The 63,714-nt window shown below is 42.3% G+C and overlaps 1 protein-coding gene across 1 annotated transcript; it reads right to left on the reverse strand.

Annotated features, from left to right (window-relative positions):
- Positions 1–15,767: 15,767 nt before the first annotated feature.
- Positions 15,768–56,464, reverse strand: MAPK12 (mitogen-activated protein kinase 12; the record flags this gene model as incomplete). Its single annotated transcript, XM_082013981.1, has 12 exons — positions 56,248–56,464; positions 55,386–55,515; positions 44,149–44,207; positions 41,352–41,463; positions 29,036–29,065; positions 27,260–27,307; positions 22,356–22,470; positions 21,589–21,660; positions 19,423–19,502; positions 18,582–18,660; positions 16,664–16,837; positions 15,768–15,838 (listed from the first exon to the last, which is right to left on the reverse strand). The coding sequence occupies exons 1-12, from the start codon at positions 56,361–56,363 to the stop codon at positions 15,768–15,770; spliced, it is 1,086 nt and encodes a 361-aa protein (XP_081870107.1). The 5' UTR covers positions 56,364–56,464.
- Positions 56,465–63,714: the final 7,250 nt, after the last annotated feature.

Consider the following 63,714-nt stretch of genomic DNA (forward strand, 5'->3'; position numbering starts at 1 on the left):
AGGTAGGCGGCAAGATGTCTGGTGAAGGGAGCCCTTCCGTTGCGCGAGGGCCATGGTATTACATGCGTGTTTCTGAGTGCTATAAAATATATACTAAGAAAGAGCATTTGGCCTCTTGATTATGGAGAAGTTTTTCTCTGTGACTGACTCACAGTCTGTAAGAAAACTTGATTGATCCTAACAACTGAGGCAACTCTGCTACCGAGCCGCCAGCTGTGCCCGTGCTACTCGTGCTGCCGAGGGGGCTCGCTCTGCCCCTTCCCCCCGCGGCCTGCCTTGCCAACCGCCCTGTGCTGGGCCTGTGCTGGACCGAGCTCCGGCCGTACCCGAGGCCGGGCGTGCTGGCGTGTGACACAGCAGGCCTGATTTCGAGAGCTGCCTCTGGGCCACCGTTGACGGACAGAAGGGAGATGGGCATAACGAGAGCGTGTGAGGCGAAGACACTCTCCTAAGAGCTGATACCTCTCCTGACAAACTCAGTCGCCACAGGAACTGTCTCAGAAATAAATAGTTGCGTATCTCTGAGTCACTGTTTCCTATTGGGGCTTTGCAGGGAGTAGGTCATTTATGAGCCACCACAGAGCTTGAAGTTTCTTTTAAGCCTCAGATATGTCTCCAAAGAGGCCGGCCAGCTTTTAATACCTTGCTTTTGGCAAGCTGACCGTCGATGGGTCATCATTTTGTGATGCTAAAGAAAATGAGATTTTCTCCGTGTGAGCACAGTGGCATCTTCGGAGGCTGAGGGCTTGACCACGCAGGAGGGTTAAGGCCTCAGCGGGTCAGGAAGGAGCTGCACGCTACTGCTTGGCCATGTCTGGCATGGTGCTTCAGCGGGGAGCCCGGGGGATTCGAGGGTGTCAGTGAAACTCCATGGTTTTGCCATCAGAAGAGCAGCAAGACATCTGTTTCTTCTTGTTTTCTTGCTGTTTTGACTGAAGTAGCTGTTCACCCAGGGAATAGCAAGACTTTATGCATTTGTTGGGAATGACGAAGCTCACTTGAGAGCTGAAGAATTGTCACCAGCTCCGAGAACAAAATGTACACAGATGCCTTTGCTGGGCACCTGTGACTGCATTGGGTTTAAGGCTGGATCTGAAGTCAGAGCATGACCTGTAATTTGGTCATTTCTGCTAACCGTCTTCTGTCAGGAAAGTGCATCATTTATGGGAGCTTCTGATTCCTCTCTCTTGCAACAGTCACTGGGTTCAAGATGTTAGCTGGATCAAATTCCTTACCCTGTGCCGTTTTCAGTGTCATAATTTACTAAGGAATTTAGCAACCTGACGCTTCTTTTCACTATGCTCACAAGCCACTTTTAAGCAAGGGAAAAGACTTTGGCTGTGCTTCTCTTTAGGCTTAATATTTTATATTCTTCATGAGCAGATGCTACCTTGAAACTTGGTTTGGCAGCAAGTCATTATTTAGCAGGAGTTTTGCAGAGCAGTTATTAAAAATGAATGTGCAAAGTAGATTGCGATTGCTTGGAGAGTGCTTCAGGTCAGTCAGATGTCAGCTCCTCGGCAGAAGCGTGAGATGCAGCACCCGCATTGCTGTGCCATAGATTCTCCTTTTTTCCAAATGCTCAGCTGCTCATTGTCATGGCATGGAAAAAAAGTCAGGCAAATGTACACACAGCTCTCTTTTGGAAACACAGTAAACTGTGATTTACAGTTGCCACAGCAGCTAAACATTCAAATTGCACAAAAGCTGGCAGGGACGCAGTATTTCTAATTGTAGCGGTATATGTGTGTAGAGGTTGCTTGAATAAAGACTTCTAAAATGAAAAAAAAAATTATTAGCTTAGCAAACTGTCATGAGAATTGCAGTGTCTGCCTACGTTTTGAGCGGGCAGCATAAAATACAAGACTGACAGCTTAAAGAAACTTCTGTCTCGAAATCTGGAGTCCAGCTAATGCTCTTTGAGACTTCTGAAGAAAGCTGCGTGGTTGTTCCCTTAGCCACGGGCTGTATTTATTGTTCCTGGATATGAGCAATGGTCACCTGCTGATGGACCCTGATAACAGGAACAGTGGCTGGAGGCTTGCTCCCTGCCAACCTCTGCGTCCTCTCCTTTGACTGTTACCAGGGAGACAGACAGAGATTAACCAGGAGCCACCCATCAGACCCCAGTAAGAAATGGGACTGAATTTTTCTTCAAAGAAAGTAGGAGTTTGAGAACAAACTAGCAGACATAGGGATTTTTGGTTTTGATCTAAACATCTGCTGCAATATTCAGCTGGAGTCTTTTTTATCTGGAGTCTAATTGCAGAGATGCCAGGCTCTCAGACAAGGATCAAAGCTTGTAACCGTGCACCCCAAGTTGCAAGAGGCGGCTGTGGAGAGGCAGTCCTCACTCCGATGACAGTTTTCCTTGACCAACATCCTTAATCTGCAGGGCAAGTTTTATTTCACAACGTTTCCTTTGCTTTATGACAAAAACAGTTAGGCCACGTATGGTATCTGTAAGACAGCGGAGGAAGAATCATAGCTGGTTTTGAAAAGGCCACATTAATTTATTTGCCACAATGGCTTTATCAGTGCTTTAATTTTTAGAGGACAGAAATACTGTATTTCCTGACAAATCTGTAATGCAAATTTTTAAAGGCTCGCTGGCCTGGCATGCTGAACTCTCTTCTTACTACTGTCAATTGATAACTGAGAGGAAAGCTTGTTTTAATAGTGAAAGAGAAAGTGGATGCTTTGGGTGACCCAAACTTAATTTCTGACCCTGCCACAAGCTTCCTGCTGAAGCTGTAACTCTGCTGCACTGTACTCCTCCACACAGGGACTTGTCCTGGTTGACAGGGCTGGGGGGGATGCTGGAAGTGAAACGCATTCAATATGAAGCCTTCAGATGCTGCAAGAGCGGGGAGGAGGCATGTAAATACCCACACACATTCCAACAGTATCACCTAAGGGCACAAGGGTGTTGAGTACTATACAAAAACTGGGTAAGTAGCATTTCCTAAGTAAGCTAAATAAGTCCGTGATGGAAAAAGGGCATAGGAAGATTAGATGGCTTGCTAATCACCTAGCAGCTAACGCCGGCAAACAACTCACCCCGCGCTTTGCCATTGCAATATTCATTGACTCGTTCAGCTTTTGGGTCTCCTGCAGGGCAGGACAAGTGACATGAAGTGATTTTAGGGGAAGAACTGAAATCTTGTGCTGATTTACTAGTGGCATGCTCACGAAACCGCATTCAGGCCATGTCCCGTGTGCCGCACGGCAGGGCCTTACGGTGAACACTGTATTGGTTAAGCGCGGTGTGAAGCTGTTTGCTTTCAAGGTGCCTGAAAGGAGGAGAGAAGCGCTGGCACAATTATTGTTAGGAAAGTGGAATTTTGCTCTTCAATCATAAGCAGTGTGGCCGGCTCAATAGTGCTGCTGTTTTTGCTCCAGGGGTAAGCAAATTCCAAATGATGGCTTTCAGGTGGGAGCAAAATACAACCTGTCTGAATTTACGGTTTTACACTATTGATCACGTACCTGATGACAGCTTCCACAGAGAGCCAGTAGTAATAGCCACTCTTTTCTGTTTTCTCCTAGGTAAAAAATTAAACAACTTAGGGGTTTTGTTTGGTTGTTATTGGTTTGCTGTCTTGGCTAATACTGCCTATTTTTCATTTTATTTTTTAGACTTACTGGGTTTCAATTTAGTTTTGCCCTGATTTAATTTTGTGGAAGGACCATTTGACAAATGGAGTTTCACATATTTTAGGCACAATTCTTGCTCTGCAGAAAAGCTGCTGGGTTTTTTTAGACTTAAGCAGTTTTTGCAGTCTTTTGGCAACTGGGCTGATGCTGCTTTTCCCTCTATCAAATTTCTGTCATAGCCAGGTCCTCTCTCATGGACTGCCCATCACAAGCATGTCCAAATGAAATAAAAAGCAAGGTTAAATGGAGAGCGCACCGAACTTTTTTCCAAACCTCTGTGAACAAAAGGGAGTACAAGCAGGCTGAAGACTGTTTCATAAGGAGGCAGGGGAACAGCTGCTTGGGCTACAAGTAAACAGCAAGTACATACCAACTATTTGTAGTCCATTGAGAAAGTAAACAGGGTCATCTTGTCTATTCCCCTTCCCCCCCCCCCCCCCCCCCCGATTCTTTCTTTGTCTGTGGCCTGTAGCCAGCTACTGATCACCAAGATAAGACGGAAACACGTTAAGTCTTGAAAATTATGTCTGGCTTCTGGCTGTCACTGGAGATAGCTCTATCAGTTAAGCAAGTAAAACTGTGGGTGAGTGCTGCGCTGACTCCAGCACACCTGGAGCCCATCCCTTTTAAGTCCCTTGGTGGTATTTTGCATCTAACTTCTATGTATCCCAGCTGCCTGGAGGAAGGACTCTCAGCATCTGACGGTGTAGCAGTACATGGCAGGCCAGGCTCGCTTCCCTTTAACGCCGTGGGAATCAGCGGACCTGAAGCATCTGCTTAAAAGTCAAGCTTCAGCCTAAATGCTTTGCTGAATAAACAAAACCAAATAATGTCTGTAAAGCTTCACAAATAAATAAATGTGCTTCAAATATCTCAATTAGATATTATGGCCAAATCTTCCCTAAGCAAAATTCCCTCTGACATTAGCATGATGTTTTTCTTGAATAACAATGGTAAAATGTAATCTCTTTCCAGGCATTCAAATTGTATTTAAATCTAAATAATCAAAACAAGTGTTCCTGTTGCAAATGCTTTTGGTGAACTGAGATTAAAACAAAGATTTGTCGAGGAATAGTCAGAGTTACACTCTGGACATGAATATCAGATTCTGGTCATTGGAATCATGGCAGCTTTTTTTTGGTTATAAATTTCTCTCCAAGCCATGACTCTCATTGTTTTTAAGGGTGTAGATTTACATTTTAAAATTTAAAAAAGAAAAAAATATTTTCTAGATAAATCTTAGTCATTATTTTTAAGTTTCTATGTCAGAGCATTTTGTGAAAGAGCTTTTTTTTTTCATAAGAACATTTGCAAGCTTTTTCATTAAAGTACACATGTGCATACTAAACTTTGGGTGGCTTAATTAATTAAAACAAATAGCTGTGTCCTGAACTCAACTGTGTGTATAGAGTCAATATTCAAAAACTGTTTTGGGACACACAGTAAAGAAAATGTATTTTTAATTGTGGCAATTGCAAATTACTTAAGAGAGTAACTGTCTCACAAATGAGTGTGCCCACTCATAGATGCATGGTGTATAATTATTACCTGACTGCTATGCAAGTAGTTCTTGTCTATTCTGTTGCTCAAGCTCTGTGGCTGAAGGAGAAGGGATACTTGCTGATGACCACAAAAGACAGCCTTCTGGAGCCTTTAATGCACCTTCTTACTCCACCAAAAACCAAGTTTGCTATTACAGCTCTCACTATACTTTTCTTCAGTATTTCTCATGTAACTCTCAAGGAACTCAAAACATTTTTTAGGTTCAATGAACCAACCTACTGGCCTTTTCCGTAACCTGTTTTGATTACAAATGCGTAGCCAAATCTCACCTCTGCATGAGGAGCGAGGAAGGTGAGAGGGAGCAGGAGCACAGTGCTGTGGCAGGCGAATGGCATGACCACGCCAGGCGTTAGCTGGATCATCACGGGCAGCTCTCGACATCAAATGTGATAACGGCTTAACAGACACTACTTCTTTTTGGATCAAACCTCTATGATTTTCTCTATGTTGTCATACAGGGATGGTATCCCTGTAAATAGTCCGTAAGTCTTCTCTGTCCATCTGAGAAGACATTTAGTAGAACAGTTATGTAAGAGAATGTAGAATTTGCATCTTGTACACTTATTAAATCTTTTTATATACACCCTAATGGCGTTACATAGTGCCTTCTCATAACACTGTGATGCTGAGCTCTCAAAATCTGCAAAACCTCAGCAACTGCTGCTGTAGAGAGCATTTCTATTACCATGGCAATTCCTACAGCAGGCCTGAGTCTCAAATCAACTGTTCCATCCCCACTCCTCCGTTTTGCGGGACAGCCCTTATTAGTATTCATGACAGACTTTAAATCCTCCGCAAAGGCGGAAGAATTCAATTAAAAAACCCCAAACCAATCAATCTTCAAACGAAAGCACAGATGTGATATGCTTTAAAAGACATGAAGGAGAAAAGAACTTTTCTCTTTCTTTGGGCCGTCGGTCCCTGGGAGCTCAGAGGGCAGATGGCAGGTTCCTTCCCTGTCGCCGTGGCTTGTGCCGCACATTGCCTCTGTCGAGATCAAAGACATTTGTTTTCTATTACCCTATCTCGAAGAGAAGTTCACTGATAAAGAAGTTTCCACCCTAATGATTAAACCCTATTTGGATTTAAATATCTGGGCAGAGCCCTTCAGCCTGCAGGCCAGGATTAGAGGGTCCATGACTCCAGTGCCCATTTGCTAATCTGGACCGTGTGTGGCCTTCCTGTGAAATGTTATGTCATTTGGCTTTCACAGCCCTTTTCCCTCATCCCAGGGCAATCCTTTTCTTCCAGTGGTGCTACTGGGAAATGAACCGGAGATGAATCTGTCCTAAATAGCTACACAACAGCAAGAACCGACTGAATAAATAAGGAAAAATTATAGATCAAACATTTAGAAATGGCTCAAAATCAAACAGTAACTAACTGATCTTTAAAACTGTGGTTTACTTCTAGTTAGTTTATGAAAATCAGTGAGGGAGAACCAGAGAAATAATTAAATTTAAGGTTAATTAGGGGAGGCTGATTTTTTTGGTCTTAGGAACCATTTTCATTCTCTAAATAGCATTAAAGTTTTCACGCTGGCTGCAGTGATCAAAGATTGATAACTGTATCCACAGGAGGCTCTTTTCATTATGGAAACCACAGAAAAGCAAATAGTTTAGAGGGGAAGGTATTTTGAAATTAGACTCAGGAGCATCCAGAGACAAAAGATTTGTGATTGCAGCTCTAGTTTCAGACCTTAAAAGGAGCATGTTTGCCTGACAGCTTCTTTAGCTTCTTTCCCCTGGTTATGTCTGTCTGATAAAAGCTATCACCACTCCCCATAAGCCTTGCCTTGTTATATCTACATCTCTACTACAGCATTACTACTGTTAAATGTACTAGGGCAGGAGAAGCCTTTTTTGTTTGATGAGAGAGAAAAATATTTTTAGAACATATATCCAGAGAGTGTAACCTGAGCACTTGGTTGTGTGGATAAATGCTCTGTATTTCCTTTCTTTTTTTTTTTTAATAATTGGGTGAGATTTTGCCATCCTTACTTATACTGAATAGTATTTTTCTTCCTGATATTCTATGAAAATGGAACAGAAGTATGGGAGTTATTGACAGGCTGAGTGAGGAAGGCAAGAGCAGTTTCTATAACCCAGGAGTACATCCTGAGAGCCAAGATCCTGCCTGTTTTGCTTATGCTGAGTGTTACAATACACACTGTTGATGTCAGTGCAGTTCTTGTGGCATACCTTGATGTGAGCAAGACTGGCAAAGGTGTCCAACATGAACAGGCCACCCATTCCACTCTTTTTGCTGAATTATCTTTCAGGACATTATATATGTTTGGTTCGGGAACCTGATATTAAAACACAATATTAAAAAAGGGTTCAGTATGGAAGGTACTTTGCCCTGCCCTACGGTTGACTGAGTAAAACACCCTCATCCTAGTATCTTGGCTCCAGCAAGGGATGCTGCAGGTGCATACGCTGAGCTTAAAAGAGAACAAACGACTTCTCCTCCCTGTGCTTACTGGAGTCCTTACACAGCTGTTCCCTCCCTGCACTCCAGTAAGAGAAGCCAGGTTGGGTCCGTGCCTACACGTGTGAGAACTACACTTGGATATTTCTTTTTCTGAGGATTAGTGGCATTTGATTTACTTGGTAAGAACACTGCTTGAGCAGATAAAGATAACACAGAAAAATGAGGGGAACTAATGCTTCAAATTATGCCTACTTCCAAGTTTTCATTTTTCTCCTTTCCAAGAGGAATGGACCGTTTCTGGTTCAGGCTCTTCATAACCAGCCTTACTGATATACCCATGTTCTTTAGGGCCTAGCACACCTGGGCAAGAAGAAAGATGTTTAGTCTTCTTTACACCTAATAATTGATCACAAAGGATGTATGAACCAGCTGATGACGTCACATCACCATATTAGAGAAGCATCTATTAACCCTAAGGGAGCCCTCAGACATCCTCTGGTATGAATTTGGCACATTAAGGCAAGTCAGTCTTTGGGGTACACAAGCCCAGCTTTTCAGCCTTTCCTGGGCATTTTCTCATGGGAGGTCATGCTTATCCCACTGCTAAGGTTTGAGGTTACAGCGCAAAGTGAATTTTCCCTTTACATAAATAATTTATATCTCGAAGTACTTCAGTGGTGCCAAACACTAGCTATGGAAAGCAATCCAAAAGCTGGAAGACATGCAGCAAGTTCATAATATTAATCATATCAAATCCAAGCGATCAAAAACACTAATCCAGCCAAAAAGCATGAAGGGCTATAAAATCCATTGAGAAACCTAAGGAAAAGTAGTTAATGTTCTGTTTTAGAGACTTAAAATGGCAATACTGAGTAGCTATAGTAATTATAGTTATAGTGAGCTGTTTGTGAAGAGAATCCCACTCGTTTTAGAGTCTCCAGGTAGTCGCTTGTTTACATACGGTCGTAGTTTCACACTTGTTCTGATAATTCAGCAACCTTAATGTAAAGCATTAACAGAGTGTTCACAAGCTATAAGGGGAGTCATGTCTAAAGCCTGTAATGTGCCATGGGACTGGGAGTTTATTTGTGTCCCTGGTGACTTAGCCCTCCCACTCTGCTGGCAGGCAGGACTTGATCTCAGCATTCACAATATTCTCACTTCTGTGGTTTTACCTCTCTGATGAGTCCAATTGTTTATTTAAAGTATTAGTAATGCCTTCGAAAAGTCCTCCTGTGTTGTCTTTTCTTTGTTTAAAGGATATCTGTGCTGTCTTGCAGTTATTTTCCTTCCTATCTCATCATGACCTTTTGCACAAATGCATCATGTATGAAAAACTTTATTAGGGCAAATGATGTTTTCATTACATTTACTTGGTCAAAATCCTGTTAATTACAAATGAGAGACTCACAGCCACTTAGAATAGATTTGTAAAATGGCAGGGAAAATATGTATTATTTTCCTTTTATTATGGAGCACTGACAATAAATCTTTTCAACTTAAACCTGATTTAATGTAAATCACCATATCTAGGTCAGGGCAGAAGGCGAGGGGCAGCTGGGGGGAGCCCCAGCCCCAGGCATGGGGCACCTTCCTGGGCAGGGGGACAGGCCAGGCTGGGACATCAGCCCACGGCGGGTGGTGGTGGCTTGGTGGGACCCATGGCTGGGGGGTGGCGGGAGCTGCAGGTCAGGCAGGACGAAGGCAAGAGCCTCAGCTGGAAGCAGCTCCCCCAGCCAGAGTTCGGCCCCACAGTGCCTGGGAGCCTCTCCCCAGGCTCACCACGGGGAAGGGGCTGCTCTTGGCTGCACTGGCTCTGAGCTGGCCCCCAGCCCTGGCAGCCAAACCTCTCGGAGCCCACGGGGATGCTCTCACAGCTCTTACAACAGAGCTCACCATCACGCTTTCCTAAACGACTACTTCCCAAAGGCTGCATTTTTATTATTTTCTGGCTAGAGGACAACAGCACAAAGAGATTACAGTCATACACACCCATCAGTTTGGGGTGAACACAATTTTCCAGGCACCGTTGGCTCTGTGGCCACGTCTGTTCTAGTAAATTAATCACTTCTGGAGCAGTTTACTGGATCTAAGAAGTTCAGCTGGCAAGAAGCGACCCAACACTACGCTATGAAAACCTCTTACCCTCCAGAGCGGGCTGATGGCACCCCGCTGCCCGCTAGGAGCACCACCTGGCCACCACCAGCTCCTCAGCTGTGCCAGGGGAGTTGCAGGAAGACCATAGCTGCCCTGGGTGAAAATTGTGTTAGCAATTTGACAGAGCAGGCAGCTGAACCTCAGCCCTTGGAAACGCTCCCAGCCCTGGCGAGTTTGTTAGTGCAGAGCCCACGTGTCCAGTACACAGATCCCACTGGCTTGCATGTGCAAGCCCAGAGCACTCCCGGCTCCTAGGTCTCCAGCCAACCAGCCAAAACAGGCGAACAGTCAAAGGCAGCTTTGGCAGACGTGGGGAGAAGGATCTCCAGCTTCTATTGGGGATCATTTTGGATACCACATGAGACAGTGCTTTCATGTCCTGCACTCCACCTTGTCTTAGTGATCACATAGTTGCCACCTTCTGCAAGAGCTGGAGGGCAGGAGCTATAATCTCTTCCGGTGGAAACATCCTAACACATTCCTAGAGAACACTTAGTCATTGCCCTCAGTGAAGGTGATACCACGCAAAGAAAAACAACGTAAAACTGTGTGATAAAACACATAGACAAGGAACTCATGATCACCTATGTAAACTGTGTTGACGGTAGTAATGACATGGACAGGTTGAGACTGTTTGGACTACGATGAAGCCCTGAGATGAATTTCCCTGTAGTTACACTTTTGCCTGGAAAATCCAGAATTAAGAACCCCAGCTAACACACTCACTGAAGACACCTTACATTTAACGTCATCATTTAAATGGAATCAAACATTTGCCTGATTTGATCATCTTGTTCCAGCAAGATGGAACATACACGTTTCTGGATGAACCTACATTTCCAAAGGATGCTTTCTGGGGAGCTGCCTGCAGTGTTGTGCTTCCTTCATCAATATGCAAACCTGTTCTTAAAAAGCTGCCCTGCTTCAAAACTAGCAGATATTTTGTGTGCACCAGTCATGCTTCCTCTCTATTCAAAGTTTATACTATATTAATTTTCTGCATTAAATAAAAAGTCTTTTTGTGACTCTTTTAAGAGTTCAAACTCTAACCAAAAATACTTGGTTACTCCAGCCATGGTTCAGGATTCTTCCCGAGTAGCAATTTTGATTCCTTATAACTGATCTTTATTTTATAATTTATCCTAGATCTTGAGAAGGGCTTGCTTTAGAGAAAACTTTAGTTAATGTTTTTCTGATTACACTTATCAGCCATATTTCCTCTCCTTACAGTAGGACACTACTATTTTTATGAAAAAGGAAATTCACACTTGACCCAAATCCAAGAACATAAGGAGTTTCCTAGGAACACCAGAATGGTTGGACACATGCCGAACCGGTACCACTTGGCAGCAGGAATTCTGTCATGTGCAAATGGGGCTTTTAAAATGCCTGAAAAAAAGTTGCCTTGGCCCAGGCCCCCAGTGGACTAAATGCCCGTGCTTTCCCAAGCAGTATAATTTTACTGGTATAACCTGTGATAATATTACTGTTATAATAATAATGAATTTCCCAGTAATATCAGACTGAATTGGATTAGGTGGCAGTCTCTGGTTGTGTTGCTATCATGAGTGTCACTCCTCAGATGAGAGCCTTGTTTTTGCAGGCACTATGCAAACACAGCAAAGAGACAATTCCTGCTCCCTACGAGCACGTGCCCCCAGGACACTGCATGGCAAAACGGGACCTGAGCAGTTTCTTTCACTACATTTCATTTGGTTTCTTCACCAGTTGCCTCATTTTGCCTCTTTTGCCTCTCAAAGGTAACAGCACATTCAAAATGCTTTTATGAAAGGTGTAAGAGTTGCACGCCTGGATCACTCAAGCTTAGCTGGGAAATGCACCTCGTTGCTTACTGATGAAGCCAACCTTTGAGAGAACTAGGAAACTCCAGCATGGAAATGTACTGAGGTTAACTGTAAAGCAGATTTGTTGGCACAGCAGGACAGCAGCAGACAAAAATGATGACTCCTTAAATTACTTTCCTTGTCCCCACTTACCTCCTTGCAGAGGGATAATCCTGGTAGCTAAAAAGCATGCATCATCCCCATGCCTGAGCGCTGCATGTAGTTGCTACGTGGCAATGCAGTTTTTAGATCATTATGTTACTATCCCAGAGGGCTGCAAATAATCTGCACACAAGAGCTGCTCATTAACTGGTAGCCCATGAAGTTTCAAAGAGTGTCTGTATGATGGAAGTCCTCCTCCTTTAATATTTCTCCAACTCATGCTTCCAAATTCTTAAAAATACTTAGGAGGAGATTTTAAGTGCTGTAGTCCATGAAACTGCTTCTGGTATTGACTTACAGAAGCAGTTGCCCTGCAATGTACCCAGGAGATGGAGAATCAATCAAGGGAGACAGAAGGTGTTACGAGCCCCTCTTCTTTCGCTGGTACCTGCAGGGACCATCTAAAGCCCTACAGAAGTATTTCATACCAAGATCCAGTGAATGATAGCATCTAACAGATGCTTTATTCTCTGATAACCTTAGCTGAAGCAGGCCAGAAGCATCCGATACTTGTAATTGAACAGCAGTTCAGAAAGTAGGGAGCTCAAAGAATCCCCCCCAACTCCTACGTCTGGTAGTTCCGAATCAAGAACAAAGTGGATCTTCTGAACACATTTTGCAGGACACATATTTAGTCACTCACCTCGGTGTTATCCTGTAAAAAACCCAGAAAATAACCAAGAAGTGAAATCGTTGGCCACAACACCACATTATCAAAATTCAACATGAATGATGAGTCTTCAATGCAATGAAGACTAATACTTAATGGGACAATCTTGCTCTAAGAGTCAGGTAGCACATTGGTTTTCAGGGCAAAGGTCCCATATATCCTACTAGAACTCTGTTAACTCAAACTTCCCTGTCCAACTCAAAGATGTATATGCTTGATGATGGGTCCATCTGACTTCGGCTTTTAAAATCAGGCTGAGGAACGCAACTGCGTTTAAGGACTGAAATCCTGAATTTCAGAACAAAGCAGAGATGTCTGGTAAAATCCAAGATGCTGTAAGAAATAATTAGGTGGTAGTAGGACAATCAGATCAGCTCTGTGGCTGACAAAGTTTGGAAAATGGGAGAAAGGCTAGGATCTGTGGTCTGACTGACTTCCAAAATAAACTACACCAGCAGCTCGTATTACATGAAATGTACATACAGTATTAGGTTTCATACAGTTGCCTTATACCAAAAATACTATTTTCAGGAGTGATTATACATTTGGGAATACATATGGGGAAAATAAGACCACTATTGTGTAAAAAAACAAAAGACAAACCCCAACCTTTATTTTTCACAATACATTTCAAGTACATGCAGAACATATTTACATTTCTCTTTAAGGCAAACAGAAACTGTGTATTTATTCCTGAGTTGCTTAGCACCAGTAGAAATAGCAAATAAAAACTTGGGCACTGTTGTCTCTCCCTTTGAAGCAGCAGCTGCCTCCCATGCAAAGTATTTTTGCTTTCACCTTGCATTTCTTTTAATGAACTATTTATACTAATAATCTCTGTTGCTGTTTTGAGACATTTCTGCAGATTTCAATCTCTTAGCAGAAACATCTTGCCAAGATGCGACAAATTTTCCATGACTGTTTGCAGACTAGACAGCACAGCAGTACTTCTGTCTTTGCGGGCACATGCATCAAGGTCTTCTCTTTAGTTATTTTAAGAGTTCTGTATTTCCCCAATATCTAGAAAAAAAATGAACATTATCTTCTTATGTGGGCTAGCTGCTTCTCCAATATTAGGCCAAGATTAAGAGAGGGAACTTTCACCTCAGCCAATGGAGGTTTTTAGGGCTTGACTTCACTAAAGCTGAAGTGGGGGGAAATGAAAATGCCCATTGAAGTGTGGACATTCACAAAGAAAATGCAAACTAGTTTTTCAATGAGAAAAAACATGCTCCCTTGAAAGTCCACCGTTTCAGCCATTTGCATTATCTCAAGACTTGAGACATTTGCCAGAATTCAGGATGTTGAATATCCATTTAAAATACAGAGGGAGCATTTTCAAAGAAGTTTGTGACATTCTTCCATTGCCCTCAACTGGCTCTATCAAACCCACCAATTCCAATAGGCACTTTTCTCCCATGACTTTTAAGAGGACCATAGGGCATGATCCTAAAAGCGAAAACATCTATTCAGTAAAAAATAAAGCTCCAGTTCCTATTTAACGTAAAAGTGTAGTCCAAGCAGAAAGTCAATAGTGCAAAATGGGGTATGACTCTTAAGCATGCCTTCCTCAGTGACCTGTGGTGTGGAAAAATGTTTTATTTCAAATTATGTTCTCTGCTTTTTTTGCATGCATTCCTGAAACTATAACGACTTATTTATCACATACATCAATAATTCAAGGTTTCTTTTAACATTTAGTTTCTCTTAGATGCCCTCCTCAGCTAATCAATGCTTATCACAATTTTTAATCAAATGCTACTATTTACAGGTATTTAACTTAAACATTCATTGAACGAAACAGAGCAACTGTCCCTTGATTAAACTTCTGGTTTAAATTGGTTATTAAAGCAAAAAAACCCAAGTAATTTCTTCCTTCTTTTTCAGTTATTACCTGCTAAGATCAAATGTCTTTCTTCACAACTTGTTGTTTCACTTAGTGGCAACACAACAGTGTATTTGGAATAATCCACATTGAAATAGTCAACTGTAAAGAGATTACCTTTAACAAGGACAAGCAATCTCACAAAGATATTCTTCACCAAAGGTTTGTCAATTTCTTTTTCCTATCTCTGAGAGATTATTACAAACTAAGCACCTAGGAAAATACAATAAATGAATGCAGACAGTAAAAGGAACTCATAAAGTGTCTAACCAATATCCCATCAGGAAGCTGACTCCCTCTGGTAAGGCACCTCCCAGCAGAAGGTCTGAGGGTTTCCCCCCTGCCAACTAAAACAAGTTAAAAAGGCTAAAAAAAGGAACAGTTATTCTACATCTTGCAACACCTCTATACACTGTGAAGAAAACAGCTTGCTGCAAGTATTCCCAATGAATAGCTGCAGCATAGCATTTTTATCCTCATTTTATTTTCTATAATGTGACCGGTGTGCAGCTTTACTTCTGAAATCAGCACCACGTTCTATAACCGGTACATCCTCTGAGATGATGCACTTTTTCAGTCATCATTTCAATACTAAGATGCTAGAGAGATTACAAAATTTTAGAAAGTCTTAAGAATTTCTCCCTGGAAATCCTTGATTCCTAGTCTATGACACAAAGAGACTGCACTGTATTCAGAGGAAAATACTGTACCCCTTGACACTGATTGTTTATCTAGTGTGTTTGTCAAATATTGTCCTGCTATGCTGGTTACTTTTAAAAAATCTAGGACATCGACACTTCTTTGCCTCTTGCCCAGATCTGTCAGAAATGTCTAGAGCCCAGGTTCTCCTCCACTAACATAGGACAAGGGACATAGGCATTCGTTCAGGCTGTGTCTCTGCTACCGGTTGACTAGCTGAGAGCGCAGGCTGCTTAGCCTCCCTCCATCTTACTGATGTGAAATATTCCAGAAAAAGTCACAAGAATACTTCTTGCGTTCAAGACAGTTCAATGGCCTTGGGGAGCAGTCATGGCACATCTCTGACATGCTCTGTGTCTCAGCTTCCTGAGGGTGGTAACTTGTACTCTTCTGATCTCTGATTTGAAGAGTTAGTCCTACCTGCTCTTTCAAGGATGGCACCAGGTTATCAGAGTCTGAATCCTTTTGTGCAGAAGGAAGAAGTTGTAGGCAAGAATAAGTTTCTGGACAGTTTTGAAATGCTACTTCCAAAGGCACTAACTTCCACATCTAGAGTAAAAGACACTGCTCTTTCTTACAGTGCAGATGGAACACATTACATCCGGTTTATTTATAAAAGTTTTATATACCTGAAATATCACAAACATTTACAACTTTCCTGCTTTCTTCTAAGTTCTGAAAAGACCAAGTCATACAATTACACCGCTGTCTCCTTTGACTCCGATGTCTGTGGTGGCTTGAAGTTCAGTATCTCTTTATACGTAATGCCTGGAAAACAACAGAATAAGCACAGTGTTGCTGGTCCAATCAGAAAAGGAGCTGCAGAGACACAAGCAAGGTGCAACCCCTAGCATGGTTAGGCTCTGCTCTAGGTCAGGAAGAGAGAGACCTCTTCAGACAAAGAAAGAGACAAAGAATACAAAAAGTAAGGGAATCAAGGATTGTTTTTGCACCATTTCAGATTTGAAGAAGTAGCCCCATACTGAAATGTTATAGGTGTTTTCAAAGGGATGTGAGCATTGTCTTTACAGTATAGGGGGCAACATCCTCAGAAAGAGCTACTGAGCACATCCGCTTTAAAAGTGAAATTGTCACTTAAAAGCCAAAATACAAACTAGATTCAGACTTAAATATCTGCTGAGATAGGTATGTTTTCTCTCCTTGAGGAAACCTAACTTAAAATTAAGGCCAGCAACCATTGCAGTTCTGTGGAGCCAACAGCTGAGGAATCTGTTTGCCTGTCCGATCCACTGGAAGGAATGTGTTACAGAAATGGTTTCTTTCCTACATTGCAGAAGATGGGAGGACAGACACATGAAGGAGGAGAGGGAAGGAGGAGAGCGAAGGAGGAGAGCCTCTGTTTGGAGGCAGATTTGCCTCCTAACAAAGGAGATCATTCGTTTTGGAGATAGTTCCAGGAGGACTTGATAAGAGGAACACTGGCTTATCAATAGTATTTCTCTGTCTTAGTGCTGTCTACTTACACTGTTCCAACAAAAGCAGAGAAAGTAATCTGTAAAGGGGAATATTCCTCTTTCTGGATGTCCTTTCTATCTGGTCATTTTTGAAAACATCACAAAACTAAAAACTTACACTTCCACTCATCTAGTGGAAGATCCATGTTATCAAATGTGTCGTCATATTTCTCAGCTTCAATTTCTTCTTCAGGATCATGAATTGGTTCAAAGTAAGGATGCATCAAAGCCTCAGCTGCTGTGACTCGCTTCTCTGCATCCAGCACCAGCATCTTCTCCAAAAGGTTTACAGCTATTGAACAGAAAAAAACCAGTGCATTCAGATCATGCCACTGATTGCAGCTTGTACACAGTAATGCTGCCCTGGAGATATTTCATATAAATACACAGAGCTCTAAAGCAGAATCATTGGGTGTTCATTCTATAGCCAGTGGGGCCCATCTGCATGACAAAACAGTGTTGTGAGCAAGCTGTACAAAGCCTGATACAATGCAGAGATGCTCCCTTGCTTCTGTTATGCAATACAGCCACATCACCTCAACAGGTTGCCCAGAAGGGTAGTAGATGCCCCATCCCTGGAAACATTCCAGGTCAGGCTGGTCGGTGCTCTGAGCAATCTGATCTAGTGGAAGACGTCCCTGCTTCTTGCAGGGGGGTTAGACTAGGTGACCTTTTAAAGGTCCTTCTAACCCAAACTATTCTATAATTCTATGACCACTGTGCTTGGGGCTTTCCCAGGTGTCTTTCATCACTGCCACCATGGTGTTGTGGTTCTAAAGTACATCACAACCTGACAGCAGCAGAATAAACAGGTGGGTGTAGAGCTAATCAGAACTGCTCTGTGTGTGACCAAATCCAAGCCTGAGCACACTCTGAAGTTCACTAGGACAAGTCAAGTCAGTTGTCCATGCTCAGAATGTCTGCACTGACTTTATCTGCTACGTGCTTTTGACCTCAGCAAAAACAATTCATTAAAATCTTGTATGTTTCCTCTCCAGTGGATTTTAGATCAGGTTCACTGATAGACTGTCAAAATGGGTTAGTGTAAGCAGGTATGATGAATTATTTGTTTATTCTCTGTTTTTCTATCCGGAAAGAATGTTCCTGGGTTGGGTGGAGCAGCTGAAAAGAAGAAAAGTGTGGGACAGGATGCTGTAATTCCTGCTGCATCGTGGATTCTCTCCAGCCTTCTCTCCCAGACCATGAGCAGTTAGTGGTTCTCTACGTAAGTAGAAGTCAGATGGGCACAGGAGTGATAGGAAAAAACATCCTAAAAAACAAATGGAAATGTGTAGTTTGCTGTAGCTGAGAAGGTCAGTGAGGTAACCATGCAGTCAGGGTAAGAGCTGCCTATTAATCATGTTTATTTCTACTGTATCTGAACATACAATTTTAACTTCTTAAATTGAAAAGATTCAGGTATCCTAACTGATATTCTAATAAAATTGGCTTTGTTCAGGTCATTGGGGAATGGACAAAGTTTGGGCAGAGCCACCTCAGAGCTCTGGCTGCCTCAAGTCATGTCACAGTCATGCACACTTGGTATGCTCTTCTGGCTGTTTCCACCTACCAAATCCAAGCCAGTGCTTCTCAGGAATGCACAGATGTTTCTCAGGATGTATTCATTCCATGACTAAAATGTCAGCTTTCTATTTGCTTGCATTTCTACTACAGATCAGATTGAGCTTTCAGAAATATATACTTCAAATACAATACACAGAAAAATTTATTACATATATTTAATTTCCCAGGGTTCTTGAGAAAACTGCTCCAGTAAAACTATTAAGCAGATGCTGGATCAGAGCCTAAGTCATAGAATACTTCTTTTTTGACTTTTCTAAGAAACATCTGACTCTTGGCAGGGTCTAAACTTGGCAAAGTTCATCCACTAAAATCAAAGTTATGAATTATGGAAAGCAAGAGATAGAAAAGCACGAGAACCATCATATAACCTATCCCATGACTGATAGTGTTGTGGCCTCCAATGCAAACACAAGAACAAGACAAACTGTACACATCCACACAAACCATCTTACCCAAAGGATTCGCATACTTCAAGATGGATGCAAAATCTTTTTTCTGGACTTTTGGGAGGCTTTTGATATAGTTTTTTGCCTTTAAAGAAACATGAATATTAAATTAGACCTTTGCCGCCTTTGTAATGTGACATTAACTACATGCTTAATAGGTAACTCAACAATGCTTTGACAGAACATTGTACGTTTTTTGTGGGTCATAAACCCTGATTATATTCACCTTCCTGTTGAAAGGAACTTTTTTTTTAATCAAGCATTAAAACTATAATTAAAAAATGATCACGTAAAGCTTTAATTATTACTGCTAAATATTTAATAAATTAATTAGAATATATATGCATAATTTGAAAGAATGTCATAGTGCATTTACAGGAATCTCTAGAAGTGAACCTTATACAGTAATTCATTAGTATTTAAATTGTACAGTTAACCTAATGATTAATTTTATTTTTTTTATAGTAGAGGCTTAAGGATTCTAGAAGCACATCCGCATGAGAATAGGAAAGAGACAGCTACACAACAACTGGATTTTCTGAGTAGGTTCATGTTTTCAGTATGTTTCTGATAAAGGTAGTAATGCATCAGCTCAATTGTTTATATGGTACACACTGAAAACTTTGAAATATTTAAATATATAGATTTTTCAAGTGTCCTGATCATTTTCTGTGCCTCCTTAATTTCCAATAGCTATTCTGGGTGTGAAAGCACTTCAAGGCAGAGATGTACCATCAGGGGTCATATTTCAGTAGTCAATATATATTATTTCAGCCGGTCTAAGAACTGAGCATGGCTTAAGTCAAATTAAGACATGTAAAATCAACTGACAAAGCAGAATACTCACATCTTGACTATGCAGTTTTTGAACAAAATCTTGAGTCGGTGTACCTGTTATTTTCATTATTTCTGTGAGTTGGTCCAGATCTGAATACCAGAAATAAGGAACAAAGTCTTTCACCATAAAACTAAACACCTTGCAAAAATTGTAAGTTTCTTTACTATTGGAGAATAAAGCAAAAATCAATGCAAGGACTGAACAGAAGATTTATAAAAGACGAGGTGAAAGTTCTGTTTCTCTTGCAAAAGACAAAGACACTGAAAGCACCTAAAATAAAATATTCTGTAACTTGGGAACACATAATTGAATCATCTGCAAACTCCTCGAATATCATTTGGTCTCCTCTATATTTTTGGTCAAAATCAGTCCAAAAGTACTGGAGCACATGAACAATCAACACATGTATTGGATGCATTGCACTGGTCTATCCAATATTTAGTATACTTAAGTGACGTAGAGGCAGGAAAAGTCATAGGGAACATCAGGTGGTATGATAAAAGGAGCAAAAATCAGAGGAAACCAGTCTGTGTTAGTTCTTCTCCATATTGAGAAACTTCAAGGAAAAAAAATTAATCCCTCTCCTCCACATTTACCCACATGCTTAGCTCAATTCCGGATACTGAGATGTGGGAGACATTGGGGTAAGGCATCAAAACACTCCCTAGACTTCTGTGTCCTAAACCAGCACAGATTAATCAGCAACAATATTAGCTGTTTCAAAGAAACAGCAGCAGTAGAGAAGCTAGATCAGAGCTCAGGGCACATGAGGATTCCACCAACCTCTGCAGAAAAAGGCAATGGTGGGTAATACTGATGAAATAAACAAATAAATAGATAAATAAAATCCCATACCAAGTTTGCAGGATAACCTATTCATATTATTGAAAAAAAAACCAAAATCCCTTAAGTTAGCTGTTTTCTTATTCACCTACCCACAGCTGAATGCACAGCTGCCTTTCCCTGACAACAGGTAATACTGATTTATACACTCAAAGGCCAGCAAGGACTGTTGTGCTGGGGTAATCTCCTTCGGATATAGAACTTCAGACAATAGTTCTGACATCTCCAAAACCCAGTATGACTAAAATACTAGCTTCTCCACTCCTACACTTACACTGCAACTTGAAAATTATGACTCATCCATTTCCTTATTTATATACCAGAATGCTCAAGGTTAGCATTAGTTGAGAAATGCTGTTAATCAACAGCTGCTCTTTGGCAGGCATTTTAGTATTTTCTTGTTAAGAACTAAGGCGTACTTAAAATCTGTACAGTTGAAATAACCGGATGTATTCTACTTTTCCATAGTCCCTGTCATTCTTTTTGTGAATGCAATCTTCCTTTTTTATGTTTTTCCTCACAAAATGAGAATAATATGACCCGTGCAATGAAGTCCTAATCTTACATTTATGTACTTAAATACAAATATAATGAAAAATAAGCAATTGTGATTCTGTGATTCGGTAAACAAGTATTTGCAGATAAGTGATTTATTGTCTGGAAGTCCACAAGGGAAAAAGCAGTGCAAATTGACTAGGCTGAGCTGTCAAACATGCCAAACTGGGAAATAACAAAAAAAGTAAAAAAATTCTTGCTGTCTTCCATTAACACTGTCCTCTATTAACTATCACAACCATTACTGCCAATGAAGTATCACTTGAGGTTGAATTATGGCTTAATCTTAACTATTTTTTTAATTCCTCAGCGATTAAATGATAGGACTAGATGTTTTCTTTAAGTCTAAAACATTTTACTAGATGTTACTTACATAACATTTTTTGGTAAAAGTCTCAAAAAGCATGAAATGGACTAGCATGTGCACATAGGTCCATATATTACAGCAGAATCTTCTATGCGAGTTCTGGAGTTGTGGAATCTATTACTAAAAAAATCAATATATGCCTTTTCTATCATCACAGAACCTTTTACCTGATGATTTGAGATGTGATTCAAAGATCACTCCTCTTTCTCTGTTGAAAAAGTTCAGTAATACAAGGTTTAATTTGCAGATGTGCAAAAGTGGTACAGGTATAACAAAAAAAAAAAAAGAGAGAGGTGCAAGTCATTTTGGATTTCAATTTATGCTCATCAGGTTTTGAGCAGACCTCCTGTATCACGTAGGAACCTCTCATCATTTTCTTACATTAGTGTCATAAATTCATTGAAGGATACGATCATTTCCTTTGAACAGAGGCCTCCCCGTTATCATCTCAGCCATTATACAGCCCACAGACCAGATGTCAACTGAAAAAGAGACCAACAGTCACATTAAATTGCTGAATACTTGTCCATTTAAATGTACCTAAAGTTTAATTTAAAACACATTTTAAAGAAGTCTAAAATTTACTTTTATATCCTGTTACAAAATAAACGAGTGCCTTGCCAAGTATGATGAACAGTATAGGTAAAACTACCGGCCTTTCTAATTACCAATTTGGAGATAAACTGATAATATGCACAATCAGTTTCTCAGTAACAGGCTGATGCACGTGGGAAGTAAATTTTCAGTGCTTTCGAAGACTTCCATAGTTATCCTAGCATTACTTGAATTCCCCCCTTCTGCCATTTTCCCCTGTTCGAGTTACAGTCAGCACATCTTTCCAGGAAGATGACGGTCAGTGCAGAACACAAGAACGTAGACCAGACTGTCACATCTGTATACATTTTATTGCTTTTTCCCAACGACCATGGTGCTTTCTGTTATTCTCAGAAAATATACAAAAAAGCCCCCAAACTTACAACCACCAAAAAAATTACCTGCAATTTATCTACAAGGCAATACTAACTTGTAATTTGTAATTTACCTTGTGTTTTGTGTAATTACATTGTCATTTCCACCTCCAATTCCTCATTCACTTCAGACACAAAGCCTTGCTTATATATTGCCCAATTCAGAGAATGCTTCAGCTCTGTTAAGACTTTCCTGAACAGATGCTCACCTGTTTGTGTATAATGCATCCAGTTAAGAATGACCTCCGGGGCTCTGTACCATCTTGTAACCACGTAACCGGTCATCTCACTGTCTGTATGCCTTGCTAATCCAAAATCCAGAATCTGTAATGGAAGCACAAAGAACATCCTGATCAGACAGCTCGTTACCTATTTCATACAGACTCTACAAATGTAAAAAACAAAAGAATTGGAGCAAACTCCAGAGATTGGTATATTTTTGCATCTCTCTCTCACTGAAGTGTCTTGTTCTCATTTTAAAAGTCAAGACAGAAGTAGCAAGGAGCTTTACAATTTTTTTCTCAAGTTATATACTCCTATAGCAACACTAAAAGCTGTAAAACCAATAAGGAAAGCAATAAATTCTTTCATTATTAATTAAAAGATACTAGTCACATTCAATGCAAAAAATTCCCTGGCCACGGAATCACCATTGTATCATGTTAGGGCTAAGAGAACAGCACCCATCTTAGATGGTATTCATTGCTCTCATATCCCAGGTGGCACAATCATTCAAGAGTATATATGTTCCAGTAACATTCTGAAGTAAGGATGTATCATTATTTCTATTTTATGAGTAACTTGTACAAGTGAAGGCTTCCTCTAGGTCATATTGAAAAGCTGCCACGAGAGTAGTGAACTACCATTGTTTAGTCCCACTGGGTTTTCTCCAACCTACTGCACCAACTACAGAACAACCCTCTGTGAGGAATGCAAGGTCAGTGGAATTTTTTTAAAGGATTATGCATAATTCATCTTATTTCTAAGACTCTCAGATATTTAGATATAGTAATGTGTACAGCAGTGTCGTGGTTTAGCCCCAGCCGGCAACTAAGCACCACGCAGCCGCTCACTCACTCCCCCTCCCACAGTGGGGCAAGGGAGAGAATTAGGAAAAAAAAACCTCATGGGTTGAGATAAACACGGTTTAACAGGACAGAAAGAGAGAAGGAAACAACAATGATAATACCAACAAAGGAATGTACAAGAACAAGTGATGCCCAATACAGCAATTGCTCACCACCCGGTGATCGATAACCCGCCCCCGAGCAGCGATTCCCGCCCCCCGGCCAACTCCAGTTTATGTACTGGGCATGACGTTGTATGGTAGGGAATATCTCTTTGGCCAGCCTGGGTCACTGTCCTGGCTGTGTCCCCTCCCAGCTCCCCATGCACCCCCAGCCTCCTTGCTGGGAAGCCAGCACAAGAAGCTGGACTGTCCTTGACTGCTCAGCAACAACCCAAAACAACAGCACATTATCAACAGTTTCTCATCCCAAATCCAAAACACAGTCTCACACTGGCTTCTGTGAAGAAAACCAGCTCTACCCTGGCTGAAACCAGGACAAGCAGCAAGATTAAAAATGAACATTACGGCCTTCTGTCAACTTGTACAAAATTGGCCTAATAAGGCCCACCCGCATGGACCGTCAAAAGATGGTGCCAAAAGATGCGGCCAACAGCAAGAAAATTCCATTCCTGGAATGACAGTCACTTCGTATTTATCAGGAAGTTTCTGCTTCTAACAAGAAGCAGGGGGCTTGGGTAAGTAAAGTCTATTCAAGACAAATCATCATCACCCACAGATACTTGAATATGTAGCTTTGCATACATATAGTACATGTAGCTTTGCATACCTATAGAACAGACAATAGTTTCCATGTGTATCAGGCTTCATATACATATATATATATATATATATATATAGACAGGGTAGAAGTTTTTCCTAGGAGCACCTGTGTATTACTACACCAAGAGTGATGTTTTTGTAATACTATCTGTAATTAAACATTTTAAAATATTTCAGGATAGTTTCATCATTCTCTGTCACTAACAGAAAATTATATTTTCATTCATAGATTTCGAGTATAAAATGCTATGGCTTATCTTTATTGCCATGTTTGAAACATCATTTCCATGTTTTCCCCATAAGTGCTGATTACATACCAATTTAAAAACAGGAATAGGATGCAATTGGAGAGATTTTTATTCTTACCAATAAAATGCATTTGATTACGGCCGATTCTTTGTGTACTGAAGATTTACTGGACTCAAAATATTTGCAACAGCAAAATACACTTTTATATACAGCTTTCAAATTTATTCCACATATACAGCCCACATGTTTTCGCAGTAACACGGGAGTCGGGGTGGAAGAAAAAAGGAAGTTTTATGTAACAGGTCAAAAGCCACATATGGTACCATCTATTCTGTCACAGCTTTTTATGTGTTTTCCATACTAAGGCTTGTGACACTTAGAGTTGGAAACTGCTAAAATATTATTTGTGTTTGTATTTTTATAAAAGCAGAAAACAGCAAGAATTTTTGAGAGTTATCTATTAACTTCAGGATTTCTTTCATTTACATATTCATTAGGCTCAGGAGCCAATGTATCCTGTTAGTACTTAATATTAACATGGCACCACTTCAACAACAATCTTCACATGAAACTAATATTCTCATACACCAATCTTCAACTTTTCAGCTGGAACTTCCAAAGCAATTTTCAGAGCAAGTTTGAAAATCCTTTTCGTAATACAGGAGTTACGAAAGAGAGCAAATTCCCCTCAGCTACTCAAGGATAAGCTCAGCAAACTTAATTTTCCTAACTTGCTTCAGTAACCGTAACAAAAATAGCTTTGAAACTGCAGAAAGGGCAGTGCTTTCCCCTCAGGCACCCTTCACTGTCACTTTTCTGATTCCTATGTAGCAGTTGAGAGCATCAGACGAGGGAGCCAGAAAGTTTTACTTGTGAAAAGTAAGACCAATTGCTTATTAATTAATTACCAATTCAGGGAACCATTCCAACTTGCCTACAGCCTCACTGCCACTGGAGCTGGTGCAAGGGAAGCTGCTGAGTGCACAGAAATGGGAGAACGGGGTTGGATTATACCTGGCAGAGTGGTCCTGTGCCCACATAAACTGACTTTGAAAGCACTCTCTCAGAGCAGGGTCACATCCTGCCCACTGCACCCGAATGCACGTGGGTGAGGTCAGTTCAAGTCCTTCAGTTTAAAGGAGATCCCAGTTAAATCCTTGCCTTGATTTTTTTTTTTTTTTTATGCACGCTTCTCAACATATTGTAATCTGCTTTCTGTTTATAGATCTGAGTTGCCTTTTGATGACCTAATTGCAACTTTGCGCTTTTCTTCTGCATATGATATCAGAGCTTATTGTACAACCAGGGACATCCTAATTTCGCTCTGAGAGTCAGTTCAGATAACCTTCCACAACAAGTGCTACAGCCCCGGTCTCCAACAGTGCATGCCAGTTAAGTCCAGTTTCCACACTGGGAAGGGGTGTGGGTGTGCAACATCCTCCTATCCATCTTTGGAGGCGAGCCCCGATGGGTAGGACGGAGGGAGTCATGGTACACACCAATACTTGCCACACTCCAGAGAAGCAGCACCCAGGTAATACAAAAAATGCCGTCGAATGCGCCCGTCTCGCAGTACAGCAGCAGAAACAGCTAACAGCTGAACTACAGGAGGCTGAATTAGGAACTGTCTCCCTTTATTTTTTTTTCTCACTACAATTAAGAACAAAAATGAAACAGAATTGATATGTTCCTACTATGAAATACACTGTAGTCTACATGCAGTTGATACTGCTGTGAGTTGTAACAGTGCAGAAGGAATCACTTTCAAAGGAATAAGATGCTCTTTTTCATGGTGAGCAGTATGTGATTCCTCTCATGCCACTCTGAAGTGATTAGCTGCAACATATCATGAAAAAAATCCTCAATTACAGCTTTTACCCAACTGTAACCATGACATCATTTTTTCTTGAGAAGTATTTTTAGTTGAGTGACTGCATAAAAACACACCAGCATTCATTGCGACATATAGATCACATGGGAGAAGGCTATTACTGTCACGCATGTGTGCGTGGGCACGCAGCTGTGGCATGGACTGCTCCGTCAATGCCAAGTCCACAGAGCAGTTTCAGTTCTTACACCACCCAGCGGGAGGCACCCAAGTCAGCAACTGCTCCAACGATGCCACGAACGTAACAACCTGCCGCACTGATTTCCTCACTGGAAATCCTCTGTACATCCTGGAGTCATAGAATCATAGAATCTTTGGGTTGGAAGGGACCTTCAAAGGCCATCTAGTCCAACCTCCCTGCATCTTCAACTAGATCAGGTTGCTCAGAACTCTGTCCAACCTGACCTGGAATGTTTCCAGGGATGGGGCATCCACCACCTCTCTGGGCAACCTGTGCCAGTGTTGCACCACCCTCATTGTGAAAAATTTCTTCCTTATGTGTAGTTTAAGTCTCCCCTCTTTCAGTTTAAAACCATTACCCCATGTCCTATTGCAACAGGGCCTGTTAAAAACCTGTCCCATCTTTCTTAAAAGTTAATCCTCATTTCTCCCCTGTTAGCGTTGGGTACCAGCTTCTCGGAACATCCTATCTGGACTGGATGTTTTCAGCTGGGGCACCCTGGGCAACGCTTCTAGCTTGAGGCACAGCCATTTCTTGTGCTTGGCTCCAGAATGATCTCAGAAATTGATCATCACCTCCTGACTTCGTATGAAATGCACATGTATGTCAGTCAAGGACATACAAATAGGAGGCAAACAGATTCTCACTTTTCAGAGCTTTATTTCTTAAATAAGTATTTAATTATCCTTGTGGTGACTGAAGTCAGACAAATGGGAAAACACTTATATGGAGCAGTTTCTTGTAATTTTTTTTTTACCACCCATCTGATACTCTTCCCTTTCATTTTCCAGCGGTCTCCTATTTCTCCATGACTCCTCAAAGCCTGTGGGCTGAAAGCCTGGACCCTCACTGAAACCAGCCAGGACATCTACTGCTGTTGCACCCGTTGCTTTCTGTGGTGTATTTCTACTACATCTGACAGTTTTTTCAAATAAATGTATCCTACCTTCAACTCACAGTCTTCATTTACTGCCAGGTTTCCAGGCTTTAGATCCTGTAATCAGATTTAAAATGAGTGTTATTTATTTATTTTACAGCAAGAACAATAAAGCACACTTTCTTTCTGTCTTCCATTTAGGTTTAATGGTTTTCATACAACTACTTAGAAGAGCAACAGGTAAAATGATGTCATGAATCTACATTAGAAAATTAAATATTGCAAATAAAATAAACAAATACACAAACTTGAATATGTTTGGCTATTTTCCAGTACATTTTCTCCCAGACAAATAATTTTTTTTCCTGCTAGAAGTCAGGAAAATACTTGCCAGTGAAGGAACTCACTCATCTTACTGTGAGTGGGGTTTGGACATAAATTTGTGGCATTTAATACCAATATCACAAAGTTAAGGATTCACATATACTGAGATGGAGTAAAATAAATTTCTTTCACTATTTCTGGACTGTACACATTGCATATAAAAATATACTTTAAAACGATTCTATACCCTGATAGACATAGAAGGAGTACTGAAGGAATCAAACAAGATTTTACATAAAAGCCTATGCTCTCTTCCATGAGATAATCAATTTCCTAACAAAGTCAATTGGAGACTGCAACATGAAAAAAAAAATTCCCCTATGCCTCTAGCTACTGTAGAGGCTTCAGAAGTTGTACTTCTAAGTTTATCAGCAAAGGGGAGAGTACTGGCAATGACTAAGAAAATTTTGCAATGTCAGTAACTCTTAGACATTCACAAGTTATGAAAAGAAAGAAAAAAAATCATAAATAAATTTTTCTTCAGCTTTTCAAACCTTTGTTTGACACACCTTCGCACAAGATGTTTAGAAGAATCTTCTCTCTGAGCTTTTTTAAAGGCATCCAGCTGTTTTATACGAATATGGTTTAAGATCAGAGGGGCCTTGGACAGAAACAAATTGGCGCAAAGAACCGTAATGAAACAAAGAAGCTCAAGAGCCATCAAGAGGGAGCTTAGAAAAAGGCTAAGCAACAGTAAATTTAGACCATGATCACAGCAGTTGCCAAAACAGAAATTTATTACATTATTTTGGCAGTTTGCGTAGTTTCCACGTCCAGCTTAAAGCTACTATACAATGTGCACTTTCTGTGGTACTGCTGATATTTTATTACGAATGGCCAGTTTCTACTGTTTTGATGCAGTTTTGGGGGAAGTTATGATGCTTGGTATCTCAAGGGCATCATTCAGAACTCCTTCACAGTGCAAAAGTGATTTTAAGTGGACTTTAGACAGAGTGGGGATTCAAAAAGAATCATATGCTTAATTTCTCTCAGAAAAAATTGAGGCTTTAAAATGTTGGACTATTTTTTCAGTTTCTATGTTTCCATTACCCCTGGCCCCCTCCTTGAACATTAACATGATGTCTAAACAACATTTAAACATTATTTAAACATTATTTTAGAAGTTTAATCTTAACTTTTAAAAAAGCCAGAAAAAACTCTTACCCATCTCAGTTTAGATACTAGATACTATTTGCTCTTGTGGGGACTTACAACTCAACTTCACAAAGTAATTTAAGAAATCTAAATCTAAGCTGTATTCAGTGCAACTTGAGTGGCCAAATCACACTGACGTAGCCATACCACCTTTTGTTCCTATTGAACAAGAAATGAAAGGCATCATCAAACTCTATAAAGAGAGACACTATAAACAGAAGTTCAGGCATGTTTATGAGCACGCTTATACACAAATACCACTCACATTATCAGAATATAAGCATCTTTTATATTATTTCCACTTACCCTGTGAATTATGCCTGACGAGTGAATATACTGTAAAAAGAGAAAGTATTTTTTAGTTAATGAGGTCCTGACTTTAAAAAGTTGTCTGGGGCAGGGGGTGAAGTACTTTTGCATAGTGCCAAAGTAGTCTGAAATCAGAAAATGTTTATTTATTGCACCGAAGATCTTTTTAGCTATGTTTTAATGTTCAGATAATTAAACTAGTGTTTTTTCCCTTCCCCTCTCCCAATAACAAGAAACCAGTAAATCTGTTTGAGTACCACAACAGATCACATAGTTTTTTCTAATTCTTCCCATATAAAACCCCGTTTCCAGTTCACTTTTGGCATTGCTAGATATATGTATGTATCAAAAGAATGGTCCAGCAGTACTGAGTTTTAAAAAATCATTTAAGACCAGGATGAAGGCCAGTCAAGGTCTTAGCTGAGCAGTCTTGCTACACGCTTCAATACTTCCTCAATGAACCATCGAGAAGTCATGTTACAAGACACCCTCCTTTACCCGAACATTTTCATCACCCTTCCAGTGACCTGCTTAAGGGTTCCCAAAAGTCAAACCAACAAACTGGACACCTAACATTAGTTGTTTTGGGAAGACACCTGACCAAATACAGATGTCCGTCACCAAATGCTCCCCACTGAGGTACGCAGTTCCTCTCACCAGCTCAGTGATGCCCTATTTTCTATTTTCATCACAGACAATAAATGGAGCCTCTAGTAACTAGTTCAGACATAGGCATCTCTTTTGAAAGGATTGAAATACAGAAAGTTGTCCTGAACTGAGGACATGCGTTCCAAGAGCGGCTTAGGACATGCTACTACTGTTCACTTCAGGTGTGGGGAGCTCATCTGAAAACCCCACAGACCATACTACTGACGGCAGCTCATGCTACTGACACTAAACAACATGAGAACAATAAAGGCTTTTTAAAAATTCCCCCCAAAAGATGGATGAGATGGGAATCCCACCAGCTCCACCTGGAGAGTTTTCATTTTATTCCACCCTGAAGAATGAGACTACAACTGGGAAAAGAGCTGCTGGGAACCAGCTCTCAGACCAACCAGGGACAGACAGTCAGGGTGGTCTCATGGAGATGCCCAGAAGCCCTGAACTTTGCAGGGTAACTGCCAACCAGCTGTAGCCCCAGCAACCGTTGTCTTCTTCCCCACCAGCCAGGAGGAGGAGCGATTAACCTTGTAAACGCAACAGTCCCTCCGCAAAGGGATCCTCATAGTCCACTTGATGAAGGGATAAGGGAAAAGAAAGCAAAGCTACCAATCAAAGCCAACTTCTTCAGACGGATACAATGTGCATTTCAGACTTAGGTTTCTGAATGTAAACAAAACCCAAACAACCTAAGCAGCACAGAACCCGGATTTAAGGCACCAATTTTTTAAAGCAGTGACTGAACAAAAATTACAACTCCATCATTTACTTTTTCCTCTCTTACACCTGACAGCGCTCTAGATGTGGTCTCCTAGGTTCCGCACAGAGAGGAAAACATCTCCTCCCTTGGCCCCATGCCTACAACTTCACCAATCCAGCCCAAGACGGACCAGGGCTCCGCTGCCACGTGGGCGCACTGCTGACTGCCGTGCCCGAAGCCGTGCAGGACTTGGCCTTTGTGGTAGACCAGTTCCTGCTGCATATTACTTGCAGGTTAGGCAAGGTTTAACATCACCTGTAGGAAATGCCAAAATGCTTCACAGGATTTCCTGGGGCAGACACAAGGGGCTGTTCCCCAGAACGTAGGCTGTAAAACCGCTACAGCAAATGAAGAACTATGAAATGCTGTATCTGTCATGGATGTGCATGAAGTGGATCGGGATGGGAGGAACCAGATGCAGAAAGAGGAAGTTTGTAATTTGTACCACAAAGGATATATATACTCTTTTTTTTTTTAAAGAAGTGAATCTGTAAGTAGTTAGACTCTGAAACGAGGAAAAAGATGTCTTCTGCTAATAGCCTCTTGATGAATGTCTACTTGCATTCTAAATCATTTCAGTGTCTTCTTACTGAAGCCTCTTGATTTTCCAGAGCAGATGCTTAAAATATTCTATAGGCTATTTTTGCTGGTATGACTGTACACAGTAAGGAAACAACTAGCTGAACCAGGAACTTCTGCACCTAAGAACGTGGCATGAAGAAACAGCAAATAAAAGGACTGCACCCTTCGGAGTTTTAGCTGAAGTAAAACTCACCTGTTTGGAGGAAGACTGTGGTTTCACTGGTGTTCTCACCCCACTGAGGTTTCATGAGCGTTTGCAGCACCAAAATCATGTTAACAATTTGAGAACTCGTATTTTCTAAACACTCTTCTTAATACATGACTACTGAGATTACATGATATCACACTTATTCCTGGTGCCTAATGTACACATCAGCCCTTCCATAAGCTGAAATACTGGTGCTGTGCTGCAGTGTTTCTTTAACAACAGCAGTATTTTTTTAACTGCATTTTATTATCTACTGGCAGGTAGCAGCACGGGAATGACGTCAGTCTTCACTCAGAAAATTACCCATTTTAGTTCAATAACTTTCTGAAACAGGACTCTATTCTTACTGATTCTCCTTATTAAATTATCCATTTATTGACAGATTTTTCATGCTTAACATGGCAAAAACATCCAGACCAGAGCAGGCATATCCTTCACAATGTTATTACCACTTCACTTGAACAATATTTGATTCAAGAACCCGGTTAACGTGAGCAGAGTGCCTTGGAGCACAGGAGATCTGTGTATTATCCTGAAGACAATTTTTGGTAGCATGCATAAGTACTTGAATGCAAGCTTCAGATTATGCTAGGAAGTTATCCAACAGTTGTCTAAATTTTAAGCATTCCTGTCTGTATATGCAATCTCTACAGAAAATAAAAAGCTAATCAAAAGGGAATTAGAAAAGACTCAGGAGAAAGTATTCTAGGCAGCATGCAAAATGAAAATGAGGAGTGACTTGGCAGGGAACGAAAAACTGAAGAGGAAATGGGTGAGAGGGGGAAGGGAAAACACAGAAGCAGAAAGAACAACAGAAACGTGAACAAAAGACAGTGAATAGGGATGACAAAAGGAGAGAAACTAGAGCAGGTAGATATTCCTGTGAGTGTGGCAAAAGGAGTTTGAACAGGTGTTTGTATGGCCCAAGAGCCATCCACCCATCCTCAAATACTGTACAAATAAAGAAGCAGGACTGCCCCCCACCCTCCCAGACCCCTGGGAACAGGAACCCACTGGCACTCCTGCAGAAAAGGGACCCAATGCTGCAAGCGCTGGAAGCTCCAGCCCTTTTCCACCTACATAAAGACACTTCTGTTCAGCTTGCCTTCTGTACTCTTTGACAATACATAGCTTCTCTGTCAAACAAAAAAATGATGAAAGTCCTTCCAAGTTGCAAGCTCATACTTTTAAGTAAAATTTAATGCCAGACTAAGGCCCAACTGGGAAGCAGACAAAGGAGAGGCACGTCATTGTTTTTAAGTGGTGTCAAAATCGCATAGGTTTTCCCTACCACAGATGAAGTTAAATTCTGATAAATTTGGTATGAGAATTCACCAAATTCGCCAACGGAAGGAAATGAATATTTAATTCTCTATAGAAAGAAGACAGTAAAATAGCAAGAACAGAAACCGACAAACAAGGACTGTACAGACTTACTGAGCAAAGATCTGAGGGCTTGATACAAATCTTCCTCAACTCTGTATGAACTTTCTATTGACCTCAATTTATATTTTTATTTTTTTTTAGATCAAGCCTGTCAAGCATTTTGGTATACAACAAATCCGGAACCAGTCTACAGGTAGCATGCAGAAACGAAGCCTGCAAGGAACTGACTTGAGGGCTTAGCAAAAATCTCTCTTATACCTTCACTCATGCAGAGGTTTTTTAACATGCATTTAACTGTCACATGCAAACAGGTTTTTACAATAGGAGTATGCAATGTGACAAAAAGGAAGAGCCTTCTAGCCTTTGGCCAGACATAAATACACATACCGTAAAGTGCTTATGTACTTCACACAAAGGACAGATACATATTGCGGGTATCACCTTTAACCCCAAAACCAAAAGAGTCCATCAAGGTTAAAAGGTGCAAAAAATAATATGCACTATAGAAGTGAGAGGCTAAGCTTGGGAAGTTGAAAGAGTTTTACAACAAAGATCTACAGAGTTGCGTGTTCCTTCTTCCCAGGTGTTGCAAGTATTTTTCCCTTACAATGCCTTAACTGAGCACTAGCTAAGTGCATGCTTTATTCCCCCACCCCATCAAAAAGCGGTCTAAGTAAACACGGATGGGCTGTCTTTAATACAGATACAGTAGACCTTAAAAAGCAAAAGATTTTCATGCAAAACTAGGCAGATCCTTTCTTAAACAGCTAACTTACCAATACCTGTAAAAGACGAAACAAATTACTGACCCATTCTCTTTTTTCTCTGCATGCTAGCAATACTGCTTTCAGCTTAACCCACTTCCTAGCACGGACAGTGCTGCAAGAATGTTCCTCAAGCACTGGACCACTCCTGTTTCTTAAAGATATTTCCAACTAGGTGTATTATTGCAGCTGGATGAATTGGTTCAAGAAGAATCCAAAATTCAATTGAACAGATACAGTAAAGACTGTTCTCAAATGTTTGCCGTGCAATAGGGAATGACAAAATACCAAAGTCTAGTAGCTGAATAATGTCTTATTTCCTGATGGTAATTTTAAGGTAAGGACAGTTGTGCTCTTTGAAAATATGGGCCTGTTGTAATAGGATGAGGGGTAATGGTTTTAAACTAAAAGAAGGCAGATTCAGACTAGATCTAAGGAAGAAATTTTTCACAATGAGGGTGGTGAAACACTGGCACAGGTTGCCCAGAGAGGTGGTAGGTGCCCCATCCCTGTAAACATTCAACGTCAGGCTGGACGGGACTCCGAGCAACCTGATCTAGTCGAACATGTCCCTGCTCATTGCAGGGGGGTTGGACTAGATGACCTTTAAAGGTCCCTTCCAGCCCAAACTATTCTATGATTCTAAGAGACAAAATATTCAGGAGAACCACTTCTTATAAAAGATCTAACACAGTTACAGAGACCAGAGAAACCAATTTACTAGGAGTCTCTCAGCATCCCTGCTCGTTGCCTTGTATCTGGAATGAGAACTGCCCTCAGTTTTATAAAATCCTGGAAATAGCAGCTTACATCAAAAACTTCCTGCTCTTTTCCTTTGTGGTGGGTTGATCTTGGCTGGCCACCAGGTGCTCACTGAGCCGCTCTCTTATTCCCCGTCCTCAGTGGGACAGAGGAGAGAAAATACAATGGAAAAGCTTGTGGGTCAAGACAAGGACAGGGAAATCACTTACAAATTACCGTCATGGGCAAAACAGACTTGACTTGGGGAAAATTAATTTCATTTGTTGCCTATTAATAACAGAACAGGACAGTGAGAAACAAAAATCAGAACTAAAACCACCTTCCTTCCACCCCTCCATTCCTCCCAGGCTCAACTGCACTCCTGATTCTTCCACCTCCTCACCCTGAGCAGCACAGAGGGATAGGGAATGGGGACTGTGGTCAGTTCACTACGTGTTGTCTCTGCTGTTCTTTCCTCCTCATGCTCTTCCTCTGCTCCAGCATGAGTTCCCTCCCATGGGACACAGTCCTTCACAAACTGCTCCAGCATGGGTCCTTTCCATGGGATGCAGTCCTTCAGGAGCAGACTGCTCCAGTGTGGGTCCCCTGCGGGGGACCCACAAAACCTGCCAAGAACCTGCTCCAGCATGGGCTCTCCATGGGCTGCAGCTTCCTGCAGGGCACATCCACGTGCTCCAGTATGGAGACCTCCATGGGCTGCAGTGTGGATATCTGCTCTGACATGGTCCTCCATGGGTTGCAGGGGTGCAGCCTGCACCATCACGGTTGTCTCTATGGGCTGCAAGGGAATCTCTGATCTGGTGCCTGGAGAACCTCCTCCTCCTCCTTCCTCACTGACCTTGGTGTCTGCAGGGCTGTTTCTCTCATGTTTTCTCAATCTTCTCTCACAGCTGCTGCGCGGCATTTTTTACCCCTGCTTAAATACATTATCACAGAGGTGCCATGAGAGTTGCTGATGAGCTCAGGGTTAGCCAACGGCAGGTCCGTCTTGAAGCTGGCTGGAACTGGCTCCATCCAACATGGGGGCAGCTTCTGGTGTCTTCTTGCAGAAGCCACCCCTGCAGCCCTCCCTCTACTAAAACCTGGCCATGTAAACCCAACACATTGTCCTTAAAGACCTGCTCCATTTTCTTCAGATGTATGTCAAGCACGCACAGTTGCTCCACTTGCCTTCCACATTTACTGATCCAACAGGCTTCAGCGTCAACCTTCAAGACCCACAAACTCCACTCCATCCACCTCGGTGAGATAAGCTAGGCCAACAGGACCAAAGTATGTTTCTAAGCCATTTCACTGGAATTAAATTCATTATTCATCCTTTCCACTACACTCAACTCAAGCTAATTTTTTATAGTTCATATATTGCTTTCCTGTAAAATTAGCCCAAATGATGTTTTCCATCTCTGGTGAACAGCATGATTCTGCTGGAAACCTGTTTCCCAGACAGTTATCTGTAACGAAACAGACGACTCCACTTACATGGTCCTTGAGAAAACGCTTATTAGGACATGGCTTTGTAATCAGGGAACTAACTACAAAACTGAAATAACAACTCCACGTTCAAAGACCAGATTGGAGGTAAATTCCCTCTAGTTTAAATAAAGACAATTTCCCCTAACCTGGCTTTAGTTTCTGCATTTCATAATGGGAATTACAGCATTTAAATGCACAAATGTAGAATAAAAAGGATAATTACTCAGTATACATAAAAGGCTGTGTGAGTGAAAATCTACTGAATGAAGAACACAAAATCTGAGGTACGGTCAAAGAGAAATTAATGCAGGACTCAACAACAAAGTATAGTTACTAAGTTTTGTGATGGGAGTAAAACAATTTATTTGCCCTTCTGTATCTGTTAAGTACTAAGAGACAAAGGAATCTTGGGTACACTGTTCCTGATGTTCTTGTCCAGGAACAGCACACTGTCCTGTGATATTATTTATTTTTAATAGTGTTTGGCAATGCAAATATAGACCTGGAAGAATCAGCATACTGATGGATGTGCCAAACCTTCCTGTATCAAAACCAGTTCTGTATTTCCACTGCACATCCCCATGCAACACACCTTCCAGCACACCGACTCCACTTATCTCTGTATGAGCACGGAGAAAAGTCTGCCCATACGTTCTACATTGCAGGCACAGGACCATAAACCCAAAATTGTGCAGTGCAAGCAGCACCAAGGAACGACATTCAATTCCAGACAGCACCGTTCCATGGCCTCGTTACGCGTATCTCCAGAGCAGCAAAGAGAATTAAACAGCCATCACTGCAGGAGAGCCTGGCTGAAGCCTGCAGAGCTAGGTCAAGGTTTTTCTTCTCCTGGAATTGTGTCACCAAAAGAAAAAAAAGATAAAGAAGTAATAGCCTTTTTATGATCGACAGTTTTGTACACCCAAAAAGCAGACACTGTAATTTAAGAACTGCAGTACCAATGTAGACTGAGAAGCATTTTCATATCATATTGATACAGGTTATAGGTGGACAGGGAGCTAGAAGACTATCTTTTTTTTTTTGTGTTGTAAGATATGAACTTTAATAATCACAGTCCATTTTTTAAAAGCCAAATAGAGGAAGAAAAAAGCAGTTGCAATGATGAACAGTATTTAGCAGAAAGATGAGGAAGAAAAACATACAAAGTATATGACAGCTAATACATTTAGAATCATCCTTGTGAGAGTCAGTAAAAGTCAAAGGTATGTTGTTTTGCTACAGCTGTTGGCTCTGCAGTCTGCAGAAGTATAAGATCCAAGACAGAAGAGAGATGAATAAAAACATTATTTCTGAGAAAGAGTAGGGGATTAACAGTTGGGCTTAACTGGGTTTATACTTGGGGTTATTATAAAAAAAAAAGAATCGTGAAGAAGCCCCACAACTAACTTAGGGATGGAGTCTGGTTATACTTTTTGTTCAAGTATAAGAAAATTTTACATTGAAATTATTATTCTTCCGCAGATGCCACGCTCCAGCTAAGTTGCAACTTGCTGGAAGAATCACAAGATGAAGCTTTCCTACACAGTTCAGAACAAATCTGAACTGTCACTTCTAGTCTTTTATGCATCCTTCCATACCTTCACAGCGTACAGTGCCAGCACATTACAAAAACAGGCACTAGAAGACAAAATCAAGCAAAGGTGGCAGGAGGCCTGAATGACAAATTGATTGCTCCTAGGGAAACTGAAACATAAAAAGAAAGCGTACGTGAGGTGGAAGCAGAGTCAGATCACGCAGCAGGAATGTGGGGACACTGTCCAAGTGTGCAGAGATGGAGTTAGGAAAGGCAAAGCCCATCTGGTGCTGAACCTGGTGAGGAACACGCAAGGCAACAAGAAGGGCTTCTACATGTACATCAGAAGCAAAAAGAAACTAGGGAAAACGCAGGCCTACTGCTGAAAGGGGCAGAGAACTAGGTGACAAAGGGCATGGAAAAGGCCAAGGTACTCAATGCCTTCTTTCCCTCCAGCTTTACTGGTAATATTTGTGAAATCTTAGGACCCTGAGACCACTGGGAAAGTCTGGAGCAAGGAATACTTACCCTCGGTGGAGGAGGATCATATTAGGGGATGTTTAAACAAACTGGATAGAAACAAGTCCCTGGACCCTGATGGGATGCACTCATGAAAGCTAAGGGAAGTTGGCTAATGTCATTGAGGCCACACAATAATATATGAAAGGTCATAGTGATCAGGAGATGTTCCTTATGATGGGAAGAAAATAAATATTGTGTCTTCAAAAAGGGCAAGGAGGAAGAGGATCAAGGAACTAAAGGCCAGTCAGCCACACCTCACTCCCTGGGAAGGTAATGAGAAGCTAATTCTGGAAGCCATTTCCAAACATAACAAGGACAAGGAGGTGACTGACAGTAGTCAACATGGATTTACAAAGGGGAAAATCATGCCTGATTAACCTGTTAGCCTTCTGTGATAAGATGACTGGCTTGGTAGATGATTGGAGGGCAGTCTATATAATTTGCCTTGATTCTAGCAAGGCTTTTGAAATTCTCTCCCATAACATCCCCATAGACGGAGGAAGTGCAAATTAGATTAACGGACAATGAGGTGGACTGAACTGCCTAGATCAAAGTTGACTGAGTCAGTTGGCTGAACTGCCTGGACCAAAGGGTTGTGATCAGTGGCAGGAAATCCAGCTGGAGGCCCATCACTAGCAGTGGCTCCCCTAGGGTCAGTACTGAGCCCAGTCTTGTTTAACATCTTCATTACTGACCTGGATGATGGGACAGGGTGCACCATCAGCAAGTCAGCAAGTAATACAAAACTGGGAGGAATGTTCATACACCAGATGACTGTGCTGCCATTTAGCCAGACCTCCATAGGCTGGAGAAATGAACCGACAGGAACTCACCAAAGTTCAACAAAATCCTGCACTTGGGAAAGAATAATCCCATGCACCAGTACAGCCTGGGGGTTGACCAGCTTGGCAGAATAAGGCCTGGAGGTCCTAATGGACAAATTGAACATAAGCAATGTGCCCTTGCAGCAAAGATGACAAAAAGCCTCCTGCATTAGGCAGAGGATTGCCAGCAACTTGAGGGAAGAGATCTTCTCAGCTCTGGTGAGACACACCTGGAGTGCTGCATCCAGTGCTGGGCTTCCCAGTTAAAGACAGATGCTGAAGCAAATCATGTGAAACTCCATGAAGATGATTACGGGACTGGAGCATCTGATACAGGAAAAGAAACTGAGACAGATAGGATTTATAGCTGGGAAAATGCTCATGGTGCATCTTACCAATGTGCATAAATAACTTGATGGAGGCGGCAAAGATGACAGAACCAGATACTTCTAAGTAGTGCCCAGTGAAAAGATAAGAGGCAATGGGCAAAAACTGAAACACAGGAATTTTCATTTAAACCTAAGAAAAACTTACTTTGCTGTAAGGGAGACTGAACCCTGGAACAGGTTGCCCAGAGAGGCTGTGGAGTCTCCATCCTTGGAGATACTCAAAATCTCACTGCACAAGCTCCTGAGCAGCTTGCTCAGTTTGACCCTGCTTTGTGCAGGGGGGTTGGACTACAGAGTCTCCAGGGTCCCTTCCAATCTCAGCGAGTCTGTTAAAAAGTGTTAAAAAGTTACTGTCTTTCAGTGGACTCCCTTCTGACATCTTTCACAGCTGTTTAACTCAGGTGCCCATAAGTTTGGGCTTGTAAGTGATTCACCTGTGCTCCTCTCAGCCACTTCCCACTCAGATTTATCACTAAAAATCCACAGTCCTTCCTCTTTATCAAAGCTGTCACAGACGCGGAGACTTCAGAGACTTTTTAACTTTACATGCATGTTATGCAAAGGACACGTACTTTTAAATTTCACAGAAAACATTCAGACATCTGGCTCAGAAAGGTATTTCAACCTAGAAATCATCCCAATGACTTACCTATTTAAATTTAGCAATAAGCTTTAGTACTTTGCAGAACTGGAATTCTAACACGTAGGGACCAAACTAGCACTTGCTGTGGTCCTTGAACACTTCCCAAAACCAGTGTGAGCACTAGGAATCAACAGGGCTTGGAGTCTTAGAATCATAAAATAGAATCATAGAATCATTAAGGTTGGAAAAGACCTCTAAGATGAAGTCCAACCATCAACCCAACACTACCATGCCCACTAAACCATGTCCTGAAGTGCCACATCCACACATTTTTCTGAACACTTCCAGTGATGATGACTTCAGCACCTCCCTGGGCAGCCTGTTCCAATGTTTGACCACTCAGTAAAGAAATTTTTCCTGATATCAGGTCTAAACCTCCCCTGGTGCAACCCTCTCGTCCTATCGCTAGTTACTTGGGAGAAGAAACCAACACCCACCTCACCACAACGCCCTTTCAGGTAGTTGTAGAGAGCAATAAGGTCTCTCCTCAGCCTCCTTTTCTTCAGATTAAGCAACCTCAGTTCCCTCAGCCGCTCCTCATAAGACTTGTGCTCTAGACCCTACACCAGCTTCGTTGCCCATCTCTGGACACACTCCAACAACTCAATGGCCTTCTTGTAGTGAGGGGCCCAAAGCTGAACACAGGATTCAAGGTGCGGCCTCACCAGTGCCGAGTACAGCGGCACGATCACTTCTCTACTCCTGCTGGCCACACTATTTCTGATACAGGCCAGGATGCTGTTGGCCTTCTCAGCCACCTGGGCACACTGCTGGCTCATGGTTAGCTGGCTGTCAACCAGCACCCCCACGTCCTTTTCCACTGGGCAGCTCTCCAGCCACACCTCCCCAAGTCTGTAACGTTGCATGGAGCTGTTGGGACCCAAGTGAAGGACCCAGCACTTGGCCTTATTAAACCTCATACAGTTGACCTGAGCCCATCGATCCAGCCTGTCCAGATCCCTCTGCAGAGCTTGCCTACCCTCCAGCAGATCAACAGTCCCACCCAACTTGGTGTCATCTGCATCTGCAGTCCCTCTCAGGGTCAGACTTTCACCCCAAAATACCACATCTATAGGGTGATAGGTATGTATGGTACATTATAACATACCTATATGTATATACCATACCTATATATGTACCATACATAGGTGTGGTATAAATATACACACACCCCCAATCACATATATATGTATATAACACCCCCTTCCCCCATATATATGCTCTTTAAAAGTGCACAGAAAGATATACTTGGAGCAGCTTGGGTGCAGAGTGCCTTAGCAACAGTGTATCAGACTAGTATTGGTAAGTCATGGAAAAATTTTCAAATGACAGCAATTTGAAGCTGATGACATAGCTGAGGGCTCAAGTCAAGTGGAGTCCTGCCTCTGAACTCAACAGTGGTTTCATTCTCAGTCTCTACACTCTCCAACTAGCCACAGCAAGAGGTGTGGCAAAGCAGCACCACAATCAACTACTGGGGAAGAAGGCAACTAAAAATCACAGCAAGGAAGTTCTGCTGTGCTTAAATAAGAAAACCAAGGTCATCCTGCATCAATATACTATATAGATCTTGAACAACTATCTTTTCTTTTTGCTTGAAAAAAGCCACAGACAAAACCATCATACAAAAAAACCCAGATAACATTTATCATCACAAAACAACTGCTAAGCAGAATGTCATTATTTTTACCATACAAGGCAAGACAAATTTTATCCTGCTATCAAATAAGTGTTTATAGCTCTCCATAATGGTTTACTAGGAAAAAAGACTGCAAAATCAAAATAACAGTAAAAGTGGCAAACCTTTAAGCCTTTCAACATCTGATATACCAGGAACTGGATTCGGTCTTCAGTTAGTTTCTCATGCTTCATTATCTTACTCAAGTCTGTTCCCATAAATGGCATGACAAGGTAACTTAAAAAAAAAGGAAAGAAGGACAGAATAACTTTAATTTGTCAGATAAATTGAAACATAGTTGTACGTTATAGTTCAGTGACAATATTATAGATCATTCCATTTACCAAATGATTCCACCATCATTCCCCTGCCCTCCAAGTTTCTTGTTTTACCTATTTTGATTATCACAAAGAGGTATTGCCCAACCCCGTCACTGAATATGGCAAGTTGCCAGTTACCAGAACAGCGCAGATTCCGAACTAGTTAGAAAGAACCCAGCCAAGAGCCATGTTATATTTCAAAGACACCTACACAGAAAATGACAACATTCATGCAATGCTATGTATCTCACGATTATGATCATAGCTTTGAACTGGCAGCAACCAAACTGCCTAGATGGTTCATTCAAATCGACAAGGTCAGACGTAAGAGAAATAGAGTTGATCAAACTAGGAGGCAACAATAACTTGCATTAATTTTCATCTGGGATCATAAACTGGGATCTTCAGTACTTAGTACTCTAAGGGACAACAGCAACAGAAAGCTTGAGCATGTCAAGCTGGCATGAGGCTAATCTTCACTGAAGATCCAAAACTGTTCTTCACACTGCTTGTAGGAAACTCATCCTTCAGAGTCTATCCTTAAAGTCAGGTCTGAACACAGACAGAGCCAGTCATGTCTGGACCTGAGGATAAAGTCATCAGTCTTCCTGTTCTTACGAAGACAAGCAGATTCATCATTGTTTCATAGCTACAAATTTTATTGTTTAGACTTAAATGGGTTGCCTCTGGTTAAAAGATGCAAATTGTAATTCTGCTGATTTCTACTATTAAAACTGTATGAAAACTTCATTTATTCTATTAGAATTGTAACTATAAGGAAAACAGAAATTTAATATAAAGTCATAAGGGAGATGGGACACTGATTTAGTCACTAGGAGTTATAGATAATATTGTCAACATTTCCTAGGTACCAAACATCTTCTCCCCACAACTTTGGGGATCAGGACTCAGGCTCCTAGTCCCAGCATTCACAGACAAATTCACTATCCTTTGGACACAAAAGATGAGCAATTTAATTCTGGAACTATATAAGGACAGAGCAAATATGGAGAAGAGAATGGCATTTCTTATCTCTCCCCCAGTATAACCCACAAAATGTTTCCCATCACAAGACCGAGTGACTTAGAAAATGGAGTTTAACTTCTTTGTTGATGTTCCTGAGTGTTGAAAGAGTATTAAGTTCTCCCCGCCTCAGACTTATTAAATACATTTTCCCAGAGGTCATGAATATTGGGAGTGAGCCATAAAAAACCTTTCAGTGACTGTTCTAGAAAAAACAGAGGTAGAAAGAGGTAGGGCAAGAGAAATAGAGTTTTTTCCTACTGGTAGTGACCTTCAAGCATTCATTAGGATTTTGCTCACGTGCCATCATCTGTACGAATCCCAAAGCTCTGCATGAATAGCGATTTATGTGAACAGACAAAGTTCAAAACAATATATAACCATTAAGCACTGTAAAGAACAGGATGAGAAGGACAAATAAGACCGTATTTTACGCACACACAACTTGCTAAGTTTACAACTTCATGACTTCAAATCTCTTACAGTCAAATAGAGAGAGGTCCAGCTGGGTGAAGAAACAAACAAAACGTAAGAGAGGGAAAACCCACTTCTATCTGAGTTTGCAAATATAAACTTCAGTAATAATTTACAAGCAACCATTGGAACAGGACTACAATGGGATCAAACACTATGGGCTCAATTGTAATACTTCACCTACTACTGAAAACTTTGCAAATTTATTTTTGTTACTAAAAATGTATTTAAAATCCACAGCTGGAATCCTCAAATAAGCTGAGGAAGTTAGGCACCCGATTAATAATTCACTTCAATGGGAACTTGATGCCTAACACATTTAAGTTCTTTGCAAGTTCCAGTTAAAACTCAAAACTCACAAAATGAGGAGCAGCAACCCGTTCTAGCACATTGTGTACGATACAAGCACAGACAATGCAAGGAACAGAGCTGAAGGGGGTGAAAAGCAGCTGGCAGAGTGGGACTTAAATTGATAAAGATTTATGCATTTCTGATTTTGTACACCATTACAATCAGCTGAACTTCTAATACTGAAAGAAGTTCAACACAAGCATGAGCAGGGAAAGGATGTTGAATATTCCTTCATAAAGGAAATGGGACGTTGTGTTCAATTTTTGTTATATCCACTGGTAGAGGAGCAGGAGAGCAGAGTGGCAGCTAAAAAAATTCAACTAAAAAATTCAGCAGCATCAGCAGTTTTGAATTAATCCTTGAATTAGGATGGATTGCACCGGAGACATGTCGTGTAGCATCATTTTCAGCCTACTTGTTTGGGTTAAGAATTGTCCTATCGTTTGGGCAACCTGGGCCTTAGGGTAAGGAGACAGTACTTGAAAGGTGGATTAGAGAAACCACCAAACTGCCATTTACTAAGGGCTGAAAGAAGTACACACCTTATAAGGCAGGTAACTGGTTCTAATGACCACCTGAAAACCTTAGACTACTAATTTTGAAGTTGCATATAGAAGTTATATTAAGATGAAATTCAGAAAAAAAAAATCCACGAAGCAACGATTTTGGAATTCTCCATTTAAAAAAGCAACAACCCATCCTCCCGCACAAGCAACAATGCCCTGCTCCCAAACACAAACAACTCAAAACTTACAAGTCATTAAACTTCTCCAGTGTTACATCTGGTGTGAACACATCCAATATTCCAATGACCTAAAAATAAGGGAGAGAAAAAAGGCCCATGGATTAATACTGATTTAGCACAAAAAATCCTGAACTGCATATTAAGTGAAAAAATAGAATCAAAAACATTTCCATAGTGAGACATTAGCTACAGGCATGAAGATGACAGAAAGAATACCTAAAGTAGTGCCTAGCAACACCAGGATTTATTATGTGTTAAATTTTATAACTCTGAGGGCTGTTTGACCCTGTGATAAAAAATAAAAAAACATATTTACTTCAACAAAAAGTTCAGAGGCTAACAGTCTTATGTAAGAGGAGAGAGTATCTTTTAACTTGAACCACTGAACTGCCAAAACTAAACCAGAAAAATCAGTTTATAACCTGAAGCAGTCATAAGTACTATTCATCTCACTGGGCCTGCTGCCTGACATTCAAAAACATTTTAAACGTCTTCTAATTTCAGTAACAGGGTAATTCAGATACACAGACTACCATATCTAATTGGGAGTACAGAGAAGAAACTAGAACTAAACCATTTTTATAGAGAGTAAATTATCAAGAGCTTAATATGATTTACTACAGCTTATACCTTAGGCCCTCCTGAAGAATATTTTTTGTCAAACAAAAGCATTCTATCACTCAACAGAGAACTAACAATCTAGTAAAACAGGTTTCCCACCAAGTTTTTCCTACTAGTACGGTTTTCAGCAGAACTATACCAACTGACCAGATGCATTATGGTAACTGCCAATGCTTCTCTCAAGCTCACTAAACACCAGAAAATTAAATACAGAGAATCACAGAATGGTAGGGGTTGGAAGGGACCTCTGAAGATCATCTGGTCCAACCCCCCTGCGAAGACAGGATCACCTAGGGCAGGTTGCACAGGAACATGTCCAGTCGGGTTTTGAAGTTCTCCAGAGAAGGAGACTCCACAACCTCTCTGGGCAGCCTGTGCCAGTGCTCTGTCACCCTCACAGTAAAGAAATTTTTCTTCATGTTGAAGTGGAACTTCCTGTGCTGCATTTTGTGCCCATTGCCCCTCGTCCTATCACTGGACACTACTGAAAAGAGACTGGCTCCATCCCCCTGACAGCCACCCTTCAGATATTTATAGACATTGATAAGGTCTCCTCTCAGCCTTCTCTTCTCCAGACTAAAGAGCCCCAGGTCTCTCAGCCTTTCCTCATAGGAGAGATGTTCCAGTCCCTTCATCATCCTCGTAGCCCTTCACTGGACTCGCTCCAAAAGTTCCCTGTCTCTCTTGAGCTGGGGAGCCCAGAGCTGGACACAATACTCCAAATGGGGCCTCACCAGTGCAGAATAGAGGGGGTGGATAACCTCTCTCAACCTGCTGGTCACACTCTTCTTAATGCACCCCAGGATACCACTGGCCCTCTTGGCCACCAGGGCACATTGCTGTCCCATGGAGAACTTATTGTCTACCAGGACTCCAAGGTCCTTCTCCATGGAGCTGCTTTCCAGCAAGTCAACACCTAACCTGTACTGGTGCATGGGGTTGTTCCTCCTCAGGTGCAGAACTCTACACTTGTCCTTGTTAAATTGCACGAGGTTCCCCTCCGCCCAACTCTCCAGTCGGTCCAGATCGAACTGGAACTCTGTGCTCCAAAAGATGTAGCTGGAATTGTGTAAAGCCAGATCTCAGCTTGGATGCTGCTTAAGCACAGGCTTTTAGAGTTGCTTCTTTTCTACTTCTGCTACTAATTCAGGACCATTTCTGTCTGCTCTGAAGCCTCTGAAGCCCTGGACTGCTCATGGTGTTTCCCAGGTGCAGGCTGCTGTGTCGACAGGGGTACCTCCAGCAGGGGTTTGCTGGAAAGCAAGCTAAAAGACTAATGACCTTTATAAGGTTTATGAGGTTATAACTTCATTCAGACCTATCTCCACAGACATACAATTTAAGGACATCAGATTATGTATCAAGCTAAAACTATTAAAATAGAAACTGCAAGAAAGACACCAGGGGTAACAGCATATTACGTTGTCTGATGTTACCATCAAAGTACTAAAAGGAGGACTGCAAAATCCATGTTGATAACAATCAAGATGGATTTTGGATGTTACTACCAGATCTTAATTGCTCCATAAAACAGAGTTCTTTAAAAAAAGTACGTGAAAGTAAAGAGAAGTGAGAGCAGAAACACAGGAAAAAAATGCAAGAAATGAAAGGCGACTTCCTTTAAATAAAAATCTCCAACTGTGATAAAATCCTTACTGCACGTATTTTTATCTTTTCTACATTCAGGGGAACTACTACAGTTAGCTTGGATATTATCAAAATGTCATAATTTTGAACAAGATAGAAAAACTAATAAAGACAGAAAATTATAACGCTCTATGTAGCCACATATAACTTTGAAAAAAAAAAATTAATATATTTTCCTGAGGACTGTATTATGAAACTAATTAAATAAGAATAATATAACTGCCATAAAACAATAATTAAAGCCACAGAGGATGTGGTTATTATTTGAAGTAATACCTTCAGTGCTAAGATTACAGCAAGATTTTTTTTTTCATTTTTTTTTTGTATGACAGTTTTACATAAGGTTTTTCATTTCTATGTGGAGGCAGGGAGAGAAAGGGGGGAGAGAGGAATTAGGAAGATGTACGTGACAACAGTGGAACAGACTGCAGCTCTACAGGCATTTCCTAAGGTGTGCACACACAGAGAGCATACACAGCCAGAAAAGTTGTGTGCTCTCCAAAGACTTCAGTATTAAAAAGGAGGAAGTTAACATTTCAAAAGTAATCTTATGCAATATGCACATCTTCCCCTATTAAGCCCCACTTTTTCAGAAGTCCTGCTTGTTCTCAAGGAGATATCTCCATACTTTCACTTACCTATGCAAGAAATATAAGAAAATTGAGGGGTCTGGAGAACAAGTCTTATGAGGAGCAGCTGAGGGAACTGACTGGGGTTGTTCAGTCTGGAGAAGAGGAGGCTGAGGGGAGACCTTATCGCTCTCTACAACTACCTGAAAGGGGGTTGTGGTGAGGTGGGTATTGGTCTCTTCTCCCAAGTAACTAGCGACAGAACAAGAGGAAATGGCCTCAAGTTGCGCCAGGGGACATTTAGATTGGATATTAGGAAAAATTTCTTTACGGAGAAAGTGGTCAAACATTGGAACAGGCTGCCCAGGGAGGTGGTAGAGTCACCATCACTGGAAGTGTTCAAAAAACGTGTGGACGTGGCACTTCAGGACATGGTTTAGCAGGCATGGTGGCGCTGGATTAATGGTTGGATTTGACAATCTTAAAGGTCTTTTCCAACCTTAATGATTCTACGATTCTGTGAAAATAAACCCCACCATGTCTGAATGCAGCAATGAAAGACACAGGGACACCACAATAAAAAGAAGGGACAGAGCAGAGGATGAAAGAGTGTGGCCGCTGTACCACATCCACCTCTGCACCAAGGCATTATCAGGCGCCTGCTGTGAAACGTGGGAGCATGAAGAATACGTTTCCATAAAGAGCACACCATCTCCAAAATGCACTTAATGAAGTTCACTACCATTTTACTGCTGCTCCATTCAAGCAAACAGAGTTCCCGGTAGTTACTTAATGCTGCCTGATATACATTACTTCTGAGGCAAGGTTGCAAACTCATGGAGACAAGCTTATTATTGCTGCAAGTTCTCTGCAGTGAAGGACACCATCAAGACCAATGCTCAGCTCCTGCTGAAGCAAATTGTAAATAATAAACCAGAAAACTCTTTTAACATGCCAAGGATTTCACAATACTTCTTTTTCTTGCTTTACAAAGCAAGCTTTCTAAAAACCCTGAAATCCATTTTAGTATCCAAAATGGTAAGGCATACTAATAGTTAATCAATTTAAAAATAAAAGTGAGGGACCCATTTCCTTTTCTTCAGTGATCCTTATTTAATAGCTGCACTTTGGGATGATTTTCCTGTACCGGAACAGAGCCATTAGTATTTCCATTTAGGTCACAGCTTTCTGCAGGTATGTTAAGCACAAGGAGGTACAGGATAAAATAAATCCTCCAAGGAAGATACAACTCCAGCTACTTCTTCAGGAAAAGGAAAACAACAGGACAAAGTGTAGGAAACTCCCTCCTCCATAATATGACGGAAAATCCCGTGTCTCTCTAAAATGGTCTGAATTAAATACAACATTTATAAAAAAAAATTCATGATACTTGAAGATAATGTCCCAGCACAAAAGTAAGCCACCATAAAACAATTACAAGAATCATGTATTTTTTATAGTGTGGCTTATACGAAAGGTAACAGAGGTATCTGTGAAACCTTCTGTTGATCTATTTTTGGTGTTAATTCAGCACAATTACTGATACTATCAGAGATGGAAGCACGTCCAAGGAACGAACCCAGTACACTCTGTGATGGCAATGAAAAGCATCTGTGGAAACCAGCAGCACTGCCCTTTCAGGGTCTCATTTTTTTTCCCCATTAACTCTGCCAAAAAGCAATTTCTCCAATGAATTATCCCACACAGGATGTACCTTGTTTTCTACCAACCCATCTGACTGAAAAACAACCTGGGTTTCTGCAGCCTCCCCTGAAGTACCTTCCTGGCTCGCATCTTGAGGAGAGAGTGTAATACTGTGTCTCTCCCACCTTCCTGCAAAGCAAACCCACAGCAACAGCAAAACTACCCATCTACTGGTCTGACTTGTTTCCCACAGGTATGCTTCATACATTGACTTTGTTGGTTGTGTGACTTCCCTACGAAGCCAGTGGGCATGGGTGGCAGCATCTCCAGCCCTTATTGTTACTGTCCATCGCCACCGCCAAGACATTTATACTGACTACCCTGACCTACTTTAACTACCGTCAACAAATAAATAACAGCTTTGTGTTGGTAAGGTGGTTTCTGTCCTTCCTTTCTCAGCTGCCTCCTTTTCCAAATGTTACTCCAGCAGTGGAGCACAACAGCAAAGAGCTCCTCATCTCTACCCTCCCCTGTACTTTCATGTATTGGATTACTTTTATTCAAGGACCACTCCACTGCGTTTCTGTAAAGGAGAGTTTCTGATGTAAGCAGCAGCACACCAACGAAAGACTCAGATCTTCTATAAATTAGTAAGTAATGTAGGTTATGTCTTATATATTAAGTGCTGTTTTCTCTTGCGGATGTTACGCATGAAAACACAGTGAAGTTGAGTGGCTTTGGCACTCGCGCTACAAACACAAGTACATTTTTTAAGAGACATCCCTGCCGGAGTGCACTGAACTTTTTATAACTTAATGTAACATAACATAATATTATGCTGCATTAAATTTTCTGCAGGGTTAGCTTCAACTTCATGTCCCTGCGCTGTTCCACAAGAGAAGGGCACCTGCATCCTTTTACTACACTAAGAAGTCTCAATCTTGTTACAATTTTAACTACCCACGCACAAGGCTTGCACGATCACCTCTTCCCCACCGATTACTGCTGCGTGGCACGAGGGATGCCTCCTGACGGACGGAGAGCTCCTTTCCTTTGCACCGGCAGGCACGAGCTGCACCCGCGAGCATCGCCACATTCCTCTTTCAAAGGATCCATATGTGACAGCGGTCAGATCCAAATCCTGCGGACAGGCACATCTTCATCTCTGGATTGGATGGCAATCCAAAGAGAAAGTTTGGGTTTCAGTGCTGTCTTCCTTATTTTCATTACTGGACCAGGCTGATCATATCTGCTTTATTAGTACCCAAGGCTGGCGGGGGTGAATAAATGGCTATCAGCTGAAGCCCAGGTAGGTAAAAGACCTATTGGGCAGGCTTGTGAAAATAAGCAGAAGTGACAACCGATACCACTGTGTTGATTTATTGGCTTTTGAGTTCCCAAATAAGTGACTCCGGTGCCCTGTTAGCTCCCTAGCTCTGCTAAGCTTTCAGACCACAGAAAAGCAGCCAGGAGTGTTTCTCCCTTACAACATTTTGACAGCAATAAACCATCCAGTTATAACTGTATTTTTACTTTCATAGGGACCCATAAGGAGATTTGCCATCGCCAGCCAGGATACCTGAATTGCACTTTACTGGCACTTGTGTGCCCAAAGGACGTGAAGTTTTAGCTGATGCAGTCCTGCAGGACTTGCTGCGGGAAACCGCTTCTAACACAGTAGCCATGCTTTCTTCTGTAAAGGCATCGCTCATCTACAACTCCCTTCTTGGTCTGATTTTGCACCCTGCAGAGGCTGTTGCTCTTCCAGTGCTCACATCAGGCTAGATGAACAGCAAAAGGTGACATTTTGAAGATTTTCTCAGGCAACAACATAGAGAGCCCCACTATTTTCTCTGGAACAAACTCCTCCCTTGGTTGATATTGTGTAGGTGTAAACAAAAAGCCCAACATTTTTTCAAAATAAAGAAGTCGACAGAATTAAATATTAGCCAGCCTAAAAGTGGAAGCCTGCATCATCCTCAGGAACGTTAACTGTATAGAGACAGACAATTTGGTGTCTGTTGGATACCTGAGTTCCTTCCAAAAGGAGGGGGGAAAAAAAAAAAGCTACATCGTTCTCATAATGCAAAACACACACTGGTCTTCAGATGTGGGAATACACCAGAGAGTAATTTCCACTCAGAGCAATGAATGAGAGCATAATATAGAGTACCTTTAAACAAATACTGCAGTTGCCTCTTACATACAGGGTTTCCAGGCAGAGAAAACATCTGTAGAGTATTAACTGACCCAAGAAACATTTAACAGGCATTTGTCAAAAATTTTACGCCAGGAACACATTCAGAATTTAAGTTGGTAGAATTGGGTCAGAATGACTGTATGTGCTTGTATGTACACATAGGTATATCCACATGTACACACACATCTGCATATACCACAAAAAAAATCCACACTCTGTCCTGACACAAGGCATGAGCACGAGCCGCTGCTTTTGTCTCCCTCCCTTCAGTGCCATCTCCCCTCGCCAGTTATTTTGCGCTCCTGCTGGCAACTTCCAAACTTCTCTAGCAAACTGGGAGGTGAGAAGGGCACCAGGACTGGGCCAGCATGAGTCACGATGCAGTTGTTTCAACAAAAACGGGTATCATGGTATCACTTCCAGTCCAAAGGCATAACAAAATCCAAGTTATTTGCCAAACGAAACCAGCGGTCTGCATCTCTGCTTACTTATCTACGTTCAGCTTTGCATACGCGGACATCTCGATTAACTTCAGAAGAAGACACGAGTACAGAGTTATGCGAATGTTTGAGAGCCAACGCCAGGGCCAAAGTTAGCACACTGGCCGTATTTTCACTGTTTTAAAGTCAGAGCCACAATAGATAGTTTTAAGGGTCCTCACTTTAACTGAACTCAAAATGGAAAGAAACAGGGAACAAAAGCAGCATTACTGAAAAAAAGCTTCCTAAACAGTCTGTTCTTCTATACAAGATGCAGCAGATGCCAAAGGAATAATCAAGAGCTGCTAAGGCTGTAGTGGGATGAATACTTCAAGTTAGCATGAATAAATGAAGTAAAAACCCCAACAAAACCAGTGGCTTCTTCATTTTGCCTTAGCTGTATTTATTCCTCATTTTTACACCATTCCCTCTCTTGTGCCAGGGTCTGTTTATATAGCTACACAGTGATCCAGCAGCTTATCCCACTGGAAACTAACTTTTCTTTTCGGCAATGTCTGAGGAATTTACCTGGGTTAGACTGCTTCTTAGGCAGCAGCAGTAGCTTATGATGTTCATGAAAATCCCAGATCCTCTCAAATTAAAAGGCCTACCAAAAAAAAAAAAAAAAAATACCGGTGCCATTAAAGACAGTGATTTATCTCCTAACAGGCAGGTCTCATCCTCTTCACACACTGCCTCTGCCCTCAGCACCATTTCTCCTCTGGATGTGTTTGGAAAGGGTTGATGAGAAGTCCCACGCTCCCAAGGTGGCATGGTTTATATAGACATATTCCTCACTACATGTAAGTAATGTCCTGCTTAAGAGCCATTAGGGAGAATATGTAATGAAAGATGGTCATGCCAGCAACCGCAGTTGCCTCTTCCTGAAAACGCCTAAATACACAAGCAAATTGACCTATGAGTTAACTTCCTTACAAGGTAAAATACAACTCCAGCAAAATTCAGTAGGTTGACTCCTATATTTGTTTTTACAGGACTCCTGGTCATCCTACAACCCTTCCACATTAAGGAGATAAGCATATTCCTCAAAGGGTCTATAATGGAGGTCATCCAGGGTATTAAACAGAAGTTTTCCTCCATTTTCTTCACTGAAGCATGACACGCTGATGAACTGTATCACTGTGGCACGGGTTTAATGGTATCTTCTGCTACCTTAAATGGAGGATCAGAGATGTTATTTTTAACACAACGTGTCAGCCCATTACAATTTCTTCCATCACTCTGAATACAGCATAAGGTTAAATAAACTATGATAATGTATTGCTACATGCTTAACACACCGCTTCTCCGAAAGCTGTGAAGGGCAGAGATGTTCCATCGAGAGGCAATCACGGTGAAACGAACAGAACATCACACTCTTCAACACCAAATGCATCACGATCACAGAAGTAATTTTAAAAGAAAAACAGATCAGAAGAGCAAAGTGGATGTAATTTAACTATCAAATAAAGAGAACCTTGGAATTTTATATCCTGGAAGTAGAAAAAAAAGCAAGATGAAGATTTATACTGGCAGATTAGTGCATCGTTGCAACAATATCCCAAATCTAATCCATAGTGGCAGTACTGTTAGACCGGCTATCACACACCACCTCCTCTACATACTTAGATTACCAACACCCAAGGCAGAGATAATAGTGGCATCGCTATTTTATTGTGGTCTTTGAAGCAATTACTTCAGTTTTATTAACTTTTAATAGCAGTTGTATTTATAGTACCACCAGAAAGATAGATAGCTGCTACTTCCTAGAAGCATACTGTAACGTATTAGCAGAAAAATCAGGAAAGATACTACCATTGCTGTTCTATTCTACTGGTTCCTGTTATAAGGAGATATGCACCCACGTGAGTGTGGACCGTTCAAAAGTCCAGACCCGTGGAAGCCACGATGGTAACGACAGAGAACGGGCAGCTGTCCTGCCACTACGGTACATGTCATTAAAGGTGCACACAGCACACTGGGCACTGCTGATGTCAGTCGGAAAGGACCTGACTGCCTGCCTGTAAATCCATCCTTTGGTAGAAATATGCAAAAAAGAGGCTGGCTCTTTGACAGAATGGTGGTGGGTCAAAGGAGGGGCTGAAAATCCTGACGAGGAATGATATCGCCGCTCTGGTTTAATTTTGGATGGGTGGAGCAGCTAAAGGAGTATCCCAAGATCAGCTCAGGGACTAGAAATCCTAAAAGGCGTTGTTACTATTCCTAATTCACCGTGGGTGAAACAACTGAGAGAAGGGTGTGAGGCTGGGATGGTGGATGGAAATTCTCTTGACAGGCTGTACTGCTATCTCAGCCTCATCGTGGATGGGTGGAGTAGTCAGCTTCTGCCGCACCGGTGCCTGCAAACCCCTGCAGCATCATTTACTCAGTCTTTGTTCTCTAATGAATAGATGCCATACTTCATGGTAAAACTTTTCCTTAGTATGTAGAACAGATTCTTCTTTCTGTGGCCCAAACTGTTTCCTAAGACTGTAAATTATTCCCTTCCTTCATATATATTGATCTGTAACTTTCACAGATTGTGCCCAAGTTCCCCAGTGAGCATTTTCTTCTAGACTCTTTAATTATCAAACGAGTCCCTGGAGGGGTTCCAGAGTATTGTCCTGAAGGGCATACACCGCATAAAAACCACCAGGAGTGGAAAATGCTACCCAACAGATTATTCTGGGAAATGGAAGAAAAATAATCTCAAAATTCTGGACACAGTTAGGAGCTTGGCAACTGCACGAGCTGCTCTGCTCCCAGACGTTCAGTAAAGAAAATGCTGCAAGTATGAAAACCCATGCATGACACAGAAGTTCCTTGCAAACATTAACTCTTTAACATATACAGCAGTGGTTATGAACCAGTTACTTCAAAGGAATCAAGTACAGTGATCAATGTATTAAAAGATTCAGACCAAAATGTTAACAGGTACACAGGTTCTTAAGCCCACAAAATGCTCTGCTTTTTTTTCTGGACAGTCAGGATATCCCACAGATTATTCTTCAAAATGAAACTGGATATTGTTGGTACCCACAATGTCAATGCCATAATATTACATGGCAATGACTGGCTATTGTTATTACCAGTTTCATCCTCCCTTTCAATCTCTTAGCTTTCCTTAAAGGCCATCTCAATGGCTCTAATTTCCCACATGATTTTCCCACATGATTAAGCCAGATTCTTATGCGTCATTTTAACAATTCCCTCCAAACTCTTCCTTTTTTCTCCCCCTCACGTGCATTCATGACAAGCAGCATTTAACACCACTACTGTGATCCTCCAAGTGGGACCCTTCTAACCTGGAGTCCATGCTTTGATTCCACAATAACTGTTTTCACACAAATCTCTCCTCCTTTATTTTTTTCTTAAACTAAGCACTGTTGGGACTAAATATCTTTATCCCAATGACAATTTCAACACTGCTTTCTATGGCTGCTCTTCTTTCACATTACATGGGAATCTGTGCAGAGCTCTGTATGCTATTCTCTGCTTTCCAGTGAAGCAATTTATGTAGTCATTCACGAACTTTTCTTGTTTCACATTAGTACGAACCCAAAACGTTTAAATGTTTCATAAACGATTAAAAAAAAGGAAAAAAAAGAAAAAAAGGTTATCCCCAGGCATATCCCTCCCCAAAGATATGCCTGGGGATAACCACAGCCGTCTTCATGGAAGTTCAGAAAAAAAGAGATGCTGGCACCCAAGACCCACAGGCACAGACCCACACTCTGCACTCTCCTGCACCTCACAGGAATGTAGTGATGGAGACTAATTATTGGTCCTTAATCTCTCTTACTAGCTCCGAGCACAAATTCCACCACGGTCCTAACCTTCCCCACCCAACCTTTCCTAGATGGAAAAAAAGTGGTGTTTCCCACAGGATGTTCTCATTTGTGCAAACTGATGTTTTGTAGATAAAGGACAGCCAGACAAAAGACAGGCACAAAGGTCTTGCCCAAAGACTCCTGAATTCCACGCAGCCACACATCTGCCTTGCCCAACTTTGCATAGTTTTCTTTCTGTTTTTAGGGTGTGTGAACTGCGGCCGTGGGGGGGATACTCGCTAACGACCCGACTCACGTTTTCGTGCTTCATGTGTTTCAGGAGGCGCAGCTCTCGGTAAGCTCGCTTGGCAAAGAGTTCAGACTGAAATGGGCGGTACAATTTCTTAATGGCCACTTTGGTACCGCTTCTTCCATCGACGGCTGAGCTGTAAGGAAGAGTCTGGTGAGCGAGGACGGCAGCGAGACTGCAGACCTCGGCCTGCCAGGTGCCTGCGTGCCCTCCCTGCGCCAAGGGAGGGGACCACCTCCCCAAAACACCTCCCTGGCAACGGCCGGCGTCTAGTTTCATTCGTTTAAAAGGCTGCCAGGCCCTGCGATGAAAAGCTGCCAATTTTCAAAAGCTTTAAAGAGGAACATCTGGGGAGGATGAAAAAAAAAAGGCAAAAAACAAAAAAAAATTTCCACAAAACCCAAAAAACCCACCACCAACGCAAACCCCGACCGCGTGCCCCGTCCCAAGGGCCAGCACCCCGCGTTTTGGGTACTCTGCCGCTGCGGGGGAGCCGCGGACCGGGGCCGGCCGCCGCGGGCAGCGCTCCCCGGGCCCCGGCGCTCCGGGCTCTGCTTGCTCCGGGGACGAAAACGGGCGTGAGACGGCGGTGCGTTGAACGCCGGCCGCTCCCCGCGGCGGGCCGGGCCCCCCACGGCGCAGCCCGCCTCCCGGGGCCGGCCAGGTGGGCAGCCGGGCCGCCCCGCTCAGCCCCCGCGGCGCCCGGCAGCACCGGGCGGGGCCAGGCCGGGTCAGGCTCAGCGACCGGAACAAGTTGGCAGGGAACAAGGCGAGAGAGGGCCGGCCCGGGCCGCGGACCCCCGCCCGGGGCAGAGGCCCCGCCGCCGCCCCCTCCCGCGGCTGCCCTGCCCCGCCTCGCTCCGCTCACCAGACGGCTCCGTAGGCGCCGGAGCCCACCGGCTGCAGGTCCCGGTAGCGGTCCCGCACTTCCCAGAGGGTCTTGGTGATCTCCTGCCGGTAGAAGCCGTTCTTGGGGGAGGACATGGCGCTGCGGGCCCCCGCCGGCACCCGCCGACAAAGAGCCCGATCGGGGGCGGGGGGGAGGGGGGGGGCGCGGCGGGAGCGGCCAGCGCCGCCGAGCCGGGCTGCGCCGAGGGGCTGGGCTTGGGCGAGCGGCGCCTCCCGCCCCGCTCCCCGCGCGGCCCGGCGGGAGGCCCGGCCGCCCGCCCCGCGCCTCGCCCGGCGGGGCTGGGACCGGCCGTGCGCGCCCCGCCTCGCCCGGGCACCTGGGGCCGGGGGGCGGCGAGCCGCCCTGCCCGCCGGCAGCCGGGCGCCGCGGCGGGGCGGCAGGTGCGGGGGTCTCGCCGCCGGCAGAAGCGCTTGCTCCGGCGCTGAAGGCAAATCCATCCCAGCCCTCGTTTCGCGCGAGTACGCGCCACGGCGTGGCACTTCGCTCGGTTTGCCTAGTTTGGGGACCTGCTAAGATGCAACCGACTTTGACACGAAAGCGTCAAGGAACGGCGTTTGCTGGGAGTACAAAAGCGAGCTTCCAAACGACCTTTGCAGAAAGGTGTGCAGCTGAGGACTTCCCAGTTCATCTCAGGGTCAGGCCCCGAGTTTCACCAATATTTCATATAGCTAGGTAGAAGCAAGCACACGCGTGACTCGGTGGCTCAGTGCAGGCGGTCCCGTGCGTGGCTGCTGCGATACGGGACGACGGTTCAAGCAGCAGCTTGGAAGAATCGCCGTGCCTGACCGCAGAGAATAGCGACCTGCTCAACGTTTCTGTAGTAAATGGGCCTGGACTGGCACGTGTAAGGCAAAGACCTACTTTAAAAAATGTTTTACATGTTCTCTCTGTGAATATAATTAAAATTCTTGTCCTTTGGGGTCTGGTAAAGCCTTTGTTTTGACTGACTTCACCCCTGAGCAATGTTGCTGAGGTTAGATAATTCAGACTTGCTGTCACTAGAGTTCAGTTTGTGGCTTAGCTCCAAAGGGGCAATCTGGCCAAGTGTCGTTGTTCCCCATGCCTTTTGGTAGCTGCCATGGGCCCAGACCTTTCTGTGCCTTGCTACCACATGTGGAAGAGCAGCCCTGCCCTCCCTCCTCTGTCAGCTACATGGCGGGTACAGGAGGAAAACGCTGCTTCTGAGTGCTGCAGAGCAGCACTGCAAATTCGCTAAGCCTGGACTAACATCCTTCCCCCCGGTTGCTGTGTCACCCAGCGCTGCTCTCTGCCGACTGATGATCTGTTGGACCCCCTGGTTTAGTCAGTACAGAAACCAACCTCCTGACATTTGGCAGCTAATATGAGGCTCATGTCAAGTGTTCGATTAATGATACACGTTTGCTCTTAAAATCCACCATCCCAGCAGATTTATTAGATTATTTTTTAAATTTCTGACATCACTTTGCTGCCGTGTTTGCTATTCAGATGATAGCTGCAGTGAAATGTGATATGGGCAAGGTGAAGGATAGAGCAACTTTAACTTCCACTCACTTTTCAGCCAGTCCTCTAGTTAAATTACCTTTAATGACACGTATATATGTCTCTAGTAAAGTAAGGATGAGTTCTGCTTTTGATCCCTTGCCTATTTTTCTTTATCCAGTTGTGGCAAAATCATACTTTCTTACTACTTGCTTTTTACCAAGGCAGAAAGTATATGATTTTGGTACAGTAGATGAAAGTACTAACCCAGCACCAAGACAACATCACTCTTGTGCAGAAGCTGAGAAGATTACAGAGCAACTTTTGTAAGGCATTTTAAATTCAGTGACAAAATTGGCCAATGCTGTTTCCCCAATGTTTTTCCTTCATGTAACTATTTCGGTACACTTTGCTGTAGATGGATGAAGTAGCAGCGTAGGTCAAATACAAGACTGCTTTTTCTCATCAAGTCATGCATGTAACAGATGAACTGATAAACTTACTGATAAACTGATAGAAGACTAGGGAATCAGCCCTGATTTAAGAAAGGGAAGCTTTCTCTAATAAAACCATTAAAAGTGTCTATGAAAGGAGTAAGAGGAGAAACTCGGATCCCTCCACAGCTGGTAGATCTTAATAGCATCATCACAAAATGCTGAGCCTCAGCATCCTGCTAGGCTTGACTGGATATATGATGATGTATTTTCCCAAAGACATTCTGTTGTGATGAGACTAATGAGATACTATGGCCATATCTTGTCCCAGGCAGTGTGTACTTGACAAGGTAAATTTAAAAAGGAATGCTGTCAGATGTTTCTGCTTTTTGGCATATATTTATTGTAAAGTTTATAGAACAAAAAGGGACCTTCTTCAGACATCATGAATAAAAGATAATAAATGCAGTAATGATGCAAAAATCTCACTTCCCTAATGCCTATCCTGTAAATGGCAGGATGGCAAAGTTGTTACCATGAAGAACATTTCATTTTGACACCTCTTTTGTTTTTTAAAGAGCCAACTTTCAATGCGTTGGAAGATTGCCATTAGCTGCAACGCGTATGAGGTAGATGGGATGTGTACAGTAGTCTTTCTAATCCCTCTGGGGACTGAGAACTCAATTTACACTCCAGCCTGGACATGAGGCTTTGGTGCTGGAGCAGGAGCTCTGCAAGAAAGCCGTGAGAAAGCTCACCATGTTTTCCTGAGAAGTTCGGCAGGTACGGAGTCTGGCGAGAGAGTTTGATGGCAGTGCTGCTCACAACAAACTGTTCATTAGCAGTGATAAAACGGCCCAGCTTATTTTGTCAGGAGCTGAGCTGCGGGCTGGCTGCTGGGCCCTGGGGGAAGGAGGCACATCTGTGTGACTGCCTTGAACTGGACCTTGATCCCCCAGTGCAGGCACTGGCAACGTGGGTTCAACCAGGGGAAAGCAGGAGATCATACAAGGTCCTTGGAAAAATCAAGCATCTTCCCACCTTTCTACCTGTTTGTGCCTGTAAGATGTCTTTCACATGGTCATTTTATTCTTGATACACCAATTCACATATGAATACTTCAGTTCTGTAAAACAGAATCACAGAATCACAGAATCAGTAAGGTTGGAAAAGACCTTTAAGATCATGAAGTCCAATCGTCAACCCAACACCACCATGCCCACTAAACCATGTCCTGAAGTGCCACGTCCACACGTTTTTTGAACACTTCCAGTGATGGTGACTCTACCACCGCCCTGGGCAGCCTGTTCCAATGCTTGACCACTCTCTCAGTAAAGAAATTTTTCCTAATATCTAGTCTGAACCTCCCCTGGTGCAACTTGAGGCCATTTCCTCTTGTTCTGTCACTATTTACTTAGGAGAAGAGACCAACACCCACCTCACCACAACCCCCTTTCAGGTAGTTGTAGAGAGTGATAAGGTCTCCCCTCAGCCTCCTCTTCTCCAGACTGAACAACCCAGTTCCCTCAGCCACCCCTCGTAAGACTTGTGCTCCAGACCCCTCACCAGCTTCGTTGTCCTTCTCTGGACACGCTCAAGCACCTCAATGTCCTTCTTGTAGTGAGGGGCCCAAAACTGAACACAGTACACAACACGGAACAAAACACACCTTGAATGTCAGTAAACATAAAATCTTGCTGAATTGTCAAAAGCTGATTCCTAGAACATTTTTTTTAAAACCAGCTTTCTATCCCCACCTTGAGAAAGTACCCTTTTCTTGTCTACTTACATATATTGCCACGGAGGAAGTAAGTCCATTTTATTTATTACAACAAGAAGTAAAGTTTAGATTAAAAAAATCTGTTTTCATCTGAAAGTATTCCCACGCTATTGTGTCCCCACCCTTCCCCGGTGGAGCTACTGCCAACTATTTTGCAATTTATCTGTTTTTGTCCCTCTGACTCCTGAGCAGGGTGCTTCAGTTCCAGTTTCTGTGACATGGAGCACCCCGGGGGCCAAAAAGGCATAAATACGCACAACGTATATGCTTTTTTTAATTTTTTTTTTTTTTTTAAACTGGACTTTTCATTTGTTCAGGAGGTTGAGTGAGAACTTACTAAGTGGCTGTTTACTACCCTGCTACCCCTACTTGCTGGAGGAGAGGTGGAGGAAGTGAGGCTGGGTGTAGAGGGCAGGAGATGGCTATGTATAAACCAACTGCTTTTAACACTCCTCCTAACTCTTTCACCTCAGAGCCTGCCTAAAGGTCCTCTTCATACTCATTTCTACAATAAACTGTAGGAGTTTAGTTTTTAAACTATCACAGATTATCACAGTCTGAGTGGCTATTGCGCACAGAGGAAAAAATACTCTTGTGTTGAAGAGTCTCCCAACTTCAATGCAAAAATCATACGAAAAGAGTGTTAATGGATATCACTGATTGATAACTTTACTTATTTGTCCCTACATAGTTGTGCACATCACCCGTTCAAATCACCAAAGAATTGGTGGTACTCTTACCCCATCTTTCCCAACCTCCTTAACGTTGCATTCATTTGTCACATTTCCATCTCAACCTTGTTAATGAGAGCTGGACAGGACAGGAGTACAGTGTGTTATTTTTGCACAGAATGTAACATAACTAGGGGTTTATTCTTGATTTGAGCCTTTGGGCTCTATTATAAAATGAGTATGAAATAGGAATACATTGTCTTAGTGCTAATCTACAGGATGTTATTCTATAAGGAGCGAAGTATGGCTCAGTGGAGGCTGCCAGTTTCGGCAGAGTCGATGTGTGCTTGTCTCAGGGCTGCCACTGCGATTCAGTATTTGCTACCGCGTGCGGTATTACTTGTGATCAAATCAGAACCTAAAGGACTAGCTAAAACCTCTGTACTATGGTACACATCTTAATTTGTGACAGTAATTGAAGGTGGGGGACTATGTGAGTGCAAAATGAAGGTTTTGTATGCATGCAGGATTGGAGCCTAATTGAACAGTTTCACTCATGTAGAAATTTCCCGTATAATGGATTAAGTGTCAGATTGGTTGGAAGGTCAGCATTCATATAGGAAACTCACAATATATTCCCTCCTTGTAGTGAAAACTTGGACCCTTTTAGGCATATCAGTTCAATATTTTATCTTGCAGCAGAAAGAAGGTCAGTGGCAGCTACACTAATGCAGATTTCCGAGTCTCTTGGTACTAGTCCCATAAAAACCCTTACGCTTTTTGCTTAGACTCATAAATTAATGACACTTGGCACTCTCACGTGGGCGAGCATGCTGATGTTCTAAGGACCAGCTTTAGAGAGTTGCTCTACCTCCATAAACACTAGCAGCACGAGTGGCATGCAAGAGAAACAAGCAGCTGCTTTTAAAGCAAACAGAGCTGTTAATTCCTTCCTAAGGAGACTGACCTTGCCGAGGCTGAATTCCTTTCTGCTGCTACCAAAGGACATGACTTCCCCAATTTACGGTGCAATTCTGTTTTAGGGAGAGCTAAATCTTTACCCCTGCTCATCTGTCAGGGATTCTTGGGCCAAATTAGCAATTTACAGATGTGGCAAAGGATACGTAAGTAATTTGAGCCTGCGGCTGAATACGGTACTTTTTGAAGAGTTGTCTTTGACCAGGTCTCGAGAGTCGGGAAGGTGGAGGTCTGTTTTCTTGTTATGCTCCAGGAGCACACGTGACGGGAAGAAAGGAAGGAAGTGGCTGTTGTATTGACTGCTCCCCACCTCTGCCAAAGGTGCTTTTGCTGCCAGCATTTCGTCCTTGAAAGGGTTGTCCCCCGCCTTGTCCCCAGGGTGAGCTCGCTGTCAGATCCTGCAGCGTACTGACCCTCCTTCTCTCTTGCTTTCATCTTTTGCACTACATCAAAAACACACCAAGAGCACTAACGGGAATTCTGCAACAATGCTGTCCAAATAATGGCTTTTGACTTACAGGTGCACGATACATTTTTTCATATATCAGAGTTGATTGCCTAATTCCTATTATTCCCCCCCCCCCCCGTAAATTCTCAAAAGTTATTAGTGACCCTGCTATTTCATACTTGTGTAGCCACTTTGTATGTTCTGGGAAGAGGGAATTCTGTGTATTATGGCAAGTGACACGCTGTGCTTGTTCTCTGAACTATCCTTGGTTTTTCTTTCCATTAGCACATTGTAAATTTGAGATTTCTTTAGTCTTGTCTTTATTTCTGCTTTGGCTGTGGCATATCATTTTCCTGCTGCTGGGCTTCGTTGCTGGTGAGGTAGAGAGCTTAAAAAAATAAAGATGCAGATTTTAAAAGGAACACAGTGTGTACTTATGCACGTTAAAAGATTGAGACCTACGTAAAAGACTTCTTTTTTCCTTTTTCAAGACTCTGCTTCCAATGATGATAAAATTACTATACTTGGGGTTGCACTTAACACTGATTAGATGAGATAAAAAACCCAAGTAATTTCAATGCAGTAGGTGGAAGGATAACCAGCTCTCATGACTGAGAGACGAAATTAGGTAAATTCAGATTAGAAGTAAATTGTTAACAATGACAGTAATTAACCAGAGAAGGCCCTTGGAGAGTTGTGTCCCCCCTCAGTGGAAGCCTGAGCCGCCGCCTGCACGAGCATTGCCCAGCCGTGCTCCTCCGCGCGTCCCTTCTGTGCTCCGCAGGCGGTCAGGGATGTTGAGCACGGTAAATTAGCGTGGACTAAAACCTATGACTCTCTCCTCAAACGTATATGCAATGTAGAGACGACCTACAAAATCGCGATTGTAATAAGGAGAGTAAGAGTGGTGTCAGGAGATTAAAAGCCCACAGTTTAAACAGGCTCCACAAGTTTTGCAAATAAAATTTGGGCCATGTAAACAATGCCTTCATTAAAGACCTTTTAAGCAAATAACTTTTTAGAAAATAAAATCCTTACTTTTATATTTATTTACTCTTTAAAATTTATTTTTAAGTGATCGTAAGGTCTTACAGGTTCACCGAGCATGACAAAGCCCTCACTCCTAGATGTTTACCTCCCTCTGCCTGTTTGTGTTGGTTGACAAACCTTTTTTTTTCCATCTGTGCTCAAACGATAAGCACTGTTAGCACAAAGCCTTCCACCTTTCTGTCCCAGTGGGGTACCGGCTTTCCAATTACCCTGCCCTGCTGTTGTAAACTGATAAACGTAGCACACTGCAGTCCCACGTTGGATTACCACACGGGAATCGGTTACCTGTTCTAGAGAAATAACTGTAATTAGTGGCTTTTGAAGTCTAAGAAATTGCCTTCAGTTTGCAAATCTAGGAAAAAGATGTCTCTCTCCCGACCGTTTTTCTTGACATTAAAATGAGATGATAGCTGAGCTCGTTACCCATTCCTGTCACCTTTGCTTAGTTTAAGTGTGGCTATGGCCATATTCTTCCTACATAATTTATCTCCTAGAAAAAATTACATCTCTGAATGTAAAAGGAAATATATTTTTTTGTTTGAAATTGTAACTATCCAGTTAAAGAAGATTCAGAGTTGCCAGAAGAACCAATTTTGGAAGTGA

Source organism: Phaethon aethereus (assembly GCF_964289735.1).
Source record: "Phaethon aethereus genome assembly, chromosome: 1".
NCBI lineage: Eukaryota > Metazoa > Chordata > Aves > Phaethontiformes > Phaethontidae > Phaethon > Phaethon aethereus.